Source organism: Pituophis catenifer, unplaced genomic scaffold (assembly GCF_029215685.1).
Source record: "Pituophis catenifer annectens isolate HBS135680 unplaced genomic scaffold, rPitCat1.0.hap2 SCAF_12, whole genome shotgun sequence".
Lineage (NCBI taxonomy): Eukaryota > Metazoa > Chordata > Lepidosauria > Squamata > Colubridae > Pituophis > Pituophis catenifer.
The window spans coordinates 10,311,683-10,383,771 of record NW_027256892.1 but is presented as its reverse complement, the minus strand read 5'-3'; the positions used below and the strand labels follow the sequence as shown (position 1 = coordinate 10,383,771).

At 42.6% G+C, this 72,089-nt stretch overlaps 1 protein-coding gene across 1 annotated transcript; it reads right to left on the bottom strand.

Annotated features, from left to right (window-relative positions):
• Positions 1–42,944: 42,944 nt before the first annotated feature.
• ATP6V1B2 (ATPase H+ transporting V1 subunit B2) lies at positions 42,945–70,931 on the bottom strand. The gene is made up of 14 exons (XM_070952258.1): positions 70,808–70,931; positions 54,458–54,513; positions 53,251–53,349; positions 52,385–52,478; positions 52,163–52,240; positions 50,532–50,671; positions 49,134–49,235; positions 48,777–48,874; positions 48,410–48,533; positions 47,019–47,169; positions 46,284–46,366; positions 45,967–46,071; positions 45,549–45,678; positions 42,945–45,160 (listed from the first exon to the last, which is right to left on the bottom strand). Exons 1-14 carry the CDS (start codon positions 70,929–70,931, stop codon positions 45,018–45,020), a joined length of 1,527 nt encoding a protein of 508 aa, XP_070808359.1. The 3' UTR covers positions 42,945–45,017.
• Positions 70,932–72,089: the final 1,158 nt, after the last annotated feature.

The following is a 72,089-nucleotide window of genomic DNA, read 5'->3' as shown; positions in this document are numbered from 1 at the left end:
ATTGCTGCCTCCTGAGTCCCAGCTGATGGCTAGAGGGAAAAAAACTGTTTAAGTTCTTGCCGTGGGGCTTCAAAGGGCCGTCCTACAGCTGATCAGTGTTAAAAGCAAACAAATGAGAAGACCGGTGCCTACAAAAATAGAAAAAAACAGCCTCTTTCAGCTTCAGCATAGGTTAATTAGCATGATAAGATCGGCCTCCGATTCTCAGCTGATTTGCTCTCAGCTGTTTTGCGCAGGATCTTTTGCAAGCTCTTGTTTTGCAAGCTGCTGGAGTAGATTTTTTTTTTCCCTAGCTAAAAGGAAACTGAAAGTAAAGCAGGCTCTGCTGCAACGTGACAAAATGAGGCACGGAGAGAGATTTCTTTTTCTTTTTCTTTCTCCTCACCAAAAAAGGTAGGTGCAAACAATGGGAAATTTAGGGCAAAAGAGGAGAATTCAAGATTTTAAAACACAAAAGAAAAAAAGCTCTATTTAACTAGGGAATTGTAATAATTCTTTTCTTTCCTTCTTACTTTCTCTTCCCCCCCTCTTCTTCTCCTTCCTACTTCCTTTCTCCTTCTACTCCTCTCTTCCTCCCTCTCTTACCCTCACTCCTACTCTAATTTCCCTTCCCTTCCTTCATCCCTCTCTATTGCTGTATCCTTTTATGCATATGGACTACTCAGAGGGCTGAAAAAGTTATTTTTGACTGGTCCTCGCACTTTTGACCAGTCCTCGAATTTACGACTGTCCTCACATTTTATGTTTTAGCCCTATCTTGTCACCATGGTGAAGAGAAGCAGTTGTGAAATGAGTGACACGGTTGTTAAGAATGCTACAATGGGCATGATGACCAGTCATAAGTGCGAAGACCGGTCAAAAGTGCGAGGACCTGTCAGAAATCACTTTTTTCAGCCCTCTGGGTAGTCCTTTTGTGCACATGGACTACTCAGAGGGCTGAAAAAGTTATTTTTGACTGGTCCTCGCACTTTTGACCAGTCCTCGAATTTACGACTGTCCTCACATTTTATGTTTTTTGCCCTATCTTGTCACCATGGTGAAGAGAAGCAGTTGTGAAATGAGTGACATGGTTGTTAAGAATGCTGCACGGGCATAAATGTGAGGATGGTCATAAGTGTGAGGACCAGTCAAAAGTGCGAGGATCTGTCAGAAATGACTTTTTTCAGCCCTCTGAGTAGTCCCTATATACATAGCCATGGCCACCCGGTCACATGACCAGCTAGCCATGCCCACCCAGTCACATGACCTCCAAGCCATGCCCACAAAATAAGCCACGCCCACAGAACCGATAGTAAAAAAATTTAGAACCCACCCCTGGTTGGGGGTCACCACAACATGAGGAACTGTATTAATGGGTCGCGGCATTAGGAAGGTTGAGAACCACTGATTTAAAGGCTCATAAATCCTTAAAATAGATCCAGTTACGCAGAATATTTATATTCCATCTTTCTGTTTCTTGGGGGTCAACGTAGTTTAGAAAGTAGATTAATCAATGCAATTGTTTTAAGCATTAAACCAAAAAGCAAAGCATGCATTAAAATTATATTTTAATGAAAGAAAAAAAGATAAAAATAAACTTGAATCATAGCTGAAACCAACATATTTTCACAGAAAATGGAATGCCATTCAGAATGTAGGCAACTGTTCTCATTTAATTTTGGGAGTGACAGATTGAAAAACATTTGCTGAATGGTGGATTGAATCTAGGAGGCAGGGCCCCCTAAAAGGAAATCTTTGGACTATCTCAGTGTTTTTTCAGACTTGGCAACTTTAAGAGAGGTGGATTTCAACACCCAGAATTCCTTAGCCAGCATATGCAGCCTGTACCAGCTGCACTACAGTTACATTCTACTGAAAGCAAGAAAATAAAATGGATCCAAAAGCCCAATCTTGGGGGGAGGGAGGGAGGGAGATACATAGAAGAACATAGAAAAAGAAATGTACAGACTGAAATTGCATCTGGATAAAGGAGAGAGACTATCCAGAGATTTTATGGTTGCATCCATGTAATTTCCTTATTAGTACAGTAATAGCAACAGCAATAGCATTTAGACTTATATACCACTTCACAGTGCTTTACAGCCCTCTCTTAAGTGGCTTACAGAGTCAGCATATTGCTCCCAACAAACTGGGTTCTCATTTTACCAACCTCAGAAGGATGGAAGGCTGAGTCAATCTTGAGCAGCTCAGAATCGAACTGGAGCAAACAGTGAGTTAGCCTGCAATACTGCATTCTAACCACCACTATTCTTTGCCAAATGACTGGTTTGCTACTTTCTTTTCTAAGGTTGATTTTCCCTCAATTTTACAGTTCAGCATAAAATCCTAGTACGAACTGATGGTCTTTCAGCCGAACCAGGATCCCTCTTAGTTTTGAGGAATTAGCCAACATTAACAAGGTACTGTCACTTGGCTCAACTCCACAAATAAAATAAACATAGGAAACATAGCCTACTAGAGAATCCTCCAGGATTGAGGAAAGATTTAGTTGCTTTGCTGTACTTTGACTCTAGTTCAGTCTGCAAGATTAATGGAATAACAGAATAATACCAGAGTTGAAAGGAACCTTGGAGGTCTTCTAGTCCAATACCCTCCTCAAGCAGGAAACCCTATATATGTGATTGCGAACCTATGGCATGTTTGGTGGTACGCGGAGCCATCTCTCCAGGCACACCAGCCATTGCCTGTTGCTATTCTGGGTTCTGGTGCACACATGTGCACTGGCCAGCTGGTTTTTGTGTGTGCAGGAGCATCGGAAACCAGAAGAGCAGGTGACCGGTGCGCATGCACGCGCTGGGGAGTTGCTATTCTGGTTTCTGGTGCTCCCCCGCATGTGGGCTCCCGTTTCAGCACTCGGTGCCAAAAAGGTTCGCCAACACTGCCTATATCATTCCAGACAAGTGACTATCCAGTCTCTCCTTGAAAACCTCCAGTGAAGGAGCACCCGCAACTTCTGAAAGCAAGCTGTTCCTCTGATTAATTGTTCTCACTGCTAGGAAATTTCTCCTTAGTTCTAGGTTGTTTCTCTCCTTTATTAATTTTCATCCATTTTTTGTCTTGCCTTTTGATACTTTGGAGAATAGGCTAACCCCCTCTTCTTTGTGGCAGCCCCTCAAATATTGGAACACTGCTACTATGTCTCCTCTACTGCTCCTTTTCACTAGACTAAACAAACCCAATTCCTGCAACCATTCTTTGTATGTTTTAATCTTCAGGCCCTTAATTAGTTGCTCTCTCTTATTCTCTCTTTTTTTCCTTGCTACCCACCTAACTCCCCTCTAACCAGTAGCTTTTCAACAGCCCATTTCCAACCAAGAACACTAGCATTCATCAGCCTCCCACCATGCTCCAGTCCTGCCTGCCAGAATGGAGTGACTAAGGTAGTGGGCGGAAGCGCAGTGAGTTACAAGCCAAATTTAGCAGCTTGTAGTGCCAAACTGGAGTGTATCTTGTCAGGACTGGGCTGCCTCATGCAGAGAGCTGAGTGGTTTCCACGGCGAGCAAGCTGCTAGGTTAAAGGGTACAGTACAGCACAGTTAGGATGTGCAAGACAGAGAGGGACAAAGTGTGCCATCTTGGCGCAGATAGTGTCATGAGGCAGCTTGCAACTAACCAATTTATATGTGTCTTGAGCCTTGAATTTGAGCTCTGGGGAAAAGTCGGCTCCATTTTGTAAGCTGGATGGGAAGACTGGTCATGTATTGCAGTCGCGTTATCATGCCAGTTAATTTTTCCTCCTGAGAAACAATCCTTCTGCCCACCTCTCTCTACCCCATGACCAATTCCATCTGTATGTTTCTATAAGAGTAAAAACAGCAGCAGGAGCCAGATAAAGATTTGGCTGCCTAAAAGCCCATCTGTGGATAAATGAGAAATAGGTTGAAAGAACAGTTGCATGGCAGGTATCTTCTAAAAAGACACCTGCTTCATTCAGTACTCCCCAAACCATTCACTCTGTTTTTATTAATCTGATTTACTTTATTCCTCCAATGCGGTTGCCCATATTCCAAACAGGGGGCTCTGGGCCGTGTACAGCAAAGCTAAATAGCAATATATTCAAAACCACTATTATTATTTAAGATTTAATCTTCAATTCAATTCACAATCTGGGACTGGTAAAAACAGTTCAAGTCCTAACCAAGGACCTAAGAACTGTTAAGGTAACCTCTGAGTATATAGATAATTCCAAGTAAGGTGATTTTTTCCAATGTCAGAATATTCAGGTCTAATAACTTCAAAATTTCTATGTATCTCAGCAGCCCTTCGGGTATTGTTCCAAGGGCTTCTATTACTATTGGTACAACCATTGATTTCTTCCTCTATAATCACTCAACTTCAATTTGCAAATCACAATATTTTGTTATTTTTTCTAGCTGCTTCTCTTCAATTCGTGCATTACCTGGTATTGCAATATCAATGAACCAGATGTTTTCCTTTTCCACAATAATGATGCCAGGCATGTTGTGGGCCAGTTTGTTTTGTTGATATTCTTACATTATAAAGAGCATAAAACTAAAATTAAATAATTAAAAAACACATAATAAAAAAGGGGGAGCTACTCAATATTTCACCAGCCCCCAGGTACCTAGGCACAACCAGGTCTTGAGGGACTTCTGGCCAAACAAAAGGGATGAAGCTAAACTTACTTCAGAGGAGAAAATTCAACAATGCAGCCACCAAAGAAAAAGCACATCTGTCTAGGACCCAACAAGTGTAGCTTCCTGATCAACAGGAACCAGCAAACTCCCTTCCCTGGATCTGGAGGGACACAGATGTAATTGGGAAGAGGTGGTCCCTATCCCAATAGCTGGATTTGCCATTGCAAGATGGCTGTACCCACAGAGAAGGTGTGAAAAAGTATAAGGGACATATGAGTTGGTCACCCAACCACCCTCATATTTTTAAGAGAGGGGAAAAAGGTAATTCAGTGAAAATGTCCCATTGAGATGCTATGTTAATATTTGAAACTTTTCAGTGGAATGTAATGCACAGGAGTGCTAAGATAATTCTTTATTAAGGAAATGTATATGGCTGTCCAACTTACTCATAGTGACTTTGAGTGGCTTTTGAGTGTTATAGATTGAGCTGTCAAGGTTCTGACTAATGAGCCCAAGCAAATCAGAACTCTGAGACTCAGATCTCTCTCAAAGAACTTCTTTATTGGGCACATCATATCGGCATGATTAAATGTAAAACAAACTCTAAATGTTTTCTGCAGTTTCAGTATAATTAAAATGGAAATAACTCCCTACCCAAAAGTCCCAGGTCACGTTGGTCAATTAGGTTAATTGGTGAGCTCTCCAGGCACTCTTCCCCATCTCTATCCATCACCTGTAGAGATGACCTTGATTCCCACGGGAAAGCTCTGTGTTTTATCTAGCAATGCATTTCATCCCCCTTCCCCCTCCCCACTCTGTGTACCAATTGAGGAATAGAAAAATGGCTTCAGCCAGGTTCGATTCGAAGTTGACATGAGCTGCATAAGGAAAATGGTTGTACCATTCTCAAGTTAATGTTGAATCTTTAGAGATCCACAAAATATTTTCAAACCTGATAGAGGGACACTACATGTATTGTACATGCATGTTCCCCAGTTAAAATGACTGCATGCTATGGGGCCATACTAAATATTCATATTTCACCAAGCTGGTTTTCATGAACAAAACTGCCCTCCTAGAGATATTAAAGCAGTCACATCCTCTGGAAGGTTCATGCCAAGCCACACCACGCCCACCAAGGCACGCCCATAGAACCGGTAGTAAAAAAAATTAGATTTCACCACTGCAGCAAAGAGAATAGCAATAGCACTTACAGTTATATACTACCACATTAGTGCTTTACAGCACTTTCTGGGAAGTTTACAGAGCCAGCATATTGCCCTCAACAATCTGAATCCTCATTTTTCTGACATTGGAAGGCTGTGTCCACCTTGAGGCTGTCAGAATTGAATGCCAGGCTGTGGGCAGAATTTGCCTGCAGTACTGCACTTTAACCACTGTGCCACCAGGGCTCCTAGAGAAGGGATCGGTCAGCCGCACAATGTTCAGGCAGTTGAGAAAAGACTGTGAAGCAGCAGTGCAAGCCATACTGAGCCAATCAGAGGGACTGAAACATGGAAACCTAGTTATCTTTGGCAAACTGTACCCTAGAAAGCATGTGGAAGTGAGAAACTATTCATCCAGTATGAGTCTGTGAGAAATTCTGGATGGTCTGGTCTCCAATTAGTAGTGTTGTTCTCAACTCTTACCATTGACAGTGTAAGCTCCATTTCTGCATTTGGCACCATCAGTATGACTGGTAATCAATGTTTCTCAACCTCAGCAACTTTCAGATGGGTAGACTTCAACTCCCAGAATTCCCCAGCCAGTATGCCTTCTTAATGTTACTGAGATTGAGAAACACTGGCTTAGACAATTGCATCCTCCTCTGGACAACCTTCAACTCCATCTTGGCTCCTTAGATGGAATTGTCTGCATTTTGTTGGCATTCAAGGAGGAGAGGAGAGGAAAGCCAAAGAAAAATATGTCTAAGAATACAATTAGCAAAAACCCACACAACTTTGCTAAGATCTTGGATAGAAGCCACAGCCAGGCTTCACAGCAAATGAGGTGTATTATGAGGCACTTTGATATCTCCAGTGAAAAAGGTCCTCTGCACAGCAGAAGCTCCAAGGGAGCCACTGCTAGACAATGTAGTCTTAGCTGTCCTTTTTCTTGCAACAGCCCAGCATGGATCTGAATAGAAAGCTTCAGGTTTCAAAGGCAAACCAAATATTACATTACAGATATGCTGAGTACCAAAATTTGCTACCACTGCTAATGTTTAGGTAACTAGAGATTCCAAAATACAGTTGTTCCCCAAATTTCTTTCTTATGGCTCTCAGTTGCTGAGAATAGGTAGTTTTCCCCACCTTAGTATTTCAGGAATATAGTAATGTATACCTTAAAATAGATTTAGCATAGTTATGGGGGGGGATCAAAATTTACCCTCACCACTAATTCCTTGCTTTAGCCATTTTGCTAATCCACTCTGATCCTGTTGACCAAAAAATGCTAAGCATATTCATTGGCCATCAAAGTTTGCCTGTGCTCCAGGTGAAGATGCTTAGCAATCTGTCTGTTGGAAAAGCCCATCAGCACTAAATGCACCAAGCTCCTTTCCCAAATCCCAACATATTGCTTGGAGTAGAGCAGAGGTATCCAACCTTGGCAACTTTAAGACCTGTGCACTTCTACTCCCAGAATTCCCCAGCCAGCATTGTCCACAAGTCTTAAAGCTCTCAAGGTTGGACAGCCTTGGAGTAGACACTTGTGTAATGATGGTTCCTTTCAAAAGCAGGAGAGGCACTGGTAATGTAGCATGGTATTAATCTTGTAAAACATTTTGTATTAAAAATGTTTCATATCTGGATGGAATTTCCAACCATTGGCAAGTGTCCTAAAGCTGTTCTGACCTCGCTGGAGGCGTTCAGACTCAGAACATGTCTGAGTTGGCTGGAACAGTATGGAAGGCTTCCTGTGAATTTGCCAGAACCCAAAACAGGGTCTTTCGACTGCAAAATGTTTCAAAATCAAAATGTTCTGTATACTCCTGGCTCTCATCATCAAAAATTAGTTCAAGGCAAGATGCAATGTGACCATTGCATTCTGTACTGTAGGGATAAGTAAATCAAGTCATGAAATGGAAAGCCATGCTACAAAGAGGTGGAAAATTCAGAGTAATTTGGAGATAAGTTTCTTGCTCCTCTTATTTAGAATGCAGAATAACAGAGTCAGAAAGGACCTTAGAGATCTTCTACAGCAGTGCAATCCCCTTGCTCAAGCAGGAGACCCTATACCATTTCAGACAAGTGGCTCTTCTTAAAAGCCTCCAGTAATGAAGAACCTGCAACTTCTGGAGGCAAGCCATTCCATTGATTAATTGTTCTCACTGTCAGGAATTTTTTTCCTTACAGTAATTGGCAAGCTCCATTACTTTCGTAACTCAAGGATTAACTGTATTTCTAGGTTGGTTCCTTCCTTGCTTAGTTTCCATCCATTGTTTCTTTATATTCGTTATAATGTGACTTATATGGATAAGCATTATTTAAGCTTTGTTTTGGATGACCGATTGCTTTAGACAAATCAAACAGGCTATGATGCTAAAATTATGCCCCAAAGTTTTTTTCTCCTTATAATTGAAGTCACCATGAAAAAGCTTATAAAATGTAACCCATTGAAAGGTATTTATTTGTTTGCTGGATTTGTTTGTAGCTAAGAAAAAGAAGCTACCCAGGAAACTTTTTTTAAGTCTTCACATCTGGGCCCTTGAAGATCAAATTACACACAAAAAAAGCATCCTGCCTAAGAACAGTATGAAAAAAAGCACAAAAGTAAAACTTTCCAAGGAGTTGGTATCTTAGAAATGCTCATCTATGTGTCTTATGAACTCAGATTTTTATTTCTATAGAGTTTATACAGGGGAGCAGATTGTAGCCATGTTCCTCTCTCTGAAGTGTTCCAATATCTAAAAGGCTACCACAAAGATGAATGGGTCAACCTATTCTTCAAAGCACCTGAAGGCAGAATAAGAAGCAATGGATGGAAACTAACCAAGAAGAGAACCAACCTAGAATTAAGGAGAAATTTACTGATAGTTAGAACAATTAATCAGTGGAATGATTTGCCTCCAGAAGTTGTAAATGCTCCAACACTGGAGGTTTTTAAGAAGAGATTGGATAACATTGATCTGAAATGGTATAGGGTTTCCTGCCTAAGCAGGGGATTAGACTAGAAGACTTCCAAGGTCCCTTCTGACTCTATTATTCTGTAGTGCAATTGAAGCCCCACAGACAAGACGTCACTGCTTAGGAATGAGGGCTGGCAATGGGAAAACTCTGGCGCCAATCACTCTCTCAGCCCAACCCACCTCACAAGGTTGTTGTTCTGGGGAAAAAACAGTAGGAGGGAGTGTTATGTATGCTACCTTAAACATTGTTAGAGAAGAAAGGAAGAATATGAATCTGTTAAAAACCAATACTCTAAGAAGCCATCAACAAGAAAAACCACACCCTATCAAAAACTGGCAGGGCAAGCTACTGTGTACCGGGAGCAAACCCCATAATCCCTTGCACTGATGATAGTTGGTAGTCTGCAAGCAAACAGCTCAGAGAACAGCAAAAGCACCATAGATAAAAATCTATGAGCCACATAAAAACTGTCTTTTAGCCACTCCTAAAATGCTGAAGAAAACCCTGACTTGGCCTAGAGGCACTTATAAAAGCATTTTAATACAAGAATCTCCACTTTTTTCACAATGAAAAGCAAGCAGGGGACAGCAAACTGGGCCCTCACAATAACCATAAATTACATTAATTTTTTTTAAGCAAAATAATCCAAATCTCGCAGACATCTGAAAAAGTTGACAAGCTCCAAGGTTAACAGGCTCTTTGCTAATATTTCCACCACTACCACATATCTGATCATGTAAAAGTAAATCTGGTTTGATTCCATGGGGCTTATTCAGAAGCCCCCTCAATGAGGGAGCTCTCGTTTCTGTTCCATTACTGATCAATGCAATAAGGTTGGTATTTATGTAACAGTATTAATGTCCTGAAGAATGGGAAGGAATATAAATTGAAATATCTTTTCAGAAAACCTTTCCAAATTGAGGGTCATGCTTATTTTGCTGGAGGGAGGGGGGGCATTCTTTTTTTTAAAAAGAAGCAAGATCAAAACAAACTTGAAATTCAGCGTCATGTCATTAGCATTTCCATCTCATTAACCTAAATCAAAATGACTGCTCTCCAATGTTCTCTCTGACACATTCACTTTTACAATTTGGCCAGGTCATTCAGGATTACAGCCAGTTTACACTAAGGAACCATGTTTGAAGAAAGAAACTGAAAAGTGTTTAGGATCCCTGAAACATGCCATATGCAAGACCAGAAGCGATGCTTCAAGGTGCATCAGGCAAGCAGTCAGCAGCACAGATTCAGCTTCTGTCACCCAGGACACATAAAGCAGCAAAAAGACACACGAAGAATCCAATCAGCCATTCTTTAATAAGGTTCACATGGTCATCCCTGACAACATCAGCGGCTGCGTTCCAGGTGCATTATTCCTGGCCGCACTGATATGTGAGCTTTTCATTTCCTCCAGCATATAAGAGAGGCAGTCTTGCACAGAACAAGCCAACTGGCTTGATGTTGGCATGTACAGTTACCAGAAATAATGTCCAGGCACATGGAGAGAGGGGAAAGTACAAAAGCCTCTCTTGAAACCAACATGTACAAATATCTCTCCCTCTTTTTCTTTCTCACTCTCTCTTCGAATTTGAAAGCCCAAAGAGTCTGGTTGATCTCTTTTTATAGGACCGTGTGTATATGATGCCTCAAGACAACTTTATGGCAGCATCCTACAAAGGTACAATTTACTCAATTACATTATTTCTGCTTTTCCCCTCCAGGACTTTCCATTCTGCCAAAAGCTCTCCAAAAGGTTGAGCAGAGAATTTTCACCTTCCCTGCTACCAGAGCCTCTCAAGTGCAGATGATTACAACTGAACACACTCATACATGAGAAACAGGTGCTCAATCACTTACCTGTAATTTTGCCCCTAGCATCAACTCTGAATGGCGTCCAGCACTCACACTGCAACATGTGCAGACTTGTCTTGTGAACCCTTTGAAGTCAGGAGGACTCGTGTATGTAACGCTGAAGCAGGACCTTTGAACTTTGAACAAAGCAGGAGCTTTGAACGCCTCGGATTGCAACTCCCTTAATCACTAGATGGCCGCCCTGGATACTCCCGTCCCATTCTCAGCAGCTGGAAGACCATCCCTGCCGTCCAAGAAATTAGGTGCAGTCACACAACCCTTCACCCTTTGCTGACTAAGTTAACCCGCTAAGCTTCACATAACATACTGGTCCATAATTAACTACAAGGGGTTGCATTCGGAGCATAAAGTAAATCAGGTTTTAAAAAAATACCGAGCAGGCTTACCACCGACCAAACTTCCTGTGTCGGGAAGGCAGCCGCACAACAATGCGCCCGACCAAGCGTTCTGTGTGAGCGCCCAACCTTTTGTTTTGTACACACTGATTTTCCGGGCCGTGGCCAAATCCCCTCTGCTGCGCGCCCGCGAGCAAGAATTCCTGCAAGAAACGTGGGTTACCCCCCCCACACACACACACACAATAGCCCCAAAATCAGGCATCCGCAAGGACCGGGTTTGCTTGCCCGTTTCCCTGCCCTGCGCTACATTTGCAGGGAGACCGCGGGGGCGCAGTAAGCACCCGCTCCTCACACTGCACTCCTTCCCCGAATTGCCACCGCGCGTCGCCGGGACGCTCCTCTTGCGCCGCCCTCACCTGGCTCCGGCTTTGCCCCGCGTCTCGCCCGACGATCCCCACCACCACCACCACAACGGGCGCAAATCCGGGCCAGCGCCGCCCGCGGCCGCCCACCGCAGTCTCTCCACCCGCCGGGCTGCTTTAGCGCCGCCGCGCCGCGCCGCGCATCGTCGCCCGCAATTGGGGAACGGCTGGCGAGAGCGGGCCGAGCGGGGCGCGGAAGGGGAGAGAGGGTGGGGGGAGGCGGGGCGCGGCTGGGCATCCGAGGCGCTAATTGGCTGCTTAGCTCAGTTTGGGCACGCGGGGAAAGCGGGCCGCCGGCGGCGGCGGGGAGGGGGCAGCCAAAACTGGCTTTGTTGCGCCGCTCGCTGGCAGCTGCCAGGCGGGTGAAAGAGACGGGGAGGCGGGCGAGGACGGGGGAGAGACAGCTGTAACGATATGTGTCGCCGATGGGCGGCACGCGCCGCCTTCCCACGTCCCTCCCCCCCCCCCCGCGGGTTGCCTGAAGGGGTGGGAAGAGGGGGTGTGACAGGAGCTGAACTAATTGCTCCGAAAGGCAGGAGGGGCTTTTTGCAAATTGCACACCGTCTCCCTGCCTGGAGTTTTCAGCGCCCACTTGTCCCCGTTCCGCCTTCTGTACCGGGCGGCGTGAGAGGCGCGCGAGAGGATCTTCAGCAGATGTGTGTGGGGGGGGGGGGAGTTTGTCAGTTGTGCAAAACAGCCCCAAATCCTAAGACTTCCAGACTTCGGGGTGCAAATACGCAGGTATCGATATTCTGATCAAAGATTAATAGCGAGGATTGTCGCGATGTTGGGGATAATCCAGCTTTATTGGGTTTTTTTGGCGTGGGGACGACAGAAATGTGCGAATTGGGCGAGAAGAGCCGTGCGCATCAGCTTGGCTCTGGGCTGTAAAATAGAGCCTCCGTGTTAGGAAGACGTTACACCTTGAAGTAGGGGGGGCGGAGAAAGGGGGGGGGGCGGACAGATCTGCCGCCTGCAAGCTCTGCTTGAGGTTATATGATGTCCAGACAAAACACATCAGAATCACCATCTATTGACTCAATTGGGAAAAGCCACATGTAAGCAATTTTTGAGATCTAGCCAGAAATAATAACAATTTAACTTGTGATCTCTTATGTTGGTAATTGGATTCACATACAACCTTTCTAACCTGTTTATTTATTTATTTATTAGTCATATTTCTATGCCGCCCACTCTCCGAGGACTCTGGGCGGCTTACACCAAAGACAGTATACTAAATAGCATATTGCCCCCTAACAAGGGTCCTCATTTTACCCACCTCGGAAGGATGGAAGGCTGAGTCAACCTTGAGCCGGTGAGATTTGATCCACTGATCTGTTGAACTAGCAGTCAGCAGAAGTAGCTGCAGTACTGCACTCTAACCACTGCGTCACCTCAGCTCATCTACTAGATCTAGATAACCTAGATCATTTTCTAGGTTATAGCATAATAACATATTGAACTGGAAACTAATGAAACAGTTTGGATTCATAAAACATAGTAAGCTGTATAATTGCAACCCAACTCAACCCAACCCAACCAAGGGTGACACTAGCTGCACATGCTTTGTGAAGTTTAACTGATCAAGTGTTACATATTATGTGAATCAGCTTTTAACGTTTGGAAACCTGTTTCTACATTTATTTTTTAAGACAAGTTTGGAGTGCAAGAAGTATCTTTGCTTTTGCTTGTATCGTATCTCATTTTCTATAGGAGTCTCTAATATTCTAATATGGAAATTTTGTACCCTGTGATCCCAATGCCATTTTAAGTCTCTTAAGTACTTAAAAAGAAGACTCCTGCCTTAGGCCAAGACTTCCAATAGCAATGGCTCTGATTGATAGATTTTTCTTCCCTGGATTGGATTTGTCCAATCATCTTTCAAAACCTTCTATGCAATTTTTTTTTTAAAAAATGAATACAAAGAGCCAAGTTTGGTACCATCACACTATGTTAGGACTACATTTCCCACAATTCCTAGCCAGCATAGTAAACAAAATTTTTGCAACTCAAAATGAGAAAAGCTGCCAAAAGTAAACAGCCTATGAAATGATGAAGTCACTCTTGTCTGCCTTTGGTTTGTTGGTTATTTTTCCCCAGTGAGTTTTGCTATCCACATGCCTTGGCTCTTCTTAATAGTGGCCCAACCTCTTTCTCCCTGCATTCCTTTTTAGCTCTTGAGTGACCTTTTCCACAACGTAGGTATAAAAAATGAAAGGCATAAAATTAGAACACATTTTACAGCAAACATGTCAAATAAAAGAAATCTTATCTGCTGAAGATTATCTCCAGTACAAATGCACAAGGTGGCAAGGTATAAGGATATCCCACTGAATGCAAGTCCCAAGGAACAATTTCAGGCTTAGCAAAGAAAGACTCTAATTTTTTCATCTTAACCAGATACCCAAGTTCTAGGTCAAGGGTGACCAACCTTGGCAACTTTAAGACCTGTGGACTTCAACTCAACTTAAAGTCTCCATGTCTTAAAGTTGCCAAAGTTGGGCATTGCTGCTCTAGGTCATGTTAACCACCTGTCTCTCCCCAACATCTTTTGAAAAATGCCCAGATTTATCTATATTCACTACCATTTTTGCTTTCATCCCAGGCAGATGATCAACAGAATGTCCCTTGCATCTCCTCTGCTTCCCACAAGGAGGACTTCAATTCTTCTACAGCAACATCAACTGCCAGATGCAACACTTGGGGAGAAGGTAGAGAAGATCCAGAATACCAACTTCCTGCTACATACAAGATCATGCCAAGAAAACCATGCAATTAGTAAAGTGATGCAAATGAGACTAGTAAAAGCTCAAATAAGTAATATCTCTCAGACAGTGCAGCATATCCTGCAAGAAATATGATGCTTGATTCCACATGAGGAGGCATCTTACAAAGCTACCTTGCAGATAGTCCTTGATTTACAACCATTCATTTAGCAACAATTCAGAGTCACAACAGCATTGAAAAATAAGAGACTTAAGATCAGTCTTTGCCCTTACCACTGCTGCAGCATCCCCCCAGTCGCGTGATCAAAATTCAGGCACTCGGTATCTATTTACAATGTTTGTAGCATCTTGGGCTGTGATCACCAATTGTGACCTTTCCAGCTGGCTTCAGACAAGCAAAGTCAATGAGGGGAGCTGGATTCGCTTAACAACTGCATGATTTGCTACTGTGGCAGTAATCGGGTACAGCTTCCTTAACAACTGCCTTGCTTAGCAGTGGAAATTCTGGTCCCTGTTTTGGTGGCAAGTTGAGGACTATTTGTATATCAAGCCACAGCATTCTTCCTTCTAGGTTAACATTTTCTACTTTGGTTGCCAGCAGCTCTTCGTGATCTCGCTCTCATTTATCACACTCCATTAATTCATCTCCTAATTATTCAGCTGGTTCCGTATACCTTGTCCTGAAGCACTTCAAGTTGTTTTTCTACCTCTCAATCCTTCTGACGCCAGCAAAACAGGCATCTAAGGCTCATCGGGCTGTTTTGACTACTTTCAAGCCATCAGCATCAGTGCTGGCATCTGGATGAGTCTGTCGCGTGCAGGGAACAGCCAGCCAATCAGCAATTGCCCTTTCTGGCCAATTGTTTGAGGCAGAAACTGCCAGCCAATGGGGGCTTCTTTGTGGGCTGGTAACTAAGTGTGTCCTCTTCCTCCACCTTGAGTTCAGTGCTAAACGGGCCACCTTCCCTCCTGCTTGCAAAAACAAAAGGGAATGCACTGCTATTGCTTCCTAGTGATTGAATGCTCATGATAGCAAGCCACCATTGCCTTTTAAGCAAATGGCAGTGTGCTGGCGTTTATGTAATGGGATCTCTTAATCTTTTACAGTGCAGGGCTATGATGGAACAGAGCAGGTAGCAGAAGTCAGAAATCCCCCTCCCCCCAGCAAAGATATGAGGTGCCCCTTCATGCACAAAGGCCCTGTGCATGAAAATAACATCTCTGGCCTTGCACTGGCATTTTCCTGATCATGAATATAATAACCCTGGCAAAGGGATATTTTGACACTGCAATATACAGTCCCACCCCACTTATCAAGTCATGAGATCAGTAGGGGATACATCTTGCAGAAGTGGCAGATCGCACTTTAAGGAGCCGGTGGTGCAGTGGACTAAACTACTGTTAAAGTAGTATTTAGCTGCCAGCTGCCTGCAATTACTGCGAGTTCAATTCTCACCAGGCTCAAGGTTGACTCAGCCTTCCAAGGTAGGTAAAATGAGGACACGGTTTGTGGGGGCAATAAGCTGACTTTGTATAAAATAGAACACCGCTTATGGGGGGCCAAAAGCCTTACTAAGCGGGTATATACAAAAGTATGAAGGCTATTGCTTAAAAGCATTGTAAGCCGCCCTGAGTCTCCGGAGAAGAGTGGCATATAAATCAAATTAACTAACTAACTAAGTAACTAACAAATAAATAAATAATCCTCTAAGAAGTCATTGCTAATGAATACAGCTGATATTACTGTGAACAAAATGGCTCTACTACAGGTAGTCCTCGACTTATAACAGTTCATTTAGTGACTGTTCAAAGTTACAACAGCACTGAAAAAGTCACTTAACAACCGCTGTTCACACTTACGACTGTTGCAGCATCCCCAGGGTCACATAATCAAAATTCAACTTGGCAACTGATATTTATGATGGTTGCAGTGTCTCAGGATCATATGATCCCCTTTTGCAACTTCCTGACAAGCAAAGTCAATGGGAAAGCCAGATTCACTTAATAACCATGTTACTAACTTAACAAATGTAATGATTCACTTCACAACTGTGGCAAGTCGTAAAATGGGGCAAACTCACTGAACAAATGTTTCACTTAGCAGCATAAATTTTGGACTCAATTGTAGTTGTAACTTGAGGAGTACCTGTATTTGACTTGGCACATAGTCTTTACGACTATTAGCCTGGCTAATTTCCTGATTTATTGGTGGCTGAGGTGGAGTGTGTATACAACCTCATGATTTGATGTCTTGAAAGTAGCCAACAGGGACATGGCTCTTTGGAGCCGTAAAACAGAATGGAACAAAACAGCAGCTCACTCTATGGGAGGAGCAGAGGAGCTAGTGGGACTCAGGAGGGAAAAAGAAACAGAGGAGGTGGCAGGCAAAGGTTGTTTTCTCCTCTCTTGAGGAAAAGGTAGCCATGTTGGATGTCTGAGAATGATAGATATGGTGTATGGTGGTGAGCCATCAGTACTGTTCCAGGAGCGTCATACTTGAGAGGAGTTGTCCAGTGTTGGAGATGTCAAAGCTCTCTCTCAGCCAAATATAAGTCCTCAACTTGTAACCAGTTGCATAGCGACCATTTGAAGTTATGAATTCCTCACAAAGAGACTGTCCCACTGAGTACAAGGAGCACCACCCCATACTCACATGACTTCAATTGATGATGTTTTTGTCAGAAACCAGCAGTTGCTTCTGGTTTCCAGCAAAAACTGACCCATAGCAAACAATGAATTCATTGGATACAACAATGGATGCAATAAAAGGTTGTAAAAAGGGGTCCAATCACGTGGTGATCCTACCTTCCTTACAGAGTGGTTTCTCTGAGCAGTTCTTTTAAGCATCTCTGCAATACAGCAGTCCAATTTGTCTTCTGCTGGGCTGAGCACTTTTTAACTTTCCATGTTTCTTTAGAAATGGTCAGATTCATATCTGCATTCCTCCACCCCTGCTTTGGCTCCTTCTTGAAGTTAATTCCTTTCCCAAACCTGCAATTCACAGGTCAGAACTTGCCCTGTCTCCGAGTCTCACCGCCTCCTCTGCCTTGCCTATTCTAGGTATGACTTTGCTCTGTAAACTACCTGCAGAATTTCTCAGGGAGTGGCAAGTCTGCAGCTTTCAGGTAAGAAGATAGCCCAAGTGAAAGGATCATGACAAGTAGGTCCTTGAGATCAGTGAGCAGTTTCAGAACTGGTTAAATTGTGGGCCACATACAGAGTCAGCCCCATCATTAGACAAATGAAATGGCCTCCAATGGCAACTACTGAGGATGGCATTCCAAAACAGATAGTCCTCAACTTACAACCTTTCATTTGGTGACCAAAGTTACAACAGCACTGAAAAGAGAGACTTATGATTGTTGCAGCATCCCCACAGTCATGCGGTTAAAATTCTGGTTCTGTGCTACCAGCATGTATTTACAATGTTTGCTGAGTCCTGTAGTCATGTGATCATTCTTTCTGGCCTTCCTAGTTTGCTTCCCAGAAGTAAAATTAGTAGGGGAAAACCAGATTTGTTTAGTGACTACATTATTCACTTAACAACTGAAGTGATTCCATTAATAACCATGCCAAAAAAAGATGGCAAAATCAGGCATAAGTCACTGAACCATCACTTTGCTTGGCAACAGGAATTCTGGTCTGTTCCTAGGAATTAAATTTAAACTTGAAAAATTATCTGAACAAGTTACTATAGATGCTAGGTAAATAATAGTTCCAATGGTTTGCTGACTGTTCAGTGCTTTTCCCTTACCCGTTAGACGTTTTTTTTATAGTATAGTATAGCCTTTATTGTCATTGTACATCATGTATGCAACGAAATTGGTTGGTTTTACCCATGGGTCACCTGCAAATCTTGCAGAGGTTAAATTGCAGGATCCCTATTTTGGGATGTCTTATTTGCTGTTAATGGGGGAATACACAGGTTCCCCTCACTGATATATCAGATTTCTGAACACGCACAGATATGTGCAAATGGACTTACCCAAACCATAAACTTTATGAATTGCTATGCCATATATTCAGTGTGAGGGTGTGTGATGGCTCAGTGGTTAAAACACACTGAACTTATCAGCTGGAAAGCTGACAGCCTGGGTTCAAGACCCAAGTGCCATAGGATGGGATGAGCTCCTGTTACTTGCCCCAGCTCCTACTCACCTAGCAGTTCGAAAGCATGCAAATGCAAGTAGATAAATAGGTACCATTTCGGTGGGAAGGTAACAGCTTTCCGTGCACCTTTGGCATATAGCCATGCTGGCCACATGATCACGGAAATGTCTTCAGACAATGCTGGCTTCCTCTGCTAGCAAATGGAGATCAGCACTGCCGCCTAGAGTCAGACATGATTGGCCAAGGGAAAGCTTTACCTTTATATTGAGTGTATATTACTATATGTACTGTAGCTTTAAGTCCAATTTACATTAATTACAAAAAAATCACAAAATCTTAAAGGGGCTATTTGACATTTTTGGTACTATAACTGCAATGCCCACCCCAATTTTAGCAAAGGTAAAAAACGTTACGATATAATCACATGATGATGTATCATCGCGAGTTTGACACCCCTAGTTTAGATCATCCTTTCTCAACTTTTCACCCTGGAGAATCCCTTGAAATAATTTTCAGGTCTTAGGGAAACTTTGATAAAAATAAGACAACATACACAAAATTTCACAATACACTTCCAATCTACATCATGCATATTCTCCAACATTTATAAAAGCAAAGTGACATAAAAATACCCATCACTGAGAATACTAGTGCTACACAAAGTTCGTTTGTTTTTTTAAAAAGTGATTTTTGTTTTCTCCAGTCATATTTCTTGTGGGACCCCAGTTGAGAAAGTATGTTCTAGGCCAGTGATGGCTAACCTTTTTCTCTTCGTGTGCCAAAAGCACACCCATAATGCAATGTGCACCCACCCCATGCATGCATGCACAACCCCCCCCCAGCCCCCTGTGCATGTGCACCTGATCCCTCCACGCTCCCACACACACCTTGCACACACATGCGCAATAGAGCTGAGCTGGGTGACGGCTCGCATGCCCGCAGAGAGGGTTCTGGGTGCCAGCTGTGGCACGTGTGCCATAGGTTCACCATCACGGGTCTGGGCACACAGCAGGAAGGGGGGAAAATGGCTTCTTGAAAACTAACTGATTCTCACAACCCATAAATAGGCGTTTAGAATCTAAAATCAACTTCATTTTTCCATATTGTACATTGCAGACAATGTACTGTAAGTTAAAACAGCACCACTGTGTGCCCAATTCCTGAATAACACCTATATGGAATGATATACAGAAAGTAACATTATTTTGAAAAATGATTTATTAGTAAAAGTGTACATATTCCCATTTTAAGTTGACAATATAGGAAACAGTTTGTTATTCTTCCTAATTTTCATCTTACCCATTTCCCATATCTAAGAAAGGAATATAACATTCTATATATGCAGTTTAACTTTGCTAATGGTGCTAAATATTAAACAATATTTAAGCTTCTCACCACCACACCCCATTCTCTTGCAATAGGTACACAATTACTTTAACTGTCAGCACATTTCCCTATTAAATCCAACAAAGGTGAGGGTAACGTTTAAATGTTCAAGGTACATGTCATCAGATGGACAGCATTGTGATCAGTGCATGGTTTCTGTGGGTAACAAGGTATGGCTTATGTCTTCAGCTTTCATCAGGATGCCTTGCCTTGAAGTTCATTTCTCTGGTGAAATCTTTGCTTCAGTGGGTAAAATGAGAGAGAGGATTCCATATTTTTCAAAAGAGACATTTTAATAGTGGTAGCAGTTCTCTGATGTGCAAATCTAAGATGGGAGCTATCTCTAAAGCTCATTTTCAGTGGAAATGAATCATGCTTTGCAGAGATCTATGATTCATCTTGTGCTTCACTAACCCTGGACGCATCTTTCAAGTAGAGTTTGTTTTCATTTCTGAGGAGTTGATGGAAGTGGATATGTCAGGGTAAATGTCTAACAATCCATCAGTCATAAGCCCACAGCCCTACAAGGGTTAACTGACCACACTTCCCATCATCCTCATAACCACACCTTACCTTCTGGCTCCTCCCCCTGGGTATAAGAGCTCCCACCACGTGGAGAACCAGTAGTTCCAGATGCATACCTGCAAGAGATAGGCAATAGTCAGTGACTATCAATTGGATGGACCTGGGAACAATCCATGCCTACAATAAAGAATTAAAGAAAGATATACCTGTGTACAGTGAGACAATTCCTCCTCTGTCTTGACTGGAGATACAAGTTTCTTAGATACAGAGGGAGCTTTTTCTGGTTTTATTTGGAGAAGACCAAAGCTGCATAGTGTTTCCTCAGCAGGCAAAATCTGGCTGGTTGTTGGTTTCAGAGCCACTGGGTCATCATATTTGTAGACAGTAGAAAAGCTTAGGCTTATCATCTTTCAGAATTCCCTCTGCAACAAGGGAAGTGAGTTGTGGTGGACTTTGTTGTCTCAGCAGCAGGGTGTGGAAAGTCTATTGGAACTTCTGGCTTTTGAGAAATGTTGTGATCAGTGGAATCTGTAGACTCGTTAGTGATGCATTCATGACTCCCATTTTCCTTGCATTCCTCTCCACTTAACAAAGATGCATCATTTGATGGTCCACTGAAGTTTTCTCCTTCAAATTTCTCCAACATTGGATCCTTAATATGAGGGTCTTGGTTGACTGAAGGGTGGTCAAGGAATTCATGAGCATTATCTCTGCTTCTTAAATTCAGTGGGGCGATCATTGAAAGAGTACTGGCTGTGCTCAGAATATCTTCTTGTACTCTAGTAAATATACATACATGTATTAAAAAACAAGCTATGTACAACATTTAAGCTGATGTTATTGCTCTAAGTGCATATGTAAATATGGATAGAATAGAATAGAATAGAATTCTTTATTGGCCAAGTGTGATTGGACACAGAAGGAATTTGTCTTGGTACATACGCTCTTGGTATACATAAAAGAAAAGATACATTCGTCAAGAATCATAAAGTACAACACTTAATGATAGTCATAGGGAAACAAGTAGGGAAAGAAGTACAAATGCATGCGCTTGTATCATGTGGCAGAATAAAAATCTTACATGCCATCCCTCCTCTCACTGAAGCTAATAGACCTGTTTAAAACATGAGAAGCCATTCAGTTAGTAATTACCGTTTATGGACATGGTCATCATCATCTTTATTAACAGATGCATGTTCATCACCAGAAGCTCCACTTCTGTGATTCTTGTCAGTCGTGGAAGCTTCAGGAAACTGAAGTGTATTCCTGATGGTAATCTGAGAACAAAAATGATACAAAAATATAATGTTGATGTTCTTACAGTCTATTTCCTCCTTATACATCCAAAACCATCCATCACTCCTACCTGCTACAGGACTGCTCATAATTGGGGATAAATCTTGCTTGTGTTCAGTAAATTGTCCTTCTACCTTTGACAAGCAAACCTGCAAAGGCAGGAAGCACTGTGAAAGAGCAATCAATTTTCAACACAAGAGTAACTTTGAGAAGACTGCCCAAAAAAAGGATCTGATAACAGTTTTCATGTTCTCTCCAAAGGAAAGTCACACAGAAGGAGCCACAACTTGAACTGCGGTCTGAGTCCTAAGATATGAGATAATGCTCTTAAGTAACTGAAAGATCTTGGTAGAGGGGATTTAGACATTAAACCCTTGTCATGGACAGATCATTCTCTTCTTCGCTTGGACTTTCCTGCCGTTTCCCCTCACCGCAGGGAGACGGAACCGATTAAATGGTTCTGTCCCAGGCGCCTGATGGATCCCAAAAGGTTCCTGATGGAGCTTGGGCCATTTCCTGAGACCTTGGCACACGACTCGACTGAAGACCTGGTGGCCGCCTGGGAGTGGGCGGCCGCCGGGGCTTTGGACCGCGTCATGCCTTTGCGGCCTCTGACCCGATGCCGACCTCAATTGGCTCCTTGGTTCTCCAAGGAGCTGAGAGAGATGAAGCGTCGGAAAAGACGCCTAGAGAGCATTTGGAGGACTAGTCAATCCGATTCCGACCGGACACTGGTGAGGTCTTATATCAAGACCTACCTAGTGGTGATAAAAGCGGCGAAATCTAACTATTTTTCCGCTCTTATCGCATCTGCAGAGAACCGCCTAGCCGCTTTGTTTAGGGTGACCCACTCCCTTCTTCGGGGGGGGTGGGAGTGCGGGAAGATCCCTTGCAGGGTCGAGCTGAGGATTTTGTGCAATTCCTGCATGATAAAGTCGCTCGGATTCGGGAAGGCTTGGACTCCGACTGGGTGAGTCCAGGGGAGGAGACGAGGGCAGGTCTTGAGAACATTGTCTGGGAGGAGTTTGATCCTGTGGCTCCCGAGGATGTGGACAGGGTTCTGGGTAGGACTAGTGCCGCCACATGTTTATTGGACCTGTGTCCCTCCTGGTTGGTACTGGCCTCCCGGGAGGTTACACGAGGCTGGCTCCAGGGGATTATAACTGCTTCTCTGAGTGAGGGTGCCTTTCCCGCTGCCTTGAAAGAGGCGGTCATGAGGCCCCTCCACAAGAAGCCTTCCCTGGACCCGGCTGAATTAGCCAACTACCGTCCGGTCTCCAACCTTCATTTTGTGGTGAAGATTGTTGAGAGTGTGGTGGCACGACAACTGCCCGGGCACCTGGATGAAGCTATCTATCTGGACCCGTACCAGTCGGGCTTCAGGCAGGGGTACAGCACAGAAACGGCATTGGTCGCATTGGTGGATGATCTCTGGAGGGCTCGGGACAGGGGTTGCTCCTCTGTCCTGGTCCTATTAGATCTCTCAGCGGCTTTTGATACCATTGACCATGGTATCATGCTGCAGCGGTTGAGGGGGTTAGGAATAGGAGGCACCGTTTTGCGGTGGTTCTCCTCCTTCCTCTCCGACCGCTCGCAGTTCATGTTGATGGGGGCAGAGGTCGACTTCGAGGCGCCTTGCATGGGGAGTGCCGCAGGGGTCGGTCCTCTCGCCCCTTCTGTTCAACATTTATGTGAAGCCGCTGGGTGAGATCATCCGTGGTTTTGGGGTGAGAGTCCATCTGTATGCTGATGATACTCAGCTGTACATCTCCACCCCAGACCACCCCGACGATGCCCTTGATGTGATGTCTCGCTGCCTGGAGGCCGTGTGGGTCTGGATGGGGAGAAATAGGCTCAGACTCAACCCCTCCAAGACCGAGTGGCTGTGGTTTCTAGCGCCGCGATATAGTCAGCTGGTACCATTGCTGACTATTGGGGGTGAGTCTTTACCCCCCACAGAGAGGGCCCGCAATCTGGGCGTCTTCCTGGACGCACGGCTGTCTTTAGAAGAACATATGACGGCCGTGGCCAGGGGGGCTTTTTATCAGGTTCACCTGATCCGCCAGTTGCAGCCCTTTTTGGACCGCAATGCCTTATGCACAGTCATTCACACCCTTGTTACCTCCCAACTGGACTACTGTAATGCTCTCTACATGGGGCTCCCCTTGAAAAGCACCCGGAGGCTCCAGCTGGTCCAGAATGCGGCCGCGCAGGTGGTTATGGGCACAACTCGTTGTGCCCACATAACACCCCTCCTGCGTGAGCTGCACTGGCTCCCAGTGGTCTTCTGGGTGCGATTCAAGGTGTTGGTTACCACCTTTAAAGCGCTCCATGGCATTGGACCTGGGTACCTTCGAGACCGTCTTCTGCCACCAGTAGCCTCCCACCGGCCAGTCCGCTCCCACAGAGAGGGTCTCCTCAGGGTGCCATTGGCCAAACTATGTCGGCTGGCGACACCCAGGGGGAGGGCCTTCGCTGTGGGAGCCCCTGCCCTTTGGAATGAACTCCCCCCAGAAATTCACAAAATCTCTGATCTCCGTGTATTTCGCTGTGCCCTCAAAACCATGTTCCGCCAGGCTGGGCTATCAATTTAATGATTTTAATTGGTTTTAAATTGGGTTTTTAAATTCGGGGTTTTATAAATTAGGCCTACTATTTAATAATTTTAATCAATTTTAAATACTGTCTGTCTTTGTGTTTTTAATTAGGCTGTACACCGCCCTGAGTCCTTCGGGAGAAGGGCGGTATAGAAATAAAATTAATAAATAAATAATAATAAATAAAGATTGCAGTTGATTAAAAATCTTCTGAAGAATCAGAACACTTCAAAAATGAATTAATTACAGAAGTTTATGGACTTCCCTCCAACACATCTATTCAAGCAGAAGCTAAAAAGTCATTCATTTTAATATTTCTGTAAGTCTTAGCTTTTCATGGGAACAAACTGCTCATCATGCTAAGATGTTCCTTGAATTGGAGCTGTGGTGGCACAATGGTTAGAATGCAGTACTGCAAGCTAATTCTGCTGTTTGCCAGCAGTTCGATACTAACTGGCTCAAGGTTGACTCAGCCTTCCATCCTTCTGAGGTCAGTAAAATGAAGACCCAAATTGTTGGAGGCAATATGCAGACTCTGTAAACCACTTAGAGAGGGCTGTAAAGCACTGTGAATATATAACTCTTAAGTCTATTGCTAATGGTAATAGCATATTGGGGATAAAGGCTATTAGGAGTGCAAAACCCTTCAGCCTCACTAGGTAGACTAGACCAGGAAATCAGCTTCACAGGATGAACTACCTTTTATTGAGATTGGCTACAATAATAGAATCCTGCAAATCTGATTGTTCTACACCTCTTCCTTTACACTCCAGTAAATGAAGCCAGTATTTGCCTGATGCCTTTCCAAATGTTATCTCAATTTTTTGGACTTAAAAAAGTCCCATTAGCCTAAGCAGGGGTGAAATTCAGCTGGTTTGATCCAGCTCAGGCAAACTGGTAGCGGTGACTGTGGGAGGCTCCGCCCACCCGCACGGACATCATGATGTCATTTCTTTTGGTGACGTTTTAAGCCTCTGCACATGCGCAGAAGGCTTTGTCCATGCGCAGACGACAGCGCGCACACATATGTGAACCGATAGGAAAGGTAAGTGAATTTCATCCCTGAGCCTAAGTAATGGTTCTTGCACATTTCCACCAAAGACAACTTTTCTTTGTACACTACTTTATAAACCAATCCAGAGAACCAGATATTTTACTCCTGCAATTTTTCATTTGGTAGTATTCACAAGGAGATGGTCACATGGAGGCAAAATTAAGGTAGATCAACTGAATCCAAGAAGACATCCAGAATTCTCATTTGGGGTCAATAGATCTATTCCAAGTGTAACTATCCTGATCTTCTCTGCTATATGTTACTTGGAGAAGCAAACAAACCCTTACCTTTCTAGACTTGGTTGTTGGTTTTGACAAAACTTGCTGATGAATATTTACTAGTCTTTTCTTCAATTTCTGCTTTGGCAAGACAGCGTCACCTAAAAGGATTTAGGCTATTGTCATAAAAATGCTTTGTTCCTTTCCACTGAAAGACCTAAAGCACTTATTTTGCCCTTTAGAACCCTTGAAGACCCAGTAGATCTAAACTTTCATCCAAACCATAGGAAGAAGGAGCTTTCAGCACTACTAATAAGGTGCTAGAAGGCATAAAATGCCCAAAGATTGCCCACTTTTGATCAGATGTGTCATCTATACTTTCTAGATTTGACGGATGAGAACTTAAACCATTACATGCTCTTCCATTACTGCATAGGTTCATCATCTAAAATGGCAGCCAGAATAAGTGGACCAAATGTTTGATATAAATAGAAATGAGCAGGACAAGATTACCAGCTGATTTTGAAGGAATGATTTTCGCAGAGGTAGAGGACATTTGATTTTGAAACTTCATTCTCTGCTCGTCTGCTTCCTTTAAGTTGTTTATGGTAACCTCCTTCCCCATCAATTCAAATAAAAACTAAATATTAAGTACAGTACCAAAAACACTACCTTGTTTTTGCAATTTTGATGCTGTGATCTTTTCTGCAGACTTCTTGTTGATTTTAAAGAAGAATCTGGAGTAAAAAAAACAACAGTTGAGCTAAGCATTAAAAAATCTTAGTGAGATGTTCAGCACACACAGGTATTAACTCTGTTCACATGGGCAACTACAGTAAGACACCAGCAGAGAAGAGAAGATTGTGTTCCTTTTATGAAAGAGAGATTTTAAATTAAAGGGCCACACTGTGGAATTTACTCAGTTTACTTCTGTAGAAAAATTCAAAGTTCCAACAGGCTGATGCTTTGAGATAGGAAGGGCCTCTCAGATGTCCTAACCAGCATGTCCATGCTCATTCAGATTTCTGAAAGCTATTGCCTAACATATTCAAAAGATAATATTGCATTTGACAAGAACAGCTATAGCAAGATTGTCCATTGATTCTGGGAGCTGAATAGAAAATGTCAGGTGTGCCTCCGTTCAAAACTCAAGAAAGAAAAACCCCAACTCCATGTTTGTAGAGAAAGGTACTTTTACTGAGCATGAACTGATAGCAATGAAAAGAAAGCAAGATCTTGGGCAATAGGCGCAAAAATTACATATTGAAAGTATTCCCAAATCCCTCCCCGCAAGGGCCCTGGCTGAATGTCCAATTCCCAGCTCCCCAAGGTGTCATGTGAGATGCATCTTCAGATGGCCCCATCCATCTGGTATGCCAGAGCAGTTGACCTTGACTGGCTATCAACAAATCCATTCAGCTGTGCCGGAGGTGATGAGAATATTTCTCCCTTTCGGTCACATCACGAGACATCTCCACTAGTTCACTTCCCCCTCCCAAATACCTATACAACCCCCCCCCCCCGTTACTATGGCAGCCGATTGCAAGTAAGCATCATGGAGTCTGACATTCGGCCCTCCTGCAGAACAGATTTTAGTCCTAGGAAACAAAACAAAACAAAATGGACTGGGCAGATACCTCCCAAACGTATCAAAATACAGATAATACATATTGAAGAATACAATTAAGGCTTATCAGGGTATTTGGAGTGGAATAACTGTAAAGGTTTTGCAGCTCTGACATCTTGCTCATTCATCCATTCAGACTGAGAGGAAGGGAAATGTTTCCAAGCCACCAAATACTGTACTTTCCCCCTATTTTTTCTAGAATCAAGGATCTCTTTGACCTCAAAATGTTGCTCTCCTTCAATGAGGAGAGGAACTGGAGGGGGGGTTTGGTCCAGGTGAATCAAGGAGGTATGCTCATGTTTCAGTAAACTAACATGAAACACTGGGTGGATCCTCTGGAGTGTTTTGGGTAGTTCTAACTATACCGTGACCGGGTTTACAATTTGTACAATAGGGAAACAGGCTACATATTTAGGCCCAAGTTTTTTCGACTTTTGGGTAATATGTAGGTACTTAGTGGAGAGGAAAACCCTATCCCCCACTTGGTAGTCCTTTGGCATAGCTCTTTTCTTATCAGCCTGTTTTTTATGGGCTCGGTGACCCTTCTCTAATGCCTTACGAGTTACGGGCCAGGTAAACTGAAGTTGCTCAATCCAGTCCACCAGGGAAGGGATTTGAGGTTTTTCCTGCGGTAGTTGTGGGATGGGTACAAAGTCCTGACCAGACACCACCTTGAATGGGGTAAAACTGGTACTACTATGTATGGAGTTATTATAGGCGACCTCTGCAAACAGCAGTAAATCTGCCCAGTTATCCTGATGGTAATTTACATAACATCTGAGATATTGTTCTAGCACAGAGCTAGCCCTTTCACAAGCCCCATTTGTCTGAGGATAGTGGGAGGAACTTAGCCCTTGGGCGCAGCCTAACAACCTCAGGAACTCCCTCCAGAAGTGGGAGGTGAACTGAACCCCTCTGTCCAAGATTATTCGTTCAGGAACACTGTGTAATCTGTACACAATATCAACTTGCAAAGTTTTCAGTGCACAGTTGCACTGTATTTTTTTTGAAGTTTGGCTCGTGGCTCATGAATTAATTAGGGCATCTTTCAGAAACTTCACACACATCTTTGATGAGGGAATCTTGGGACATGATACAAAGTGCACCTGTTTGGAGAATAGATCTGTAATCACCCAAATGACTGTATTTCCACCACTTTTCATAATTCAATGAATTAATAATAATGCTGATCATTTGAAAATCATCAATATTATAGTCTCTTTCACCCAATTCCTTTCTCATTCCTTTCATTTTAGTTAAATGTTCTCCAATATATTCACCAGGTTTTAATCTCGAACCATGGAACTCAGACAAGAGCAAACATGTAGATTCAATTGAAACAGGCTGGTAGCATGTTTCTAATTGGGCCCAAATTTGTTGGGCAGTTGTGTCAGGTGGAAAAATAACCTGCAGTTCAGTATCCATGGACATCAATAATGTTGTGCATGCTTTAGTATCTAAGTTTCTTATTGCAGGAGTCCATGGCTGGCCAGGAGGATTAAACACCATGCAATGGGTACTTTCTCTATGGAGTAAAAGTCCAACCTCACTGACCCATGCTTTATAATTTTGTCCTGAACGCTTTAATTTTGAATCACCAGCCAGTGGAACAACAGAAGATGCCTGTTGAGGTGCATTTGAAATGCTGGTTGTGCAGGTAGATAAACTTGTGGTTGAACCTGAGGCTGCTGTACTGGAACATGCGGCTGCTGTATTTGGACTTGTGGTTGTTGTGCTCCAGCTGCCGCTGATGCTTGAGCTGCAATATTAATATGGCCTCCTGGAGGGACTGGCACTTGTCTTTGCTGCATTAAGCATCTGCACCACCAGGGGGTGCTAAAATTTGAGCCTGTGAAGGCACAGTTGCAGCCTGAAGAACTTATTGATTTAGAGACATAGTTGAAAAAGTTTGCTGTAATTGTTGTAAATGCTCTTGCAACATGGGAAGCAATTCAGCTTTATCTTGTAAATTACTTTTGCCAGCAGATGGTGCTGCAACACTAGTTTCAGGCATCACAGAAAACTTTGCTGCTTCTAGCCGTGTAATGTGAGAAGGCCCAACATCACGAGTCAACTGTGACGTGGTCACAGCTTTCTGTTCTGATTCGCCTGACACAAAACCCTCCTGTGGGAGTGGCTTTGGCTTCGAAGAAGAAGGCAAAATGGAGGACTCAGGAATTTGAAAAACACGAGAGTCCCTCTTATCTGGCTTGAGCATAGAAACAAACACTTTCGCCTTGTGCAGCTCATGTTCTAAAACCTCTATTTGATCACAATAACTTTTCACAGCCTTCTCATGCTGGGTTTGTTCAGGGCTCAGATGAGAATAATGAATTTCACCTCTCTCTGTGGGTAAAGAAAATCCAGCCGCTTGTGGAATTTTAGGTTTGGCACCAAGCCTTTCAAATTCCAGGGCTTCTTTAGTAAATTCTTTAGTAATTAATTGAGGGCATGTAAAATCAGAAAAGGGTGTACATCATCTTCAGGATAAGCTCTCCCAACAGCACCTTCATCAAGCCTGGTCGCTGAAGCAAGTGGGGTTTGAAAAGTTGAAAGCCTGTGTAAAATTCTTTTCACTGCTTCATCAGAGAGAGTTATGTCTTCAGCAGACTCTGCTCTTCATTTGGTTTTCTTTTTCTTTCTTGGCATAGTTGCAGTAAATAATCAGCGTTCCTTGGTCACCGACTAATCTATCTGTTTAATAGCCTATTCGCTTATCAGTTGAGTAACAGTCAAGGAAAACAAAATAAATCAAACCAGCCCCTGCTACCATTGTCGAAGTGTGAATCAGCCTCATTCCCCCCCCCCCGGGGAAACTGTTATTAATTAGAGGTGAATGGATCTTGTTTTCCATGGTGTATGCTTTCAAAGAAAGAAAACGCGAAGTATATATTCTAAGAAACATTTTATTATAAAAACAAAATTAGATAACTACATCTTTACCGGACAAAGGAAAATCAGGAAGTTAGAAAAGAAAAAATGTAGACATGCGCAGTAGTCCAATGTCTCACATGACCAGTCTTATCTCAGTTACCAGTTCACCCGAGCCGGTCCAATCTGGTCAAATTTCACTGTTGCGGTCACGTTTTCTTCATTTTCAATCTTCTGTAACAGTTTCCCAGCCACTCTTGAAATCTCTTACTGCCTTCCCCTGCTCAGAAAAAAACACTTACCTGCCTGCAAATTCCCACAAGAAAATTCAATGGGAAGCAAGTAAGAAGTTGTTCCTGTTTTCCTTGCATTTTGGCTCACCCTTGGTCAGACTGTTTTTCTCTGTTTAGGTAAAAAAAATATCTGAAACAAGGACTCAACATGGCACATGTTGTCTAGTAATCTAGTAATCTTCTATCACGTTTGGTAAGATGAGGCATCCCTGCTGAATAGTATCTCCTGCCATAGTTGTTAACCCTATATTTTCTGGAAATCAATACCTTTTAGGTATTTATGCCGTGCTAGGAGACTATGATGTGGGAACTGGACTTCCGGTCAGCTCCAAAATTGAATGGGGCCTTCCTCTTAGGACCTTTGTGGCTCTTTGGGTGTTTAAGGTTGCCTGTTTTAGGTACACACCTGAAAGGGCCAGAAAGTTATAAGATTTGCATTTTTCTTTTTCTCATCAGCTAATTGCCTAATTATATTTGCTACTGGGCAATTGCTACTAGCAATAATTTGCTAGTGATTTCCAACTAACTGCTTTCCCTAACTCAGTTTCCTCTTGCTAGGGTTCAGAATTTCCTATCTATTTGCTTGGAATTTTGAAAGTTTTCTTTTCACTATCCGACATCAGCTCAGAAAAATTTTGTGTTGCTACCCCATCCAATAAATGGGAAACCATTTTGAATTGGTCCTTTTCTAAAACACTAGTAGCCAATGATTCTAAAATACTAATTTTCCATGGAGTGATTATTACAGTTAACAATATTTTCTCTTAAACATATTACACTTGCACCCACAATTACTACTGTACTGAACTCCAGTGACAAGGTCCACCTATTGTTTTCTATATTTCCATATCTTTCTGCTCTTTGACAGATCTGATTTTTAAAGCAGTTTCAACAGAATCAATGCATCCAGTCTTGGATCTGACCATCGTAAGTGGACAAAGAACCTGACATCAACAGGTCACAAAATTATTAAGTAGTTTTTAAAATTCTCCAAAACTCTTCATCAGAATAGAAGCTGGACAATCAGGATGTGGAGAAAGGAAGCCAGTTTGGTATAACAGTTGCCAAATACTGAGTAGTTAGTGGTTTCATTTTCCCAGGGAGTATTTCAGTATCAGCAGCTATTAGCAATGATACTAATAGCTGAGTAATTCACACAATCTACAATATTTACAGGTTTCAAATAGCAAACTTTAAGTTTAAAACAAGTAGCTTATCTTATCTTGTATCAGTGCCATATCCTGCCTCATGTAACATCTCATGGAAATCTTTAGACATATCAATTCTTACTTAGTACTTATAGCCTTTGGGGTTATGCCAAAGTGCATAGAGTAAGAATATAATTCAGATTTACCTGGACATCACTTCCTGGAGCAATGCAGCCATTATCATTTGTATGGGATTTTTCCTGCTGCTGTTGCTGTGGTGAATCAAGCACATCCCCTGAGGAGAATACAATTCTTGGAAAACTGAGAACATGAAGCAGAGACCCTGTTTCTTCCAGCGGTTGGCATCGCAGTGACCCTGATGGGGGAAATAACGGGGCTCTAAGGAGCCCCGTGAAAACCTCGTTTGTTAAGCCCCCACCGGCAGGTCTACAGACCTACCCTGTCCTGGAGGGACAGGGGATAAGAGAGGTTGGCCGAGAGGAACGGGCAGGTTCCCTGGGGCCGAAGGATTACCCTCTGCGTCAGCGGTGGCTGAGTGGCAGCCATGGCGGCTGCCTCAAGGCTATGACAACAGGGAAAGTAATGTGCAGGAGGAGAAGCAAGGAAACAGAGCAAACTGTTTGGAAGCCGGGTAAGTGAGTTTTACCCTGGTGGGAACAGCGTTAAAAAATGGATTTTGACAAGAGAGCCCCTAGCCTTAAATAGCAGCTACAGACTGTGGGGGCAAGAAGATTTAGATAAGCTATGGCTGGAGGAAGAGACCTATTTGTGAACTATCTTTAATGTGGATTTTTGTGAAATGACTGTTAGTTGGCAACTACAAAACTTTGAAACTTTTCGTTATTGATATGGATTGCTTTTGGAGAGACAAGGAGGGAGGAGGCGTTGAGCAGAAACCTTTTGAAACAATTGAGAATTGTATATTGGCTAAAATGGAGTTGTGTCGTGGAGAAGTGAAAGCTTAAACTTGTGGATTACTTTCGGTTTGACTCAGACACAATGTATCTTGTTACCTAAGTTGGTTTATTATGAAAACAACTAAGGAGGTTCAACTTTGGGGTTTTTTAATTTGTTCTTTGGTGGTATTAAGGAAAGAAAAAAGAAAGAAGAAATGAGAAGGAACAATCAAAACTGATTAAACAGATGTAAGCGGAGGAAGCTAAAATGGTTGCCTATTAAGAAGAAATGAAAGTGTAAATTGTGGACTGCTTGCTACTTAAAGGAGAAACTTTGACTTTTGCTTCCTAACTTGGATTATTTTGAAGATAAACTAAAGAGGTTTGACTTTAGATGCACTTAATTTGACTCTGGACTACTTATGGATGGTTGGAAAGAAGGAATTATCTGGAACAATTAAAACTGCTGATTAATGGCGTGCAGATAAAAGGGAAGGATGTAGCAGTGGAAGAAGACAAGACCATACATGGAACACAAAAGAACTAAATCTTTTAGTCTCTACAAGCTTACTGATATTGGAAACGAAAAGGAAAAAAAGAGCTTGGACAGATTAGAGAAAGGGAAAAACTGGAATATATTGGGTAGCAAGACGAGAAAAGCGCTACAGTCTGATTAAGATGGATGTAAATGCTTTCTATGTAATTGATGTTTAAACAATGTAAGGAGGAGATTTCCTCTTTCCTTTTCCTTCTTTCTCTTTTTTCTCTTTTTCTTTTCTTTCTTTTTCCCTATTATTCTTTTATCTGATTCCTCTCTTTCTTTTTCTTTCTTTTTTTTAATCTTTCTTTTTAATTTTTTCTTGCCATACTTTTATCCCTTTCTTCTCCCCTTTTCTTTCCTTTTTTCTTTTCCATTATTATCATTTAGAGAAGTGGTTTTTAAAGACGATGAATAAATTTTTGATTGTCAACAATTGCTGATAGATTTAATAACTACAGAAAATTGTTTTTTAAAAGGGTTTGTGAATGAAGGTTTGAATATTAACAAGAATTGTTTACAGAGTTTATGATTATTTTTTAAAGCAAGAAATGTTGCTATGGAAAAACCATAAGAAATGTGAAGACTATGAAATTTTTTTAAAAAAATATTAATAAGAGTCTTAATGGTTATAGAAAATTGATTCTAAAATGGATTAAAATACTGTTTTTTTTCTTATAGTATATAAGAGAATGGGAATGAATTTTTGAATAAATTTAAAGAAAATTAATAGTTTAGGAGAGAATAGGAGAGAAGATAGATATTAAAATGTATCATTATTTTTAATTGGTAAGTTAAAATAAAATGCTATGAATCAATTAATTAAATGAAAATTAGGAGTGAAAAGAAGTATAATTTGGGTGATTAGATGATTGAAACTAGACTGTGAATTAGTCAACTATAAAACTAGGAGTGGAGGAAAGCATCCCTGGAGAACAGCTGATTAAACTGTGAACCAGCTAAAAATAAACCTAGGAGGAGTAGAAGAGATAACACTGGAGAGCAATTAGAGCTAAACTGTGAACTAGTTAAATATAAGGTAAGGAGTGGAGGTAAGCATCCCTGGAAAACAGCTAATTAAGCTGTGAACCAGCCAAAAATAAACTTAGGAGGAGTGGGGGAGAAAATGTTGGAGACTAAACTGTGATCCAGCCATTAAATAAGGTTAGGAGTGGAGGGAAGCATCCCAGGAAATCAGCTAACCAAGCTGTAATCCAGTTAAAAATAAACCTAGGAGAAGTGAAGGAGATATCTTAGAAGTAAATTTTAAAGTGAATTGATTTTGAAATGTTTGTAAGAGAGGAGTAAAATACTTTGTGTTGGTTTTTAGATGCAATTTTGAAGAAATACTGATTGAATTTGGGTCTTTGAAGTAAGGGAAATATATGAAATACTGATTGTTAAAATGATAAATGAATATTATAAAAAGCTGTTTAGATTTGGAATTTAAGATTTAGGGTGATATTTGAGAATGTTAAATGTTAGAACAAGATGTTAGATTGAATGGAAAAATTGGTTTAGAACTTTTTTTTTACTTTTTTTTTTACTTTTTCTTCTTTAAGATGGTAATGGATGAAATTTGGAATCTATACTTATTTTATACCAGATCAAACTTTTGCTCTAAAAAGATATGTTTTATGTTTTATGTTTAAAATAAATAAAAAAAAATTTTCAAAAAAAAAAAAAAGCAGAGACCCTGTTTTTTCCAGCATAAGTAGCACCCATAATGTTTTTGTAATAGCATAACAATGAACATAGTACAAAAGGTGTTACCATTTTTTAAACTCACTGAAAATCTGCAAGGTTAGTTAAAGGTTTCCAAGGCAAACTCAAGCCAGTTTTAGGTGTAGGCAGATGAAGCCCTGATTAAAACATTCTCGTGTCTTGAGGTTCAAGTACAAAAATTAATCAGAAGTTTAAAGCCCATAAACTCTTAAGAATGAGTTATAGCTCAATTGGAAAGGACGAGAAAGCACCCCCACTTTGCATAGAAAAGGTCTCCATTTAAATCTAGTCCCTGGCATCTGTGGTTAGAATTAACAAATGATGAAAGTCTCATGCTTGAGGAAGAACCTAGAGCTCCAGGATCAGTCTTGAATATTGAAAAAAATGGGGTGGGAATTGTTTTATGTGGAAGTCCCAAAGGTTCTTTTTTTGTCTAAAAGACAATTGGACTTTCTTAAGTGTGAGTGTGTTGGAAAACATTTTGCTTCTTATCCAAGAAGCTTTTTCAGTTCTGACTGGAGGGGAGTGGAAGCATTTAATGGAGAAGTGAAATGTTTTGAAACCAAGACAAGTTCAGTTGCCTTTTGGACAAAAAAAAGCACCTTTGTGACAACCATGACCTGGATGATGGAGAATGTCCATAGACTTTTATCTGAAAGCTTCCTATTCTCCTAACACTCTGTGGAGTGTAAAGTAGGACCAAATTTACCTTTTACTATTTGAAATATTATATCCCATTTAATCCTTTAAATCATTATTTCTCAACTCAGCAAAAGCAGTAGTAACTGAAATCGCAGTTAACTTACAGTAGCGGCCAAAATTGTGGAAACCTTTTGGGAAAAGTGTATTTTCTAAAACTAGCTAAAAACACCACTTTTTTTGGAGTAGTACCATAAAATTTATTTATTTATTTATTTATTAATTTAATTTGTATACCGCCCTTCTCCCAGAAGGGACTCAGGGCGGTGAACAGCCAAAATTAAAAAACATACAAATGCAAAAGTTAAGATAATTAAAAGAATTAAATCATTGGCTACCCAAATTTAAAACCCCAAATCCATAAAATTTAAAATCCCAATTAAAAAACCATTTAGGCTAGGCCGGCTTGATGAAATAAAAACGTCTTCAGGGCTTTACGGAAGGTCCGGAGGTCCGGGATCAATCGTATTCCAGGAGGCAGCTCATTCCACAGGGCGGGTGCCCCCACAGAGAAGGCTCGCCCCCTGGGGGCCGCCAGCCGACATTGCCTGACCGACGGCACCCCGAGGAGGCCCTCTCTGTGAGAGCGTATTGGCCGGTGGGAGGTTATCGGTAGCAGCAGGCGGTCTCGCAAATACCCTGGCCCTAAGCCATGGAGCGCTTTAAAGATGAGAACCAACACCTTAAAGCGCACCCGGAAGACCACCGGGAGCCAATGCAGCTCGCGCAGGAGAGGTGTTACGTGGGAGCGCCACGTCGCTCCCATAATCACCCGCGCAGCCGCATTCTGCACCAGCTGGAGCCTCCGGGTGCTCCTCAGGGGGAGCCCCATGTAGAGAGCGTTACAGTAGTCCAGGCGTGACTACTGTATTATGAAATTATATATCAATGGAAAGATAATTTAATCAAGAATGTAATGCAATAACTTTTATGAATGATTTGCTATTAGAATAGCAGTTACAGTATAAAGAAAAGTGAAATACGTAGAAAAAATGAGATATACAAAAATTATCACGTCAGTTAATACTTAGTTGGGTAATCTTTAGTATGAATTATGGCCTTACAACGTCTTTCCATGGAGTGAACCAAGTCTTTTAGTTTTGCAGCTTTTATAATGTGAAACCAAGATTGAATGATTGCTTCTATTAACTGGGTTTATTGCTGGGTCGCTTCTGACTAACAAGTTTCTTTAGTTGGCTCCATAGATTTTCAATTGGGTTAAGGTCTGGGCTATTCCCAGGCCATTCTAGCAGTGGAATATGATTATCTTGAAACTCCTAAAAAAAGTGGTGTTATTAGCCATCAAACCTCAAAAATAAACCTTTCCCAAAAGGTTTCTACAATTTTGGCCACTACTGTAGAGATGCAATAAGGGTTCTAACGTATTGCTAAATTTCAACACAAAGCATTTCCTTCTCTGGTAACACCCTCTTGATTAAAAAAAACCTTCCCCCAAAAGTAATATTCCATTGCTGATTATCCACATTTATTCATCATTCCAAGGAAATAAACTCCCAACAAACCTTTGGCTTTCAAACAACAAAGAGCTTCTCTTATTCCACTTCACCTCTGATTAAACATAATTGAGCCACACAAAAGTCTCCCACGCTGAACTTTTCCATCCTTCCTTTTTATCTTTATTTTCTGCTCTCCCATTGGAGAAACTAATCTGGGAACATGTGTTGCTTACTAATTGGTTTGAGGTCTCAGCTGACCATCTATTGTCTTCTAAGATAGCCAACATTTGAATTGCAGCTATGCTTTTAACAGGCCTTCCTTGCTAGCAGTTAGCAGATCAGGTCTGGCTTTAAAGTTGCCTACCATTTTTTTCTGCCTAAAATAAATCTATTATGGTTACTGGTAAGTGTATCCCTAAGCTACCCTTATGGGAGAGAATGGCCTATTACCTAGGGTTTTTCATGCTTTGCATGGAACAAGCAATGCCTTAATGAAATTGAAACTTTTTACAATGGAATTTTACAATGTGATTGTAAAAAGATATTGTCCTGAAGGTTGAGAAGTGAAATCTTGGATGAGAAAATGAAACATTTTCAAAGGAAAAAAAAGTCCAGGTGTCTTTTGGAAAAGGCACTTTGGGACAGCCTGACCTGGATGATTGAGAATCTCCACAGATGTAAAAAGATATTGTGACAACACTGTGTGACTTATATTTCTGGTACTATCTATGAGCAAATACATAATAACCAATTGTCCATCACATTTACACAGAGAAAACTAGGAAGGAAGATTAGAACCACAATTGTGTTCTTCACTGCTACTAGGAATTCTTTGGGTATCAAAAAACTTTGCTTTCAATTCTTCAACCATCATAACCACTTGACCATCACAATCTTAAACTGAAACGTTACTTTTTCCTTCTCTCTGAGCTATATACAGATTAGAGGTGCTGTCCAGGCTCACATATCACAGTAAGTTATATTGCTGTACAGCTTTGATTTTAATAATAATAATAATAATAATAAAAAATTCGACTTGAAAATAAAATTAAAAAACTATGAGGGGATGTCAGCAATTTGAACTACTTGAAAGAGGGAAAACTAAAGAACGAAAAGCTGAAAAATAGTTTACGCAAAAAATACAACCTGGAGGAAAAAACAGTAATGGAAATCATGGAAGAACTAAAACAACGTGTAATAGCAACAGCATCGAAAATAGAAAGATATGAAGGACAAATAAAACAATATTGTGAAAATGTCCAGTTCAGAAGAAACCAACCACTTCTAATGGTCCCTTGATGAAAATCGAGTCCAAACTAATGTTCACCCATGTAAAGAAAAAACTTTGAACTTTTGGAAAGAACTGTGGGAAAACCCAGTGGAAGACAACAAAACTGCCTCCTGGATCAACAACAAACAACACGAAACAAAATGGAAAATATTGTAATAACAACTAACATGGTTGCAAAACAAGCAAAAAAGGTCAAGAACTGGAGTGCACCTGGCCTGGACGAACTGCATGGATACTGGCTAAAACACCTGACCAGCCTCCATCATTGCATGGTCACTTAATTTGATGAAATGCTTCAAAATGCAACAAGCGAAGAATGGTTAACCACTGTCCGAACATACTTGATAATGAAAGATCCAGAAAAGGGCATAGAACAAAGCAACTATCACCCAATTACTTGTCTGCCAACAACGTTCAAACTTTTTACAAGAATACTAGCAAATTCAGTATTCAATCATCTGATGGAAAACAGTTTGTATCCAGTAGAACAAAAAGGAAATTATAAAAAATCAAGAGGAACAAAAAATCAGCTGCTCATTGACAAAATGATACTAAAAGTGCAAAAGAAAGAAAAATTAATTTAAATATGGTGTGGATTGATTACAAGAAGGCATTTGATTCATTACCCCACAGCTGGATTAACACCTGTGAAAAACTTTGGAATCAGCAAAAATATTTGTACATTTTTAAAAGCAAATATGGAAAAATGGGAAACAGTTCTAACAGCAAATGGGGAGAACATTGGTGAAGTCAACATCAGACGAGGAATCTTCTACGGGGACTCACTTTTACCACCACTGTTCAACATTGCATTAATTCCACTGACAATAATCCTATGAAACACAAAACTGGGATACCAAATCTCAAGCCAACATGGCAAGATAAACCATCTGCTATACATGGATGACTTAAAAATGAATGCGAAAAGCCCCTCTGAATTTAAATCAATACTCAACACAGTTCAACAGTTCAGCAGCAACATCAAAATGAACTTTGGACTTGAAAAATATAGTATATTATCAATGCAGCAAGGAAAAAAGGAAAAAAATAGAAGGAATAGAAATGGGAAATGGAAACATAGTAAAAGCATTAGCAAAAAAGATGATGGTTACAAATACCTAGGCATATTGGAAGCAGGTAACATCTTGAATGGAAAAGTCAAAGAGTCAATGCAAAAGGAATACATCAGGAGTCCGCAAAATATTAAAATCAAAGCTGAATGCTGGAAACATAATTAAAGCCATTAATACATGGGCAGTTCCAGTGATATGCTACTCAGCTGGAATCATCAACTGGACTTTGGCTGAACTGGAAAACTTGGACCGGTAGACTTTTGAATATGTACCATGCTTTACATCCACAAAGTTACATCGACAGGTTGTACCTGCCAAGAAAAATAGGGGGCAAAGGGCTATTGCAAATCCATCAAACTGTAGAAGAAGAAAAACGAAGTTTGAATGATTATGTGAACCAAAGTACAGAAAAATTGCTGCAGGCTGTGAAAACAGAGAACTTTATAAAAACAACAGAAACAAAGGCAGAATATAAGGAAAAACAGTTGGATGACAGATTAAATGGATGGAAAAACCAAAGCTCTGCATGGATAGCACTTGAAAAACATTGAAGGAAAGTGTGATAACAACTTGACATGGGCATGGCTTAAGAGAAGAACCATCAAAAAAGAAATGGAAGGTTTAATACTTGCTTCTCAAGAACAAGCATTACAAACTAATGCCATGAAAGCAAAGATACAAAAATCAACTGACAATCCAAACTGCCGACTTTGCAACAGCTAAATTGAAACTGTTTCACACTTAATATGCGAGTGCAGCAAAATCACGCAAACTGATTACAAAGCTAGACATGATCGAGTTGCTAAATTAGTCCCCTGGTCATTATGTAAAAAATACGACATACCTGTAGCCGAAAAGTCATGGGAGCACAAAGTGGAAAAAGTTGTCGAAAATGAGACAGTGAAGATCTTGTGGGAAGATCTGTCTGTTTCGAATACAGACGGATCGTCATTTGGAACATAACACGCCAGATACCATGGTTGTTGAGGACCAAAGCGTATAGTTTATTGATATTGCTGTACCAGGAGACGCCAGAGTCAAAGAAAAAGAACTGGAAAAAATCACGAAATATTGCGACCTGGCCATTGAAACTACACGGTTATGAATGAAACATGTAACAGTGATACCCATTGTCATCGGGGCACTTGGTACCATGTCCAAGAATTTTATAAGATACATCAACAAATTGGCAGCTTCCTGCAATAACATCAGCGGAACTGCAAAAAACTGTGCTACTTGGAACATAATACATCTTAAGAAGGTACTTGGTTGATACCTAGGACGCTGGCAGCAACCCGTATCAACCATTAGCACCAGTCAATGGTATTTGTGATGCATTTTTGAATGTTCAGTTGACTGAGTTTCATGTTTAATGAATAAAGTAAATAATAATATTAATACTAATAATAGCCTTTATTGCCATTGTACATATATACAACGAAATTGGTTTAGCCTCTACTGGTGCAATCCATAACAGAAAATACAAGACAACATGAATAGTATAGAGAATAATCTTTATACAAGTAATTGGGGAAAAATGCACTGTAATCTATAAACCATGTTCATTTCTTAAAATATGTGAATAAATGCAATTGAGGTTTATTTAAGTCACTGTTAAACAACCCAAACTCCATAGTGTAAACCCAGTTATTCTTTATTGAAAGAGTAGTAAAGAAACTCTCTTCTTATTCGTCCACAAACTTCAATTGGTGATTCTGTTGTTATCTGTTTTTAGGGAATGCTTAATTTCTGGTTCCTATTTTGTCTTGTGATTTTTGGAGCTGCTTTGTGGCTGATTCTATCAGATTCATTTCTTTTCTCCCTGTTCAATCAGGATCTTTAGTACATTTTAACATAGATTGGTGGATGTATTTTGACAATACCTAGATAGTATTGATTCCTCGGGGCTTTAACATACACTCTTAAAAGAGGCCTGTTTAGCATCTTCTTTGTTTTTGCAGAAAAGGTAGTCCTCATTTAGCAACTGCCTCATTTAATGACTGTTTGCAGTTTTATGATGGTACTGAAAAAATAACTTTATAACCAACCTCACACTTATGACCTCAGGTCTATAAAGCAAAGGAAAGCTGAAGAAAGATCATAAGCACAGAGTGGATGGCCTCACTTAACAACATGTGTCCCAATCATGAGCACTAAATGAGGATTGCCTATAGTGGTTAAAAACCTACTTTTCCAGCTGCTTAAGTTATGCTAGTAATTTAAACTGTCTCAGCTCTGCAGTCTGGCTCTGCCTTCCATATAAATTGCTTTGTTGCTTATTTCTTGTTTTGAAATCATTTGATTTGTTGTAGTAACAATATATTTTGATGTTTTATTATATTCTATAAGCCCTGAATGTGCTTAATGGGACTAATGAATTGTATGGCTCAACATGATGCCACCTACCACAATTGTTTTGTCATCTTTTAAAAACATATTTTTATGAATTTCAAATTCCATTTATCTGATATCTACTATACAATTGTGATTTAAAAATTGTAAAAAGGTAAAGGTTCCCCTTGCACATATGTGCTAGTCATTCCCGACTCTAGGGGGCGGTGCTCATCTCCGTTTCAAAGCCGAAGAGCCAGTGCTGTCCGATGACGTCTCTGTGGTCATGTGGCCGGCATGACTAAACGCCAAAGGCACATGGAATGCTGTTACCTTCCCACCAAAGGTGGTCACCTATTTTTCTACTTGCATTTTTTACGTGCTTTCAAACTGCTAGATTGGCAGAAGCTGGGACAAGTAACAGGAGCTCTCCCCGTTATGCGGCACTAGGGATTCAAACCGCTGAACTGCCGAACTTTCGATCGACAAGCTCAGCGTTTTAGCCACTGAGCCACCGTGTCCCTTTAATTTTTTTTAAAAAATTGTAGTGCAACCTTAATATAGTCTTAGTTGCTTCTGAAAATTATCCAAGACTGAACTGAGAAAAAGAGCAACAGAAGTCTCCTACAGTTCCAGACCATTTGCGTCTTTGCCAAGTTGCTGACATATGAATCTTTAAATTAAGTTAAATAACTTGGTGGTCTCTGGTTAACACATATACTCCCTTAGAATATTGTCTCTCCCAATTTAATTTTTAGAAGATTCCTCTTTCAAAAGCTAATCAGGCTGCAATGCACCAGACTCTAGTATAATTACTCAGAAAGACCTTTGACCCCCTTCCGGTGGCCCCAACTGGCAGAAAAAAAAGAGAAATATTCATGAGATGAAGAACAGTGTGAGGTGGCTGTAGGTGGGTGGAGCAACCTTGCCACTTTGTTTGATGTAGTAGTCAAACAAAGGTAGTCCTTAATAGTCCATTTAGTGACTTCAAAGACATAACAGCGTAAAAAAACGTAATTTATGACTGTTTTTCACTTATGACTGTTGCAGCACCTCCATGATCACGTGCTCAAAATTCAAGCCCTTGGCAACTGACTCATATTTATGACGGTTGCAGTGTCCTGGGGTCATGTGATCCCCTTTTGCAACTTTCTGACCAGCAAAGTCAATGGGGAAGCCAGATACACTTAACAACCATGTTACTAACTTAACAACTGCAGTGATCCACTTAACTACTGTGGCAAGAAAGGATGTAAATGGGACAAAACTCACTTAATAAATGTCTCGCTTAGCAACAGAAAGTTTGGGCTCAGTTGTGGTCATAAGTCGAGGACTACCTGTATTTTTGATATCTGGCCATGCTAATCATAGCAGTCAGCCACTAAAGACTCACAACCTTCAATGAATAAAAGATTTCCACTGTAATGTAGAAAATCAGTGATCAATGGACAATGTCAGATGGAAAGCAGAAATTTGCAAGAGCGGGTGACGCAGGAACGGGTGTCTCCTTATCCTTCTAACAGCTCAGAAGCTGGTAGGCAAGGATATCCACAATGAGCTCATGACTTATATGGCTATGGGCTAACTTTTGAGTATGAAATCGTTCTTGAGAAACTTCAAGCTCTAAAGGCTCATGATTTAAGAAAGGCCCACCCCCTAAAGAAAACAAGAAGCCTCTATATGACCAGTACAGAACAGACTCCCATTTTCTTTAACATTTATTGATCATGTTTAACTTACTCAGGTATCACAGTTTTTTACATTAAAATATTTCCATGCTATTTCCCCATCCCCATGATTCCCAACCCTCCCCAGATTCAGAGAAAAATAGAATTGACACAACTTTGATGGAATGCATTAAGAGTAAAAGTGGGGGGGGGGGAGGCTACTGCACCCAAGTTACAGAGCACACAGAACAAAACAGTACAAAGAAGATCTGCATAGGACAAAGCTCGGGGGGGCCAAAGGGGTGACATGTTGGGATCGACAGTCTTTGCAGCCTTAATCATCACAAACCTTTCCAAGCAACACCCAACTGGGATCTGGGATATTGTCCTGTAGTTTTGTGATCTGGATCACCAAAATTGGGAGTGCTGGTAGAGGCCACCAGGAATAGGCTGGAAACCAAAACCAAGGTGAAAATGTACCTCGTATTTGCCTCTAGGCTTTGAAAGTCATGCAAGCCCATTCTACAAAAGCATTGGGTTGCCAACCACATCTGCTGACTAGTGCCAAAGCAATGTTTAGAACTGTGCTCAATGGCTAGTGAACTTCACCTTTGGAAGATGGTTTAAAGAAAAATCCAAGGTTGGAGTAGGGTTCAAACCTAAATACCTTCCAAAGGGTCTCTCAATAACAGACTTTAAAATGGCCCTTTGCATGTTCAGTGTGCCTTCTTACTTTCTGGATCATTAGGGATTGAACAAGAGGACCCCTTGGTCTAAACTTTGAAACAATCCATGCATATTTCAAGCAAAGGCTCTTCAGCTTTGTTCAAACATAAGGGTCTGCTGCAGTTGGAAAACATTGGGCCTTTTTCAGAGTATTTTGAAGACTAATAAAGGAAAAAAAATTAGCTCAGGATTGATGAGGGGTCCTTGGTGCTCTCTGAGTTGGTTTGTTTTCTTGCAGAGATTCTTGCCTCTCAGTGTTGGTGGGGTGGTCTTCATTTGGTTGGGCTGTTTACTGTTGGCTCTTTGGCAGTTTCTTGATAACCCAATCAAAAAACTGCCAAAGCACGCACAGTAAACAACCCAACCAAATAATCTCTAAGATCATCTCCAACAACATTGACAGGGCAAACCACTAGAATATAAACCGACAGCAAACCACACTCCTTACTAGCACTGATGATGTTACTTAGTTTGGGTAATGAAATGTCTGCAAGAAAACAACCCAGGTCAGAGAGCACCAAGGACCCCTCATATTTTGAAGACCAATGCTGTACCAAACAAGATACTCGTTAGCTGCAGGCATCCTTACCCTCGCCAACATTGTCCTCTGCCTTGATTACTTTGCAATGAAGTATAGGAAAAAAAGGGAGGAGGAAACTCCCGTTTTGCTGCTGTTTCGTATTTACGTCTACAACTCTGTAAATATGCAGCCGGGCAATGGGACTGGCCACCTGCAAAGTAGTCTTAGGCCATGTTTTCACAGAAGAGATAGGAATCATGTACTTTTTCTGGGCAAGCAACAGGATGTGCAAATATTGCAAAATCACTGTTGGGCAATTTCCTAGCCATATAGTAGCTGAAGCCAATGCTGCTTTGTGGGCTTGAAATGCTACCAGTAGCCACTGTAACCTGGTGGATGGCTTTCTCTTGCCCACTTGTTTGCAGAATGGCTTAAGAGTGGAGTAACTCCCAAATACCAAAACTCCCAAGTGGACAAGGAATACAACTTTTCTCAATTTTTGATGGGTCTAGCTTTTCCCTCCACTACTAGATGATTTTTCTTATGCCCCAACAGTCCGAAAATGGCATGGCAGCCAGCTCTTCATGACCACATAAAGGAGAAGAAAAAAAAAACCCTTGCAGGAAAGCAAAGATAATTCTGAAAATATACCATTTCCTCCCAGGTGTATTAAACCACTCAACATACCAGTGTTTGAAAAGGAGAGTATTTTAAACTCTGTTATAACTTCATCTTAAAACATCAGCAACACTGGCACAAATATGTCACTTATTCTTGGTTTAATCACAGGGCTGACAAGTAAACATCAACACAAGGGAAGGGGGAAAAATCCAGTATTTTTGGGGGGGGGAGCAAAAGGAGCAAGCTAATGTTTTGCAGTGGAGTCTCGGGGATAGAACTCTGCCAAAGTGCTCTGAGGAATCCTCTTCAGCATCTCCTTGGGGAAAATACGTAGCAACTGCCAGCCAATGTCCAGTGTTTCATAAACAGTGCGGTTTTCATAGGGCCCTGAAACAATAACAGAGAGCAGGGTCACACGCTGAGATCCAAATGAAACAGCAACACTGTCCCCTGTCATCCGAGAGTCAGCTTGATCTAGTGGTTAAGGCACCAGGCTAGAAACTAGGAGACTGTGAGTTCTAGGCCCACCTTAGACGTGAAAACTGCTTAGATGACTTTGGGCCAATCATTAGGGGACTATGAGTTCTAGTCCCGCCTTAGGCATGGAAGCAGGCTGGGTGACTGGGCCAGCCACTCTCACAGCACAGTCCACCTCACAGGGTTGTTGTTGTTGGGAAAATAGGAGGAGGAAGGAGTATCATATGTGTTTTCTGCTTTAGTGGTAAAAATAATAAAGGCAAGATATAAATAAATAAATATGAAAGACAATCCCTACCCTGAGCAATGAAGTTCCTCTCAAACTTCTGCAGAAATTCAAGGTAGAGAAGATCATCAGAAGTAAGTGCTTCTTCTCCTACTACTGCCTTCATGGCTTGGACATCCTTCCCAATGGCATAGCAGGCATACTAGACAAAAACAAAACAAAACAAAACACTTTGAAGTCTATTAAGAAACATGTCTCCATATTTCAAGCAATATGAGCTTCATAGGAATTTTGAGATTATTTTAGGCATGAAAGGCAATTAGATATACTTATGATTTATTGGGATCCTACCTCTCATTAAAAAAATTGAGAGCTTGGTTTTTTTATTAAAGATTTTTTTCCATAAGTAAACAAAATAAATCTAATAAAGGAAGCTTTTTAATGCAACAAAATGAAGGAATTATGGACCTCTTTTAGTAATTCCACTTACCAGCTGGTTTGATACTTCAGCATGATCCTTTCTGGTCATTCCCTCCCCAATAGCAGATTTCATCAATCGAGACAAAGAAGGAAGTACATTGATGGGTGGGTAAATCTGGAAAAAGAACCAGGTTTTAACAACAGCTCTGAAAATTTGGAAATGTGACTTCCAGGGAAGAAATGATGGACTGAAGGCGGCTCTGTGAAAAGTGAACAGAACGAAGAGATGGCAAATAGACCGGCTCTTTGATAATTCCTTCCTGGACAATCAAACCAGTGACTTCATATATAACAGGCACAAAGCATTTTACAACATGAAATACTAACCTGTCGGTTGTGCAGCTGTCTGTCTACATAGATTTGGCCTTCGGTAATATATCCCGTTAAATCAGGAATAGGATGTGTTATATCTGCAAGAGAAGTTGCATCGAAGCTTTTCAGTTTCTGTGCAAATTACATGACCATTTACTGATCTGTTTCACATACAACCTATTTGATTTTCAAGGTTGACACAGCCTCAAGGTTGACTCAGCCTTCCATCCTTCTGAGGCGGGTAAAATGAGGACCCAGATTGTTGGGGGCAATATGCTGACTCTGTAAACCACTTAGAGAGGGCTTAAAACATTATGAAGTGGTATATAAGTCTAAGTGCTATTGCTATTTATATCTTAGTGTGTGTTCAATGAACCCAGCCATTATGGTTTATTTATTACTGAGCTTGAATCCAGCCACTGTGACACACTTGCCTAAGCAGAAGGAACAGGAAAGGCGATCCAAATACAAAGATCTATTAATGAAGAATAAATTCTTCTGCTGGGGAAAGCAAGAACCACCAAATGTTGGGAGAAAACCTGTCCCTTGCCTAGGAAAGCTGTGCAAGAAACTCCTAGAGTTACAAAACATAGCTGCCCAGATGCTCATAGCACTAGTATCTGAATTGTGAAATGTTTGCCCACCAGGCTTAATGCATTTAATCTTAGCCTGCAGGGCAAGGTATGTAGCATCAGATGCAGAGGTTGGGAGAAGTTTCAGGACTAAAAATAAGCCTGAAAGAGAATTTACCATCATTGGGCATGGTAAGAATGGGAATCTGGGTAATGGACCCGCTCCTGCCTTCTACTCGTCCAGCTCGTTCATAGATTGTGGCCAAATCTGTGTACATGTAGCCAGGAAAACCACGCCGGCCTGGGACTTCTTCTCTGGCAGCTGAGACCTTTGGGATATGAAGGTAAACAGGTTGGAATAACCAGCAGAAGCAAGAAAAAAAACACCTTCTGCTCCCAAAGCTACCCTTTTCTGATTTAGCCTTTGATCCTGCACACCAGAGGATCACTACTTTTCATCCCTCTGATCTCTCTGTGAAAATTAAGACTGTTGCCACCTCCTTAACATAAAGATTTTCCTGAACCCAGAGTCTAGCTGATGGGCATGCAACAGGTTTTCGTACCCGCTGAGGATCTGAATACCGCACACTTCTACGAAATGCCCTTTTGAATTCATTCATGCTGTATATGAAAGACAACAATGTCAGAATATTCTGCAGTAATTCTTCTTCTCAAAAAACCATGACCTTCAGATTCTTAGTTAAATTTGTGCCTTACAAGCTAGAAAATTCAAACTGGAGAAAATATTTGGCTGCACAGTTCAACAGTTGTCTAATCAATAGACTACCATATTTCTCAGAGTATAAGACACTCCAGACTAGAAGACGCACCTACCTTTTTTGGGGAGGAAAACATGATATACACTACTGTATGGATATGGGAAATAATATGAAATTTTACCAGTTTGGAACTGTTTTTAAGTTTTTTTCTTTGCATAGATTGGTATTGTAATCAGAATCAGTAAGTTATTTAGCACACAATCTGTTAGATGTAAAGCTTTTTTCCCCTCTCTTTATTTTCCTTCAGGTAACATTTTAATTAAGTTAGTGAAATGCTTTTTAAATTCCAGCTAATTGTTGATTCTAGACAGAAATTTTACAACAAAATGACACAAAGAAGAGAATAAGACTCATAAAACACTCACAATAACTCTGCCTCTGCCTCCCAGCAATTTACCTTGCAGCAAACAGCCTGCTTTAGTTTCGTTTTCAGCACAGCTTGATTAGCACAAGAAAAAAAAATCTGCCTCCCAGCCATTTGCCTGCTTGCAGGAGGCCCAGGTGGCAATAGGCAATGGCAAATTCCTGCAATCTGAAACAGCTGAGGGTCAGGAGGCAGATCCAAAAATCAACTGCTTGTGCTAATCAGGCTGTGCTGAAGCTGAAACGTGCTGTTTGCAGTTTGCTGCCTGCCGCAAGGAGGTAAATTGCTGAGAGGCAGAGGCCAAAGGGTGAGGGCCAGCGGGTGGGCGGGGCTACATTCAGTGTATAAGACGCACCCAAATTTTCCCCCTCTTTTAGGGGAGGAAAAAGGGTGTCTTATACTCCGAAAAATATGGTAAATATGTACCTCTCTCAGAGCTTCTGCGTAGGAACTCATATCTGTCAGAATGACCAACACATGCTTTTCACACTGATAAGCCAAGAATTCTGCAGCGGTCAGCGCAAGTCGAGGAGTGATTATCCGTTCAATGCTGGAAAAAATAACATTAAACGAATTATGCCAAAGTGAAGGACTTGCTTTCTGTCTGAAGACTATCTGAACATAATGAGAAGACAAATGCATCCAGTGCTCCAAGGACTTCACTCCTCTTTCAGTCACCAATAGATGCTTAGATGTTCCATGAAGGCCTACACAATTAATATTAAAGGCCCCACTTTTGGTAATATGATTAATTCCAGACAAAATCCAAGAATGAAGATTCCAGTCCACTTACGTTGGATCATTAGCCAAATTCAAGAACAGACACACATTGTCCATGGACCCGTTTTCTTCAAAGTCAGATTTGAAAAACCGAGCTGTTTCCATGTTCACCTGGAGTAAAGCAAGGAGATGAAGTCGACCCAAACTCAGCTTACAGAAAATATCACTGTATACTTATAAAGATGCCTACTATGTTCGTAAATTTTGTCCTTTCCCCCGATTTTAATTTTTTTAGCAAAAAGGGAAAAAAAGTGCTGCTAAAAGTTGGCAGCTGTCTCAGAGTAATGGGGACAAATTACTCTCCCATGGAGGTGCCCATTTTTCTTAGCAATGAAGGAGAAAATAATTTTGCATGCATTTAATTACTTACTCCCATTGCAGCAAATACAATGGCAAAGTTGTCAGCACTGTAGTCCACCACATCTTTGGATTTCTTCACCAAGCCTGCCTGACGACAGATCTGAGCCGCTATCTGGGATAAAAAAATGGCAATGAATGATTTCAGTGTAATAAAGAGTTGATTATTAGGAAGAATGTAGATGATAATGCTATCCAAGTGTCATTTATGAGGGTAACTGCTTTAATACAGGTAGTCCTTGACTTGCGACTATAATTGATAGCATTATTCTGTTGAGCCCAGAATGTAGGAGAACATAGGCAGAGACTGAGGATGGAGTCAAGAGAGTAATCAGCCTAGTCATTATGTTCTCACAAGTGATTCAAGTCCAATTACTCTTGAATTCTATTAACTCTTATTTAGTGCCAATTTAGTTTTGACCATTAGTTGACTAGATTCTTGTGAGTAGGCATGAACAATAAATCGGCTAAACTAGAATTTAAAATGTGGTCCTGATTCTTTGTGCCCGACACAGAATGACAGTTGTAAGTCATGTCAGTTAAGGAGGTCATCATGGGACCAACTTGATTTTACAACAACATTTTGTCATTGAGTGAACACCATGGTTGTTAAGCAAGTCCACTGCCTGCAATGGATACCTTTTGCCAGAAGCCAAGTAAAAAAAAATTGTGAATTGTGGTCATATGACTGCAGGACCCTGCAAACAACCATAAATATGATCACAGGACCGCTGGATAACCTGGGCATCATAACTTTGAATGGATGCTAAGCAACTGGTCATAAATCAAAGACTGCTTATATTTGGTTTGATTACACCTAATATAGAATGATGAGTAATAGTTCAGATATGTAGGCATATAAGTGATCTATCTATCCAATCTCTGAATAATGATGTTCTGGGGGAAAAACTGGATTACAAAGCAAGTCACTTCATCAAAAAATTACTAGACTGAAATATACTTCAAGAACAGAGAAAGCCACATCTCTGAAGGTCAGTCTTCATCTCATATCCTTCAAGAATTTCTGCAAAGGGAGATGAGGTGGCTGTAAAAGGATGCTTCCCGTTGTGAACCACATTTTGTGGAGAAGTGTAACATTTACTTGAAGTGCCTCTCCGCATATCCAAGAAGGCATCCTTGGATTTCATACAGCTTTTAAATGAAATATAATGGAGTTAAGCTTTCAGTATGATTTTAGCTTAATGTTTTGATCTATCTTAATGTTTGGATTTATTAAAGAGTTTTATTTTTAAGCTTGTCTTTATACTTGAGCTCCATGAAGGACTTGCTAGAGAGTGGCCTCCAGTTTTTTTCTTCTTCTTTTTGATCTGTCCAAGAATTCAACCATATGGTCATCTCCGAGTGGAGGAAGTGAGATGATTACTCCATAAAACACTATTCAAACCCCTACCTCATTATGGGGCAATCCAGCAGCAGAGAAAATGGGGATTTTCTGGCCTCTGGCAATACTGTTCATACCATCTATAGCAGAAATGCCAGTCTGAATCATTTCTTCTGGATAGATTCGACACTGAGGATTGATAGGCTGACCTATTTCATTTTAATGGGAAAAATAGTCCGTTTTAGTCTGCATTTTTGAAGAAAGCATGACCAGCATTTCCCACAAAAATATTAAAATCCAACATACCCATGTTACAGTTCAAGCAATTTGTCTAAAGAAGTGGATATTTCTGAAGCATCTATACCAAGGGTGTCAAACACAATTTCATCTGAGAGCGGCATCAGGGTTGTTTGACCTTGGGGGGGGGGGGGGCTGGGCGGGCGTGGCCGGGGTGTGGGCTGGGGGCATGCATTGTCTCCAGTGGAGGAAGGTGAGACCAGGGAGACTGCCAAACCCTTGTCCTCCAGAGGAGCCTCACCATCCCTCTCAGGCCACGCAGAGGACCCCTGGATGGCAGTGCAGGCTGTCCAGAGCCCTAGGCAGCAGAGGGAAAGCGCCCAGCCCGGCCCTTGAACTCCCAGGGCACCAGGACCCCAAAGCCCAGCTTCCCCGAGGGGGTGCCCGGCTGTGCATACCTCCTCAAGGCTGCTGTTCTCGCTCTCCTTGGCCAAGTTGCTCATGGTGCATGTTTTTGGCCGTGACGGCCTCCTGCAGTCTCTGCCAGCAAAAATGGATCTCAGGGGAGCTCCCTGGGCTCCATTTTCGGCCACGACGGCCTCCTGCAACCCTCTGCCAATGAAAGCAGCGGGGGGACGGGAGCTCCATTTTCACTGGCAGAGGCACTGTGGACCGATCCTTCGCTGTTTCTGGCCTAAGGACGAGATTTAAGCACCCTGCAGGCCAGATCCTCAGGGCCTTGAGTTTGACACCCCTGATCTATACAAAGAAAGGTCTTGTGTGAGTTACTAACTGCAAGCTCCTTCTTAATTGACAGCCTCTAAAGATGGTGGGGTACTTTCAAAGCTTGAGGCCACACTGCATTTTTATTATTTAAATTACTACACAGTAATGAGCCAATTCTGGTTCCTTGAAGACCTCACCCAAGAAATGTCCAGTTCTCATAATCACTTAAAGCAAGTTAAAAGTTTCAAGGCCTTGAAACTGGATCTTGCTATCAATGGGTTAGAATATCCTTTAGAATATAAGGTCAACCTTTGAAAAGAGACAGTGTAAGAAGTCTGTTGATTTTCTAGCTTGTGTAGGGATGTGCAAATAAGCCAAGATCTAATTTTAGTTTGTGATATGATTTGGATTCCACATGTCAATTTTTGAATTGATTTAAACATTTGGATGAATGCATGCAACAACAAATCTTCAAATCAATCTTCAAATTGATCACTTTATTCACTGAATTCTCAAATCTGTTGCAAACCTCAACTGATGTGATGGGATCGCAGCAATTTGATTAGAATGGGTGTTTTAATCATATTCCATTTGACTCCATATTTGCAACTAAACATTCACACAGTTCTGCTTTCCTGAGCTGTTTCTTTTATTATACTAGTCTACTACTACTAAAGAACTGCAAACCCATTTCCTGTGAGAAATTTATATTTTTATCTTAAACATTTTAAACATACCCATGATATCAAGATAGTCTTCGGCCAAGACTACAGGACCTCTGTCTATAGGTTTTCCTGAGCCATTAAACACACGTCCTACAAAGATCAAAACGAGAGGGAGGGAGGGAGGGAGAGAGAGATGCATTATTAACCACAGAAGCTACCATACTGCATACAAAATAAGATATCAGGACAAGTCACATATAAAGTTTTCATCCAATAAACAAAATCTGATACTACCGAGCATATCTTCAGACACCGGGGTTCGAAGGATATCCCCAGTGAATTCACAAGATGTTCTCTTAGCATCGATTCCCGAAGTTCCTTCAAACACCTAGAAAAGGGCAAATATTTTACTTCGTGTTTTTGTTTCAAAAATAGCATTATTCTTGTCCTTTATTTTAGGCTCCAGCTTCAACAGCTCAAAAATAGCTTTATTGTCACAAGACTATTTTGATGGGAAACTAATTCCAAACCCAACAGGAAATAAGATTATGTTAAGCTTTCCTGGAACAAAAATATTGTGAGACCAGAAACTGAATGTACTTCTCTTTCATAAGAAGCCTGGAGGCACACAGTTTCTGAAATATTACAGCTCAGTTTAATAAGCTCAATGTAAAATCTTATGTAAAAAAAATATTGGACCCTAGAAGAGCAGGTAAGAATACAGGCAGTCCTTAATTTACAACAGTTCATTTAGTGACCATTCAAAGTTACAACGGCATTGAAAAAAGTGACATGACTGTTTTTCACACTTACAACCATTGCAGCATCAAAAATCAGATGCTTGGGAACTGGTTCATATTTATGACAGCTGCAGTGTCCTGGATCCCCTTTTGCGACCTTCTGACAAGCAAAGTCAATAGGGAAGCCAGATTCACTTAACAACCTTACTAACTTAACAAATGCAGTGATTCACTTAACACCTGTGGCAACAAAAGTCGTAAAATGGGACAAACTCACTTAACAATGTTTCACTTAGCAACACAAATTTTGGGCTCAATTGTGGTCATAACTCGAGGACTACCTATAAAAGGGTGTATCCTATTACTTCAGATAACTTATTTTCATTGCAAAATTAGAAATATGACTGGGAAGCAATTTACCTGAACTACAGCTTTGGATCCACTGACTTCTAGGACTTGTCCACTTCTCTTTGTTCCATCAGGGAGTGTCAAATGCACAATCTCTGCATACCTGGGAAACTAAGTAACAATAATGACAATCAACTAGGCCAAGAGATTTTTGTTAAGAGCAGGGGAGAACACAAAATTAAAGCACAGAACATGATCTAGGTCATTTCTTCAAATGTAAAGGTTAAATCAGGGTGGATAAAAATCAATGATTTTTTTTAAAAAAATCAGATTTTTTTGATTTAAATCGGATTTTTTTGATTTAAATCGAATTTTTTTTATTTTTATCGAATTTATTTTAATAAAAAACTTTTGGGGTAAAAATCTATCGTAAGATAGTTTTCTATTTAAGATACATAAACAATTTAGTTTATTCAGCATGAAATGGAGCTTAGTTATGTAGCATGAGGCTGTATATTCTGCAACACTGGGACTATCGGTGAGTCAACAGTGGGTCAAAGGAGTAGCAGAGATGACAGTTGCTCTTTAAAAATTATGATTTAAATCGAGTTGATTTAAATAAAGCCTTTTTACTAGTGATTTAAATCATGATTTAAATCGTGATTTAAATCAAGTCGATTTAAATCAAATCCACCCTGGGTTAAATTACAACCTGAAAAAACTTAAGGGAACACTGAATTGTTAGACATAATTATAGACCAGTGTTTTTTCCCAATATCATTTTTACAAGCATTCAGTATGAAATTCTAACAGCCATAGCAATGGCTTGACAGCCACCTGTCAGTGAAAATTTACTATAGCATTTTATGGATAAGGGATAAAATTATCTAGTTTTCTCATCCCAGAAACTGATGTTCTTAAAATGTGATAGACTGCAAACTCCCAACCAAAATTAGATATGCACTGGATGCTGTTGCTAGTCCAATATCAGATGGAAGATGCAAAAAATAGAAAGGGCGGTCTAACTTTTCATGTTTGAAAATCCACAGTGAAATTGATAATGCTTTTGTATTTGATGTGAATATTCAAAGGCTTCTGTAAATAAACCCATCGGTTATTTGTCTATGAATGTTATTTTACTGCATAGGATGGGATGAGATTTGCATGTCTGTATTGAACCTGTTGAGAAATGCTGTGTCCACAAGGATGGTGTGGACACAGAGTCCATACATTGGTTTGAATGTAATTTTCATTACAATATCAACAATCCCAAATTTACCTTCACTTGATCCAGGATTACGAGCGGTCCATTAACTCCAGATACTGTTTTATATGCTGAAAAGCCAAAATGTAGAAAAGATGTTAAAACACATTCTTAGTCAAAATTTACACAAATTTACTAAGTAATAATGGAGGCTATGCAACAACATCAAACACATTCTTATGCTTGATAGATCATCTCTGGAAAAGAGATCACAACTAGCTGAGTCATATGCTAGATATGGAGTGCCAATTACAGGTAGTCCTCAACTTATGACTGCAATTGAGCCCAAAATTTATGTTGCTAAGTGAGAAATTTGTTAAATGAGTTTTGTCCCATTTTACAACTTTTCTCGCCACATTTGTTACTGCAGTTCTTAAATTAGTAACATGGTCGTTAAGTGAACCTGGTTTCTCAGTAAACTCTGCTTCTCAGAAGGTCGCAAAAGGGGATCACATGACTCCGGGACACTGCAACTGTCATAAATGTGAGTTAGTTATCAAGCATCCGTATGTAAATCACATGACCATGCAGATGCTGCAACAGTCATAAGTGGGGAAAATTGTCATAAATCATTTTTTTCAGTGCTTTTGTAACTTCGAACGGTCACTCATTTAGTCAACTGTTGTAAATTGAGGACAATCTGTATTGTGAGCTAGCTAAAGTACCCTAAAGATATTTATTATGCCACTGCTTTTTTGCCTCCAGTCTCTGAAAATATAAAATCATATAAACAGACTATCAACCTGCTATGCAACTCTAAAGTTGCTGACAACTAACTCAAAGGATGTGTGTTATTGTCAAGACTGAGTATATCTAGCCTTCTTTGTTTCACCCTTTGCTACAAAAGTGTTGGGGGCTGGGGGATCACCACAAGTTCAATAGCTGCAGATCCTTAATCTTTAGGACAAACTTTCTGGCACAAGGAAACAAGTCAGAAGCTGCAATCTTCTCAGAGTATGCGAAGGCTCTGCGCCAGAATTTCCTTAAATGAATAGCTGGGAAAGATCATACTCATTTGCACTGGCATCAGTTATCCGCACCTTCTTGAGCACTTGGTAGTGGGAAAGCAATCAGAGGCAGACATTTGATATCCCAGAGTTTCTTACTCTAGGTTAAGGAGATCTGAACTATCCACAGTTGGGCCCACACATGTCTGGAGATGTGTTACTATTTCATTTTGCTTCTTATTCATGACACTTTCAAGGATCAACCGGTTTGAACCAATGTATTCATTTTATATTTCCTAAGAAAATGTGCTATAGACTAGGGATCCCCAACCCCTGGTCCGTGGACTGGCACTGGTCTGCAGCATGCCATAAACTGGTCTGAGCAAACAAGCGAAGCCCCATCCACAGGATACAGCAACACATGAAATCAGGCCTCCCCCTCCCCCTGGTCCACAGAAAAACCTCTCTTCATGGAACCGGTCCCTGGTGCCCCAAAGCTTGGGGGCCACTGCTATAGAGCACTATCTCTGCCACCATCAGTCCCTATAAAGAAGGAGCAGAAAAAAGGAGAATAATTGCACATAAACTGAAATTTGATTCACATATTGCTTTAAATCAGTAATTTTCAAACGGTGGTCTGGGAAGCCTTAGGAGTTTCAGAGAGCCCTTTAGGAGTCTATGAAGTCAAATAAATAAACTCTCAATGATTCTGGGGAACTCATACCAAGGAAATTACCGTATTTTTCGGAGTATAAAACACACATTTTTACCTTCAAAAAGGGGGTGAAAATCTGGGTGCGTCTTATAGTCTGAATGTAGCCCCGCTTGCCAGCCCTCACCCTTTGGACATTTTCGGGTAATTCCAGGCGGCAGGGATCTGGGTCGGGGCACAGCCTGTGGAACAAACCTCTTCAGGACAGTCTGCCGGGGGGGGGGGGGGAATCTGCTTGGCAGCTTCGGGGAACAAGGTGGCCCCACGGTTCATGGCTGGTCACCCCTCTGGCCGCCCAGCGAGCAGCTCACGGAAGACAATGGTCGCGATGACTTCACTCTCCAGCAATGTGAGGAGCTGCCGCCTCCTAAGCCCTCTCTGTGCCCAGGAGCCGAGCCGAGCTGAGCTGAGCGGGAGCCCCTAAAGTGAAACGCCCCTCCTTTCCAGCCACCGCTGCCTGTTGGCCGGATTCCCCAATGCAATTCCCAGAGCCGCATTTCAGTTCTCTGCTGCAATGTGCAGCGGAGAACTGGGAACTGTTTTGGATTCGGGGAGGGGATTGCGCTGCTGCCTGAAAATGCTTTTCTTCCTGTTGCACATTGCAGAGCCGCGTGCCCTAGTCCTCCTTCTCAGCAGACTCACCTTCTCTTTCCTCCTGGCCAGATCTGCTGCCTGAAACGTGATGCACTTTTTTTGCCTCTGCACACCCCGTGTTTGGAATTGGGAAGGGGATCGCGGGTCTGACACCCAAAAACAATTTCCTTTGGAATCGGGATGGCTGGGCGGCCAGAGGGGTGACCAGCTGCGAACCGTGGGGCCCGCCTTGTTCACCAAAGCCATCAGGCAGATTCCCCCCCAGACCGTCCTGAAGAGGTTTGTTTATCAGTCTGTGCTCTGACCCTCCCCCCAGAGCATGCGAGGGATCTCTTCGGGAGAAAGCGAGTAGTCCCTGCAGATCGCAGGAGCACCCTGATACGTTTTCTGGAAAAGAACTTCTCAGTAATCAACACCCTCTTTCCCAGCCAAGTCTCTGAGGCACCTCTTGCTTGCAGGAGGAGGAGGAGGGTGGCATAAAGCAGCGTCACCTTAATTGCTGGTAGGCAGAGGTAGGATTTTTTTCTTGTTTTCCTCCCCAAAAATTAAGGTGCGTCTTATACTCTGAAAAATACGGTACAATTAAACCAATAAAAAGTAAACATAAAGGAATTACCGGTAATACTAGATATGAACTCGATCCCTGTACCTTTGCCTGGCTTAATGCTTCTGCCAAAGAAGTTTCTCACACTTATGTCCCTCCTGTAAGAAGAGGGCTATTTTATTGGGTGCCTAGTTCTTTATACCTTACAGTAGACAATCCATTTGTACTTTAGTACTTAGTACTAAAGTGTTATAGAGATAATTCTCAACTTACAACAGTTCATTTAGTGACCTTTTGAAGTTACAATGGGACTGAAAAAGTGACTTATGACCATTTTTCACACTTATGACCCTTGCAGCATCGCCGATTCATGTGATTTACATTTAATGCTTAATAAGTGGTTCATATTTATGAAGGTTGCAGTGTCCCGGGCTATCAGATAATCTTTTGCGACCTTCTGACAAGCAAAGTCAATGGGGAAGCCAGAGTCACTTAACAACTGTGTTAACAATTTAAGAACTGCAATGATTCACTTAACAAGCCGTGGACCTGTGCCCTGGAGACACAGCTGACCGTGTAAAGTGGCGTTCCGAAAAGCAGACCCTGCACCAGCGGGAATACGCTAGGAAGAAGAATGATTCACTTAACAAACGTAGCAAGAAAAGTAATAAAATGTGGCAAAACTTACTTAATAAATTTCTCACTTAGCAACATAAATTTTGGGCTCAATTGTGGTTGTAAATCAAGGACGACCTGTATCTGCTTCTCCTGAATGGGTCCAGAATTTTTTTAAAAATTGGAGGAATCATCATAAAATCCTTGATTCTCAGGAACTCATAATTCTAGAGCATCTCTCTCATTCGCCCTTTAAAGAAAACCACCAGGAAACTAGAAACAACCACCAAGTTTCATTCATTTATTCACTGGATGATAACCCTTAAATCAGCGGTTCTCAACCTGGGGATCGCGACCCCTTTGGGGGTCGAATGGCCATTTCACAGGGGTCACCAAAGTCCTCTCTCGCCCCCCCACGCCTTCACTCACCCTCACTCTCTGCTCTGTTGGATCGCCGGCCGTTTGCTTACCCCGCCCACTCCCAATCTATTGCTGCCTCCGGAGTCCCAGCTGATGGCTAGAGGGAAACAAACCAGTGGTGGGATTCTGCCGGTTCTAGGTGGTTTGGCCGAACCATTTGTTAAATTGCTGGCTGCCCCCCCCCTTGCCAATAAGTAGTGGGGGTGGGGCGGGGCGAGCGAGCCAGTAATTTAACAAACGGTTCGGTGGTTTTTTGCAATTTATTGGCCTTGCAGCACACCAAGCAGTTTATTAAATTGCTGGCTCACCTGCCCCTCGCCTTCCACCTGCGGCGTCAGCTTACCCTAGCCCAGGGCTGGGCAATTGTGGCTCTTTTACAACCTGTGGACTTCAACTCCTGCCTAGCCCATTCTGGGGAATTGTGGAGAATTCTGGGAGTTGAAGTCCACAAGTTCCCGCCAAGGTGGGAGACATCTGCTGTTACACTGTAGAATCCTTTCAAGCATGAAGATGGCCAAGTATCCTCCCTGAGAGACAACAGTTGAACATCAGGTGGGCTGTTAGAGGGTATGGATACATTTGGAAATTTTTGCATTTTTGCAGGTGGTGCAATACGATCTGGTGTCTGCAATGGAGAGCAAAATCCGGCTTCTTCTCTCCGCTGTAAGTGCGGCATCAGGATTCCACCTTGGTATATTTGCAGCACAAGGCAGCCCTCCTCTCCTGCCGCTTGGGACTCGGAACGGTAAACAGCGTCCGGTTTGGGGATCAGCCGGATTTTGCTCTCTATTGCTGTCTCAGCTCCCTGCAAGCTCTCGTCTCTCGAGGAGCGCTCCCTGAAGTGGTGCGGGAAACTTTGGTTGGGCTTCTCGAGAGATGAGAGCTTGCAGGGGGCCGAGAGAGCAATGGAGAGCAAAATCCAGCTGCTCCCCGAACCAGACGCTATTTACCCCTCCGAGTCGGCAGGAAACGAGGGCTGCCTTGCGCCGCAAATATATCAAGGCGGAATCCTGATGCTGCACTTAGAGCAGAGAGAAGAAGCTGGATTTTGCTCTCCACTGCAAACACCAGATCGGCCCCCTGCAAGAGAATGAGAGAGAGAGAGTGGGGGAGAGAGAGGGAAAGAGAAAGGGGGGGGAAGAGAGAAAGAGAATGAGAGAAAGAGGGGGAGAGAGCGAGAGAAAGAGTGGGGGACAGAGAGAAGGGGGAGAGAAAAAATGAGAGAGTGGGGGAGAGAAAGAGAGAATGAGAGAGAGAAAGAGTGGGGGACAGAGAGAAGGGGGAGAGAAAGAATGAGAGAGTGGGGGAGAGAGAGAAGGGGGAGAGAAAGAGAGAATGAGAGAGAGAGAGAGAGTGGGGGAGAGAGAGAGAAAGAGGGGGAGAGAAAGAGAGAATGAGAGAGAGTGGGGGAGAGAGGGAGAAAGAGGGGGGAGAGAAAGAGAGAATGAGAGAGAGGGGAGAGAGAGAGAAAGAGGGGGGGAGAGTGCCTGAAGGACCCTATCCCGTCACTGGGAGTCCAGGTGCTTCAGCAAGTGGCGCACTGGATTCGTATTAGTGGTCTGCGAAATTTAAAATTATGAACTTGGTGGTCCCTGAGGTCCAAAAGGGTGGGGACCCCTGCTCTGGAGGATTTAAGTAACTTAACTGTTCTTGCTTGTCAATATCAGAATTACAGAGTTGGAAGGGACCTTTGGAGGTTTCTAGTCCAGAGATCTCCAACCTTGGCAACTTTCTTTGCCTGGGCCTGATGCTTCCTGAGAGGCAGGGGCTCTCTCTGAATGGGACCCCCTCCCCAAAAGGCTGGCCCCAAAGCCCTAGCTCAGAGGTCTTCAAACTTGGCAGCTTTAAGACTTGTGGACTTCAACTCCCAGAATTCTCTAGCCAGCATAGCTGGCTGGGGAATTCTGGGAGTTGAAGTCTGCCAGGCTTAAAGTTGCCAAGGTTGGAGATCTCTGGACTAGAAGATAAATGATGGCATAAATGATGACTGGTCAAAAGTGCGAGGACCTGTCAGAAATTACTTTTTTCAGCCCTCTGGATAGTCCCTATGTGCATATGGACTACTCAGGGGGCTGAAAAAGTTATTTTGAACGGTCCTCGCACTTTTGACCAGTCCTTGAACTTACGACTGTCCTCACATTTCACGTTTTGCGCCCTATCTTGTCACCGTAGTGAAGAGAAGTAGTGGTGAAATGATTGACATGGTTGTTAAGAATGCCACAATGGGCATAAATGTGAGGACGGTCATAAGTGCGAGGACCTGTCAGAAATCACTTTTTTCAGCCCTCTGGGTAGTCCTTCTGTGCACAAGGACTACTCAGAGGGCTGAAAAAGTTATTTTTGACTGGTCCTCGCACTTTTGACCAGTCCTTGAAGTTACGACTGTCCTCACATTTTACGTTTTGCGCCCTATCTTGTCACCATGGTGAAGAGAAGTAGTGGTGAAATGATTGACACAGTTGTTAAGAATGCTACAATGGGCATAAATGTGAGGATGGTCATAAGTGTGAGGACCAGTCAAAAGTGTGAGGATCTGTCAGAAATGACTTTTTTCAGCCCTCTGAGTAGTCCCTATACACATAGCCATGGCCACCCAGTCATATGACCAGCTAAACACGCCCACCCAGTCACATGACCTCCAAGCCACGCCCACAAAATAAGCCACGCCCACAGAACCGATAGTAAAAAAATTTAGAACCCACCCCTGGTTGGAGGTCACCACAACATGAAGAACTGTATTAATGGGTCGCGGCATTAGGAAGGTTGAGAACCACTGCCTTAGATTTTTCACCTGTTGACTAGAGTAGTGGAAGTGGGTTTTAGGAATTCTCTGTCCACTTTAGCTTGTCTATGAGAAGCTTCTGAAGATTAAAATGTGCACGGCTTAATTTCTTGCAGGTTAGGTTACCATAATGTATAAGGCATGAGGTTGTCTTCTAATATTTGTCTGCTCAGAAATAGTATGACCAGGTTCTTACACCAAGTTTTATCAAACAAGTCAGTTAGATGAGCATATATAACATGCCATACCTTAAATAAGGGTTTTAAAATGAAAAGGGATGATTTCATAGCAAATCGAAGCCATGGTTTGCTTATAATGCCACAAGAACCTGGATCCATCCATCATGCTACATTTCAAGAATTACCTCCACCAATCATACATTTTGACTTAATACATACCCTCTCATTTTGTAAATAAATAAAACTCTGTGAAGCACTGTGACCTGTTCCCATTGTCAAGATGGCTATAAGAAATTCAACTATCTCTGTGATATGAAAAAAGTTCATATGGGCTCACAGATGCAGCTAAAAGGTGTGCAGGAATTATTTTACAACAATCTATTCATTAAGGAAGTTTGAGACATTGTATAATGAATAAGGGATGGGGGAGGAGGTGAAAAAGAACATGCACAAAGATGTAAGGATCCTTTATCATCCTTCCGAGCAAAAGCTTCAATTTAATACCACATGACTGTAAAAAGAGAAGCACTTCAAAGAGCACAAGGGTTTTATCAGGCTCACAAGATGAAAGAGTAATCATTAATCACCATCCCCCCAAATTAAGGAAAAGATGAACAAACCAGATTATTTCTAGAACAGAATAACTGAGTAAGAAGCTGCATCCAATCCATAATTATCTAGAAATAAACCTCACTAGATAATAGTGATACTTAAAATATGCCAAAGGGATTGTCCTGTGAAGGTCACACCTAAGCACAAATCTTCATGGAATCCAACAAGACTCAAATCCAATTAAAGATTTGGTAGACAAGAGATTAGCCATTTGGTCAATGATTTTCACCGATTTAGTAGCTACGTTATAAGCCTGCTTTAGTTGCTCCTACTGTTGTTATTGCTATTTACAAATTGGATGAGGGACAGAATAAATCTGTTCTTCCTTAGTCACCCCACTTTGTCTTTGTGACAATTTAAACCAAGGTGGCCTCCAGACGTTTTGCTCAAAAATTCCCTTCAGCATGGTCATTAGATGCTACAGGTAGTCTCGATGTACAACCGTTCATTTTGTGACTGTTTAAAGTTACAAAGGCACTGAAAAAAGTATTTATGACCATTTTTCACATGACCATTGCAGCATCCCCAGGCTCACCTGATCAAAATTCAGATGCTTGGCAACTGATTCATATTTATGCTGGTTGCAGTGTCCTAGGGTCATGTGATCATCTTTGCAACCTTCTGACAATGAAAATCAGTGGGGAAGCCAGATTCATTTAAGAACTGTGTTACTAACTTAAATAGCTACAGTGATTCACTTAACAACTGTGGCCACAAAGGTCATAAAATGAGGCAACACTAACTCAGCAAATGTCTTACTTAGCAACAGAAATTTTGGGCTCACTTCTCATCTCGGGAAAGGTAAACCCAGATTCTTATTTATCCAAAATGTCTCATCAGGTTATCTACTCCATAGCATTATTTTGTTGGCTTCACATAATACATTGTATTTGGTGGTTGGCTTAATATAATGTGTGAATCCCGTCATAATTTTAATGGTACAGTTTGCATCTAGATTAAAACATTTTACATAAGTAAAATTTATCATTGTTTATTTGTGCTAGGGATTATCATGAGGATGTCTCAAACTTAACTGGAAGAACAGCTATATGAAACTATTTATAGCAAATATGATAGTATGCTACCTGTGTTGTGTCAACACAGTAATATTTACATGCCTGGTGGATTTGTAACAAAGTTTTTGGTGTATAATAAAGACGTTTTTACAATATCACCAATTATGTTGATAATACTTGGGTTTTAAATCAAAACAATGTTAAAGTGTACATCTTTTAAATATTTTAAAACAATTGGGTTTTTTTTTAACTCTAACCTTAAATGTTTTAACATTGTACATATTCTTCTGCTGCTCAAAAGATGTGTGTGGTAAAACAGATATCTACAGTGTGTGTGTATGTGTGTGTGTTTCATAGCAACTGGAGAGCAATCAAGATTTTTTCCTTCCTTCTCTACCACATTTGGGTGTTAGCTATATCCTTAACAGCTATTGCACAACTGCAAAATATTTCTACTAAAATCTTGCCGAAGTGCAAATCCCAGTCTCTTAAAGATCCCTCAAAAGGTAACATCTAGGACCGTGATGGCGAATCTGTGGCACGCGTGCCACAGGTGGCACGCGGAGCCATATTGCCTGGCACGCACAGTGGTGCCCGGTCCTCTTCCGGATTTCTGGTGAACGCATACGCACCAGCCAGCTAGTCTTCTGGTTACTGGTGCACATGCGATGATCAGCAGGACTTCACACAGGCGGCTGTGCCAGAAACCAGAAGATCAGCTGCCCAGCTGATCGTCCCACACGCATGGTCACCAGTAACCAGAAGACTAGGTGGCTGATGTGCATGCGTGAACCTGAAACCAGAAGTTTATTTCCCGGTACACGCATGCCCTCTGGGCAGCTTCTCTTAGCACGCATGTGCACTGGCCATGCAATTGACAGCCGCTTCCTGGGATCCACATTGGAGGCCGTTTGTGCCGGCAAACCAGCGCGGGGGGGGGGGGGAGAAAGAGGGGAATGCTCTTTGCAGAGGCGGAGGCTCCTCCTCTTGCCAGCTTTGCTGTTGATTTCAGGATTTGCCTTGGGGGGGGGGGAGAGAAAGGTCCTGGTTGGGAGCAAATCCTCTTTGCAGATGCAGCAGCAGTTCCTCCTCCTCCTCCCCCTGCCAGCCTCGTTGTAAATCTCAGGGTTTGCCTTACTGGGGGGGAAGAAGGGAGGGGCGAGAGAAAGGTGCTGGTGGGAGAGACGTCTGTGATGCCAGTGACTGCAGCCACACTCCGGAAAAACCCCGTTGGAGCGCGGATCAGCCGTGTGCAAGGTGGTGGCCAGAGCAAGAGAAGCAGGATGCCAGACGCTCAGCTCTGCAGACACACAGAGCTGGGGCATGGGGCTTCCCTACATAAGTTTGCCAGCGCCACTGCCTCTTTGCTGGCACAAACAGCCTTCTGCCGCTGGCTCTTTGCTGGTAAAGTTATGTAGGCAAGCCCTGCGCCCCGCCAGCACAGACCATGCTGGAAATTGCCTGACCGGCTCTAACGGCGCTTCTCCAGAGTGTGGCTAGAGTCACTGACACCACGGACCTTCCCCCCCCCCCCGTAAGGCAAACCCCAAGTTTTATGGTGAGGCTGGCAGGGGGAGGAGGAGGAGCCACCGTTGCCTCTGCAAAGAGGATTCTCCCCCCAACCAGGACTTTCTCTCCCCCCCCCCCACAAAGCAAACTCCAAGTTTTACGGTGAGGCTGGCAGGGGGAGGAGGAGGAGCTGCTGTTGCCCTTCTTCTCTGGCTTCTCCGCATCCCAAGGAGACACACACACACTCTGCACTCAGCAGCCACTTCAACCGGCTTCGCTTTCTTGCGCCCCACCCGAGCCATCTGTCGAGGAGGATGTGGGGAAATGGTCGTGTCCCTGTCTCAAAATCCCCTCTCGACTCCAGATGGGTTTCCCAGTTGTGTCCCTGAGTCAACGCCGGGGAAGGAGCAAAAGTGTGTATGTGTCTCCTTGGGATGCAGAGAAGCCAGTTGGGTTTGGATCGTGGGATGCTGAAAAGTTAACCCTCGACTCTCTGCAGATCCCCGCCATAGCCATCCACCAGCGCCTGGATAGGGTTGCTGAAAGTAGAGGCTCCTGTAAATTAATGTGTGTTCATGTCTGAAGGCTACTCAGGAGAGATCAGGACAGGGGTGCTTATTTGCCGAATCAATTTTTTGGAAGGAAAAGAGAGAGGTGGTTGGAGGGGGATGAGGGAGGGGGAGAGAGAGAGAGAGTTAACTTTTCAGCACCCCCCATCCCACGATCCAAACCCAACTGGCTTCTCTGCGTCCCAAGGACACACACACACACCCTGCGCTCAGCAGCCACTTCTACCGGCTTCGCCTTCTTGCGCCCACCCGAGCCATCTGTTGCAAGCTGAGGAGGACATGGGGTGATGATCGCGTTTCTGTTTCAAAGTCCCCTCGATTCCGGATGGGTTTCACAGTTGTGTCCCTGAGTCAATGCCGGGGAAGGAGCAGAAGGGCAGCCAGAGTTTCTCCTTTTCCATGCTCTGAAATCTTTTGAGACTAAGAAGAACCTTAAATCTCTCAGGAGAGATCGGGACTGGGGTGCTTATTTGCCAAATCAATTTTTCAGAAGGAAGAGAGGGGTGGGTGGGGAGGAGGAGGGGAGAGAGAGAGAGAGGGAGAGAGAGGGAGAGAGAGAGAGAGAGAGAGAGAGAGAGAGAGAGAGAGAGAGAGAGAGAGAGAGAGAGAGAGATTCAGATTCTTCAGGTATCAGTTTTAGTTTAGTCTCAAAAGATTTCAGGATTTCATGCCTCCATCTGCCTGTCTCTCGGTGAGGAAGCCTCCTGGAGAGGCGGCCGAAAGCTCCATGTGGAGGCCGACAATCACAAGCCCCGGGGGCACCTGCTTCCAAGGGAATGGCTCGGCTATGTCAAAGTGAGCGGCCAGGAAGCCGAGAGACAGGCAGATGTACGCTGAGCTCACTCTTGCCTTACTCGCCGATTGAAAACAGCGCTGAGCTGCAGAGAGCGGCAAACTCCAGAGCTTAGAGGCTGAGGAGAGGCAGGGCCAGGATCGGAGTCATCCAGAGAGAAAGGGAGGTGTGTGGTGCCACCCCCCCTAAAAGTGCAGCGTCCGTCTGTCCCTCTCTCCGTGAAGAAGCTTCCCAGCCGCTCGCTTCAAAGTAGCTGAGCCATTCCCTTGGAAGCAGGCACCCCTGGGGCTCGTGATTGACGGCCTCCGCATGGAGCTTTCAGCCACCTTTCCCTGGAGCCCTGAGACATAGCAGCTGCCTGCTCCTTCCTCTCTGCCTCCTGCCCGCCCTCAGCCCCATACCAAAGTTTGAGAAGCAAGGGGAAAGTTTGTGTACTGCGCTCGGGGCATGAAAGCAAGCCGCCGCTGTTGCCAGCATCATGGCGAGCAGGCCAGCTGGGTCGGAGGAGGCCGCCTGACCAGCTCCCTGCTCCTCCGGCAGCTCGCTTCTTCCCCGGAGAAGGGATGGCGGCGTACAGCAGAAGTGCTCTCGGCCCCAACTGCGTGGCGGCTTGCTTGGGCTCCTCCCTACTGGGAGCCGCAGGCTGCAGGGGGAAGGGCAAGAGCGACCAGCCAGCTCAGGTGCATGGGGCAGCATTTGCTGGCTGGGTGGCTGGCTGCCCCGCCTGCTGCTCCTTCCCTGGTGTTGGCTCGGCTGGCGGTGCAGCAGGTGTGACGGGGGTCGGATGATGGGCCCAACCACAGGCAGTGGTGGGGGTCAGGTGGGAGGGAACAGTGGCTCCCAGCAGAAAGGAGCCCAGGCAAGCTGCACGTTCAGAGCTTCCCCAGCAGTGCACTTGGCCCTGCCATCTTGGCAACCCCATGCGCTGGCCAGGGAACGGCTGTCTCGCCATGGAACGGGCCGGGTACTTAGTTGTCCTCCATTAAGAACACGGAGGGGGGGAATGTTTGGGGATGCGCATGCGCAGCGGGGCACATGCGCAGGGGGATCATTGTGCGCATGCGCAAATGGGGGCGCGCATTGCATTATGGGTGTCGGCACGTGGGAGCGCTCGTGCGCTCAGACTTTTGGCACACAATGCCAAAAAGGTTCGCCATCACTGATCTAGGATGCTGTTTGAAAGCAGGCTTGTTTTATTAACTTTGTAACAGTAAATTTACCAATAATTTTCAGATAATATTTATAACATAAGCACAGTCTTACATATGTTATCCTAGATAACATATTTCTTGCAACTGCAGAAATAATATACAAATCTCAGAACTGTGGGCACGAACACCCAATTTTACCCCTAACCTCCCCAAATAAAGAGTTTGAAGTTAGTTAAAATGTGGCTTTCCAGGCCAATTCTGTACAACTACAATATAAATCTTATGATTAACTCCTGAACATTTTGTCTTCTTTTCCCACTTCTTTGGGGAGAAGGGTTTATTTCCTGTCACTCTCCAAACAATCTAATTTCCTTCCTGTGTGTTTGCACATACAAAAATCCAAATATTTGGTTTCCAGTCTACAATAAGGATGCTGCGCTTCTAAGAAAGCAATCACCAGCCACAGAAGATCAAGTAGAATCCATGTGGCTAATATCAACCAATGCTTCCAAATTTGGCTAACATGGCTGGCAAACACACTGAAGTTCTTTCAGCAAAGGGAGTTGCAGGCACATCAGATGAGCCTCAAGTATCCAACTCCAGGCTTAGTTTTTTATTTATATCCTAGTTTGCAGTACTATCTGAGAAAGGAAGTGGATTACCTCCTGCTTGAATGAATTTCCTCCACATCCAACATCTGCATCTGTCTCCTCAATTTCCAGAAATATCTCGTTCTCTCATTCTGTTGAAGATGAAGAACCATATCTAAAAGCTGTACCCCTTAACTAAAGATATCTGGATGCTTGTGGCACCAAGGATTGGCCAAAGGCAACATTTTTTGGTTGATATGTACATTTTAAATCTCAAGGGCATGGCATTTTCTGTCACAGGAAAGTCTTACATATTCTTAAAAACAAATGCAACCGTGAGTGAGGATAGCCACAAATAATGCATTTACTAGAAAGCAAAGTCTTGAGGTTATTCATTGCTGCCCACTCTAAGTCCCCTTTTCTCCACCACCTTAGCTTAACTCTTCCTTCCTACGTGAGCAGTCTTGCAACCGAAGCACAAGGCTAAGTCCTGTACTCTAGAAATATAAAAATGCTTGGAATGCACTTTTGGAAGTAAACAATTCTGGGGCTAAAATGTGTGGCTTTGCAGCACAGCCAATATGGTTTGTGAGCTCCTTGAAGACTGGAAAGATTTATTTTTCTTTTAGCAAAATTAAAATAGGAGCTGGGAAGAAGTATTAGATACATTTGACACCTTGAGTTATTTATAAAAAAAATAAAAATATGCATAAATACAAGATACATCTCTGAGCACAGGGAAATAATACTATTACTGGTATACTGTAGATTCAGGATCACGGAGGTGCTGAAAAGACAGAATGGGAGAATATACAAGCCTCTATTCAACTAAGGAATTATCTCTAATGTAATTTTAGTATAACATTTCACAGCTTCCTCAGCAACATCTTCTCTGGAGATGCAAAGAGAGAAAAGAGATACTACTAAGAAAAAGAGAAACCTTGCTTTCCATCTAAATAATTAGATTTCTTTACCCTTGCCTGGAAATTACCTCTATATAGGTAAAGGTATCTTCATAAAGCAAACTAAATGTGCTTCTAAAAAACATTTCTCTGTTGTTGGAATTCCACTCTTGTATCTATATGGGATCCATGAAGCTATTTTTCACTGCTGCAACACAGGATATCCCCATTCTGGGAGTTCCACAATTGTAAAACTTTATTTGCTGTCACACTGCCTTTGATTTTCAGCAACAAGATCAGCATCAGGAACATCCCTGTTCTGATCTGAATAGTAACCAACCTTAATTTCGCAGTGAATAACTGAGCCTATTTCACTTTACATCAGATTTAATTGTCTACAGTAAACTTGCACACCACCTTATGCAAGGAGGACCATTATAGCTGGGCGGCAAGTTGCCAAATAACCAGCTAGCTCAACAATGTGAAGTGGTCGGCCTCTACATTTCCTCTCCCTTACCTGATCTATAGGCAACCAAGGCAATTCCAGATCAGGCTGAAATGAATAAAACCAACTGTCTCATGCAACAATGTTGGAACTCTTCCTAAATTAACTCATTTCTATCTTTCCTTCATTTCACCTGGCAACAATAAACCTACAATGAGTGGAGGTGGCGCAGTGGTTAGGGTGCAGTACTGCAGCTACTTCAGCTGACTGCTACTTCAGCAGATCAGCGGATCAAATCTCACCGGCTCAAGATTGACTCAGCCTTCCATCCTTCTGAGATGGGTAAAATGAGGACTCAGATTGTTAGGGGGCAATATGCTATTTAGTATACTGTCTTTGGTGTAAGCCGCCCAGAGTCCTCGGAGAGTGGGAAAGAAAGAAAGAAAGAAAGAAAGAAAGAAAGAAAGAAAGAAAGAAAGAAAGAAAGAAAGAAAGAAAGAGACCCTAAAAGACCAGAAAGTGTGTCTCATCCCTAGAGCATTTCACACACTGGGATGTGAGAGTGAAACCTCTGAGAGTGCCAGAGCCATCTTGCTTCCACTGGCTGCTTTCACGCAAGCCTGCAGTGTGTCACATGATCTTGAGGCTTAGCCAGAATCTATTAGTCAGAAGGTTTCACAATCTCTCACTCTCATTTCTTGTTTTAATAGCAAACAAGGATGGTTCTGTTTGAACCTTTAAGAAAGAGAGAGATAGAGAAAAGAAAAGAAAAACCAGGCAGGGAAAGAGTATCAGCTTCAAGGGGCAGCAATAGTATAAGAATGGCAAAGACCATCCGTCAGTGATGGAATGAGAGCATTCTAGTGGTTTCTTTCATGCACAAATCATCCCGCAGGAATAAGCTGACCAAGGAAAGAGAAGGCAGTCCATATTAAAAAATGGGGGAGAAAGACGTGAAGGGGATAAGAAAAACTGATAAAATCATGTGAGTTATTGCATCAGATTAAAACCAAGGAAATTACAGAAGAGGAATTATTTACTGAAGCATATCTACTGTTAAGAGAATGGGCATGGAGTGCCACAAAAAAGCTTATCTGATCCTGCAGGTTGCAATATAGCCCCCTTTGGGCCTCCCCACTCCCAAAATTATCTCTTCACCTTGGGATTTATTTTATTTTATGGCAATCTACCCTACCCTTGGACATTGTTCTAGCTAAGGGAGGTTTACTTGAAAATAAGCCATCCTGGATTTCACTGGCCTTACTTGGAAGGAAGGGCTTCCAGCAGAAACTGGCACTGCAGTGCTCTTTGTGTGTGCAAGGAGGCCTAGCCCGGAGTGCCCCGTGGGTCTGATGCCAACCTAGGGAGCATTCAAGGAAGAGATGCTCAACATCCTTGGAGAGAAATCCGAAAGGTCACACAGAGGCTCTTCCTGCAGAATGTCGGGAAAGCAGGGAAAAGGAGGCAGAAGCTGGGCCTCGCTGTGGGTTCAAGGTCTGGTCTTCACTGCAGGGCTTTGGGGCATGGAAACCTCTGGAAGAAAGGCTTGCATTCCCTTCCCAGGAAAATGCACAGAGCAGGAGGAAGGGGCACCCTTTTTGATGCCAGGATGAGATCTGAAAAAGGAGGGGCTGCATCCCAGCCCGCACCCAAGAAGAGCTCCTGCATCGCCCTCTCTCCCGCCCCCCAGCATCATCACAACGCACAGACAAAATCGCCCATCATCCCCAGCCAACATGGGATTTGCAATCCAATAGAGGGCTCCGAAATTGGACCTGCTGCACCCAGGCGGATCCTCTCCTCTTGCCCAATGAACAAATCTTAGGTTTCCTCCTTTCGGGAGAGAAGAAGCCGAGCCTATCCGAGGGATCCCGGGCGGAGGTGACCCAAATTGCGCCCCCCCCCCCCGTCTTTTTCCAGCTCCATCAAGAGCTACAAGGAGAGGCTCTCTTGGAACTAAGGCGCTGCCGGGCCCCCATACTCACTGAGGCGGGGTTGAGAGATGTAATCGCGGGTGACGGCGGCCGCCTGATCCCGCGTCGCGCCTCCGCCGCTCAATTCCGAGACGGCGCCGTTCACCATCCCTCGCATAGCCCGCATCGCCGCCATCTTGTCCCGTCTGGACTGCCGCGTGACTGCGCAGGCGCTGATATAAGCGCTTTGCGTCCCCCCACTCTACCCCGCCTTTCTCTCTCACGCCAACCCGGAAAGGAGAGGGGCGGGGCTGGAGGAGAGGAGCTGGCCAAAGTGCTGAAGGGCGGGGCCAGGAAAACGCGAGGGAGACGCGCGGGCAAAAGCAGGGCGAGACGCAGAGCGGCCAAGCTGCCCCTGAGCGTGTGCAGAGCGCAGAACAGCAGCTCCCTCGTCTGCAGGTTGCAATGGAAGCCATAGAAGCGAGGAGACGCTCCGGACTGGGCCCAAGGTGTTCCCTGCCCACCCCAGGTGCTACAAAGACAGGCATGCCTAAATCGGGGATCAAGTTGCATCAGAGAGCTGGGACAGTTAGTTTCCACCAATCCCTGGTACTGCAAAGTAGCTGAATTTACCTTCTGTTATACAAAACCGCTTCATACAACAACGAAAGGGCCTCTAAGCACGTGCAGAGGGACTTCTCCAAGTGCCACCTGTACAGCATAGAGAAGTCAAAGCTCCCAATCTGGATTTTGCTATTTAAAACTATGTCATAGAGCAGGGAGATTTGCATTAATATTGTAGTGAATTACAATAGGCAAGATGGATGGCTAATACATTTTATAAATAAATAAATGAACAAGGATCATGTCCTCCCCTTGAAAGTAAAGGCAAAATTCATGTTGTAAAATAGATTTATTTATTTATTTTAATTTATTTTATTAAATTTCTATACCGCCCTTCTCCCGAAGGACTCAGGGCACTGAACAGCCACAAGATAAAACACATAAATACAAAAATTTAAAATAAATTAAAAACGAATTAAATAATTTGGCTGAATTTAAAATACCCCATAATTTAAAAACAAATTAAAATTTACATTTAAAAAGGGGAGAAGATTTAGGCCAGGCCAGCTTGATGAAATAAAAAAGTCTTAAGTGTGCGACGGAAGGTGCGCAGATCCGGGATCCTCCGTATCTCTGGGGGGAGCTCGTTCCAGATCATAGGTGCCCCCACAGAGAAGGCTCTAGGGGCCGCCAGTCGACATTGTTTGGCCGACGGCACGCGGAGGAGCCCCTCTCTATGGGAGCGTACTGGCCGGTTGAAGGCTATTGGTGGTAGCAAGCGGTCCCATAG

Excerpts from the sequence above, each read along its gene's own strand:
- ATP6V1B2 (XM_070952258.1), bottom strand. The coding sequence starts at position 70,931 with ATGGCGGCGATGCGGGCTATGCGAGGGATGGTGAACGGCGCCGTCTCG. Across the intron at positions 50,672-52,162 it reads AGACTATCTTGATATCATGG|GTCAGCCTATCAATCCTCAG; the intron begins GTATGTTTAAAA and ends AAAATGAAATAG. Across the intron at positions 49,236-50,531 it reads CTGGATTGCCCCATAATGAG|ATAGCGGCTCAGATCTGTCG; the intron begins GTAGGGGTTTGA and ends TTTTTATCCCAG.